The sequence below is a fragment of the Pelecanus crispus genome, chromosome 1 (genome assembly GCF_030463565.1).
Source record: "Pelecanus crispus isolate bPelCri1 chromosome 1, bPelCri1.pri, whole genome shotgun sequence".
Classification (NCBI taxonomy): Eukaryota; Metazoa; Chordata; class Aves; order Pelecaniformes; family Pelecanidae; genus Pelecanus; species Pelecanus crispus.
In genome coordinates this window covers 178,485,832-178,557,393 of record NC_134643.1, presented here as the reverse complement: position 1 = coordinate 178,557,393, position 71,562 = coordinate 178,485,832, and the positions used below count along the sequence as shown (strand labels likewise).

General features: G+C 45.7%; 2 protein-coding genes across 2 annotated transcripts; both read right to left on the bottom strand.

Moving 5' to 3' along the window:
* Nucleotides 1–20,486: 20,486 nt before the first annotated feature.
* On the bottom strand, nucleotides 20,487–22,580 carry POU4F1 (POU class 4 homeobox 1). Its single transcript, XM_075722774.1, is given in 3 exon segments — nucleotides 20,487–21,195; nucleotides 21,197–21,537; nucleotides 22,458–22,580. Coding segments are annotated over 3 exon segments (1,173 nt in total).
* An 11,015-nt stretch (nucleotides 22,581–33,595) lies between these two features.
* Nucleotides 33,596–62,651, bottom strand: OBI1 (ORC ubiquitin ligase 1). The gene is made up of 6 exons (XM_075727733.1): nucleotides 62,580–62,651; nucleotides 50,984–51,119; nucleotides 49,911–50,002; nucleotides 48,018–48,266; nucleotides 44,658–44,746; nucleotides 33,596–35,099 (listed from the first exon to the last, which is right to left on the bottom strand). Exons 1-6 carry the CDS (start codon nucleotides 62,649–62,651, stop codon nucleotides 33,596–33,598), a joined length of 2,142 nt encoding a protein of 713 aa, XP_075583848.1.
* Nucleotides 62,652–71,562: the final 8,911 nt, after the last annotated feature.

The window sequence follows — 71,562 nt, the reverse complement described above, 5'->3', positions numbered from 1 at the left end:
ATATATTTTACTATTGACTGCAGGGGGAACAGGACACTTCTTTTTATCCACCTTTTCTCTCCTCTCCTCTTTCCCCTCTACCTCAAGGCAAAGAAATCAGGCTGAATCTCTGAAAAGGCAATGAAAACTTCTAGCACATCAAGCCCAATCTACCAATCTGCTGTTGTTCCTTTCACATGCATGACTATAGTCATTCCCATGTGCACACATCTGCAGCCAAAACAAATTCCTGAATGAAGAGACTCCCTGTATTTCCAAGCTCCTTTGAGACATACCTGAAAGCTGTGTAGACCTGGGCTACAAAGGATGAGGTGAGGATGTATAGCTCTCCAAGGCTGGGTAACTAGCTGAGGCTTGTTGTCTCTGCTAAAGCCAGTGGAAAGGATAGGCACCTCCAGAGAGCTATTCAGCTCAGCTATCATAGTAAGCTGTCTTCAGCTGAAATAAGCCTCCCTTCAGAAATGCTACCTCTGTATTCAGGGACAATAGCAGAAGTCTAACTGTTAGCTTAGACCAGACAACTTGTCTCTTTTACAGTTAAAGGCAGCTGAGATGCACATACAGCTCATTGACCATTTTCTTTGGTCACAAGGTTCCCTCTGTGGTGACTGATAAATGTAGAGCCACCACCCGGCACGACAGATGTGCATGGGAAATCAGTCAACAGATGAATTCCACCAGATTCACATTTGGGCCATTAATTACATCATGTGCCTTGGGGTCTCCCACCTGCAAATGCCTTAGTAATGGTGGTAATCACATTTACTCTGATAGTAAGAAACATTTACTGAGTCACATACAAAGCACTGTGCAGAGCAGTGCCCAACCTAAGGGACACAACACAGGGTAAAGAAGAACAGTAAAAGATATAGACAGAAGGATATATGGGATGACAGCAAATACAATGTTTCCTCTACAAAGAAGTGAGAGGTGGGATAGGAGGCATGAGCTGAAGTAAATGGAGTTAGCTATGCGGAAGGACAAGGTTAGGTGAAAAGACTGACAGTGAGACAGGGTGAGAAGGATGTTTTCTTTGTATCATATCTGGACAGTATCACAGAAACCTTTTCCTCAGGATCAGTGGGCATTCCAAGTCCATGTGCTGCTTTTAAACTGAATACAGAGGGAAACGTCAGCTTGGTGGTGTTGCTTATTGCCCATTAGAGATTGTGTGGAGACCACCAAGCTCATTTCAGTTCAGGTTATGGGATATACTAAAATTGAGGTCCTCAAGGTGAAAAGCTAGTTTTTTATCCACTACGCTAAAGAAGTCATTTCTTTTTTTTCTATTAAGCAACTGTGAAAGGAAAGATTGTGCAATGACTAGAAGTACACTGTAAATATCAGGGTTACCAAAAGTCACAGAGAAACCTTTCAAATAATCTGAAGTGGTGATAGAAAGAGTAATACAGTGAATTTGTATTGATGCAACAATCATTAACCCTACACCTTCACTTTCATTTGCATTAAAGAAGCAGTCGACTGTATTTTTGTGATGTTCATTGTTTTTACCCTACTGAAACTGTCTGGCAGGTCGGCAAGTTTATTGTCTATGAGTATACGTGTGCATATGTGTGTTCATGTATGTGTTTAAGGATGTACCTTGAGAAACATGTTTAATACTTGAAGTTCCTTATGCTACAAAATAGTGCACATATATTATTCACGTATATTAAATATGCACTATGAAAGACCACTCAGGGTTGCTCAGTTATGTGAATCCAGGTTCTGCCACTTTAGAAGCTGCTAAGGACTATTACTTTGGGCAGACCTACCAAAATCTGTAACACTCTCAGGGAATGAGTTAAACATGCAGAATCTGATCCAAACTGTTATTTCCACAGATCACTGTTTGTGTTCTCAGTCTTTTGCAGAGGCTGTTGTCACTCCTGTCTCTCATACATTCTGTAGCTTGTCCTATCCTTTACAGATGAGCCGTTATAAAGCTAAAGATCGTTGGAATGCCTGCCTCCATTATCCACATAAACCAGCAACAATTCACATCATTTTTCAGTGACAATGATTTGAAATCCTACACTGGGCAGGCAATTTTAACTGGAAAACTGGGAAATGCTATTTAATACTGAAATAAGTAATCAGGAAGCAAGTAACCGTGAATCATTAGGATGGTTAAGAAAAAATAAACACAAAATAAGTAACTGAAAAAGCAAGGATAAAATTAAACAGTAATGATGATTTATAGTAAGATACTCTGAGACATGACAGAAGTCTCAGTACACCAAAAGGAAAATCTTGTTTGCTCAAATTATTTGTTTCTTCTGTCTAATGAATGTAATTCTAATATACAAGTGATAACACTGGCATTTCTTTGAAATGTTGATTCAGTTTAATTATGAAAATCACCAAGGTATTTTCTGGCTGCTGCATCACTCCCTGTACTAAGATTAATCACATCAACATCATTCATTTAATCTTCAAAGAGGAAGCAGTTGTCCACAAAAGCCTTCAAATAGCTTCATTAGTGCAATTTTTCAGACTCAAACACTTAGCTGGCAGCATATGATTGAGAGTAAGGAAGGTCATTATATTCATCTGTTTCCTAATCCAATTTATTTTTTTAATGTTTCTACATTTTTTGTGGGTATGTATAAGCTCCACATTCTTGTCCTTTGTTTTGGACAGCCAAACCATACGCTGTTCAGATGCAGACAGAATAGTTGGTGGCTATCATGATTTACTCAGTTTGCGATGGGATGAATTTGAACCAGAATATGCTCCTCTCCTGAGCCCAGCACTGATTTAACATACAGATTGTTTTTGTCACCAATCACGAGCACAAAAGACCTTAAGATGTGTTTACTTAAACATGCAAACAGGGTTAAAAAGGTGAGACACAGAGCAATGTGCCTAATGTTTTCAATGCCAGACTGAGACCTATTAACAATGTTTTAGAGAATAAAAATAAGTCCACCTCTCCCTGTTATTAATATTTAATTATATGCTAAGAGCCTCATCCTCTTCAGTCTCCCATGGATGCTGAAAAGACCTTCCCTTGCTTCATATTACTTAAAAACTTCTCTAGCACAACCCTGTGCTTTTTCAAAAAATCATGATACCCAATGTCCAATTAGCTGATATTTCAGCACTGTCTTTGAGTAGTTAAATTTTTTTAAAAATATAGCATTGCAACCCAACCCATTCACACCGAGCACGGCAGCTCACTACCAAGATCATGATGACAACCTGGTCAAACAGAATTATCCTAGCTGCATAACACTAAAATAGCTGCTGATCAAAACGTGCTTAGTTCTATTACTTAAAACCAAAGCTGCCAGGTTTAGTTTGGAAGCTTTAAAACCCAAAGACTTTATTAAAGTTTCTGCTAACATACTTGCCTGCAGCTGTCAGCGGATTGTGCAAAAATCAGTCAGTCAGAAAAGGTGGAGCCTTGAGATGTCAGGCAGCAAACATTTTTTTTAAATAAACTATTTAAAGGATTTAAAATTTTCCTTCCATTTAATTTTAGGTGAGGAGAAAAATCAATTTTATATTCAACAAAGAAACCTGGGCAAAAATTTACAAAAATGGATCCTAAGGCTCTGGTGAATTGCCACAATTGCAAATGTGCCAATCATTCAGAGGATCCCCAAAAGGATGGAAAGATGTGTTTGAACCATGAAGGTGTTTGTTTTATTAGCTACTGGATTTAGTTTAGAGAGAGGAGCGCAGGATAGTTCCATAGCTACAAAGCTATATGCTTCAGTTGTCACTGTATCTCATGTAACTATTTTCATTCCCTTCCCTAGCATATAAACAGCGCTCATGCTCATCCTTGGTTCACAGTGCTAACTAAAATCAATTGCTGTGTGAAAGAACAGCATAAAACATAGACTCTATGTGGTTCTCAATCTGACCACTCAAACAGTGTATAGGGGAGGCTTTTATAACCAAGGGTCCCCTGCACAAGCAAGGATTTTCTTTGTGCTTGTACTTAAAAAAAAAAAATTAAAAAAAAGGAAAATCAATATTCTCAAAAGCAGTTGTATTAGCTAATACCTCACTTGCACTTTTTTGTAGGTAAGACTTCCCCAACTGGTGCAGGATGAAAAACACAGGCTGGTGCAACATTTGGTCATGGCAGAGAAAATTAAGGCATATGATATCACAAGATGAGTTTACATACAGACTTCAGTCCTTGAGCCGATCTGTGAAATCCAGTGGACTATTTTTCTCCTTGTGAGCTCTTTGGCTACGGAAGACTCATGCTGGGGGACTCCTCACACCTGACAAGAGATTGAACAATAGTCATGGAAGTCATTTCATTTGGGGCAGAGGTCAGGATGCGATAATGGACCAACATAGTGCAAAAGTCACAGGCTCTGGAATAGTTACCGTAGCTGAAGTGACATAGGAGCCGCAAGAGTTTGTCTCCACTGGTATTTAGAATGCATTTGTCACCTGGGTATTTTAAGCCATGTTGATATCCCATCCCAAGGTGTTAGACTCCATATATATTTATCACTATTCCGGTATATGAGAATTTCCCTTGCAGGAGCTGAGGGCTTCTGTGGAGGATTTTTCTTAACAGAAACAGCAAGTTTGAGGTTGGAGTACCTGCACTTTTAAAAACCTTTCTGTGAATTGCTTTCAGATCTCATCACTGTATCTTGGCAATGTGAGGCCACATCACTTCAAACTGTGAACAACAGAGGGTATGACCAGGCTTATTCTGCAATTTGTCCCACTTCACTGGAATACTTAGAAATTGTTATGCAAAGTAAGTTTATTTCTGCTTCTACCTTCCCTCTGCAGGACATGCGGTGGGGGCGGAATAAATATTCTACTGTGCACTTTTAAACAGGAATCTTTTAAAAAAGAACAGCTGCTTGTCCCTGGAATAATTCCATCCACAGAGTCACCTACCCTCATAGTTCAGTACTAAACCCAGTATGTTTCTAATAACTTAGACTTAAAGGACTGCACTCCTTGGGTGACATTTAGGCTTTATCTTTCACTCCTCCTTTTTATTCAGACAGTGTTATCCTCAGGAGTCCCGAAGCTTCTTGGTCTCAATCAGGCCTTACTAGAAGGAAAATTTTTCAAACTGGTCTTGCTGTGACAAATGTGGGTATTATATGCTACTGTTCTTTACTGTTCTCCTGAAATCTCAGTTTCCCTAATTACTTGCTACTTCTCTGAAAACTATCAATTATGTAATGAGCCTCACCAAGATGTATGCTGCAAGTACTGCCTCAATTATTTGGCAAAGATATGAAAATAAAGTTAATCACAGGGAAAACATTTTCAATTAATCTGCTTCACACCGTCGACTTACAAGGCATTCATTGATGTTGGGTGCTTTTAATTTTAACAATAAATGAACTTCTGTTATTAAAGTAGGAACAGATCCCTGAGTGAGCAACAATGTGCAGCGCGAATGAAGAATCAAGTAAGGATGTATTTCTATCTGAAAAGTAAGAGAGAAATAATCTGTAACCCATAAGGGTGACAACAAATATAAATGTATTTAGATCACCACTAAAACCAAATTGGGATTTGCCCCTCCAAGGGTCATGCTCTGCCTTTTCTTGTATTAACAATACACAAGTTTTCAATCAAAACTGGTACCAAGTGAAAACCCTTCTTCACAGAGCATGAAGAAGTAGAGATTCACCTTTCTGACCACCTTCTTTCCTGTCTTCTATATATCCTCATAAAATATTTACTCTGCTTCTGAATGACCACTCTGATTATCCTTAGACTCCTTTTCAGATTCCCTGATGATGTCATGGAAATGTTAAACCCATTATGCTAAGCTAGGACCTCCATCTGCTCTGACCTCTTGGCACTAGCGTCTAAGGACAGCATGATACTTTTACTGAAAAGTTAGTCTTCCTTCGGGCCATCAATAGATGGACTCATAATACATCAGCACTTCCATCAACACCAGTAAAATTTAAGCAAGGCCACGTGAAGAGTCCAAATCTGGTTTGTGTTTACAATACAGTGATTAAAACGTCCGTTAAAAGGTACAATTGTTTTCCGTAGGAAAATAAGCATTTATATTATTTCATGGGTCCACCCCATAGGTAATACATGACATTCCTTTTCATTAAGCTATTAGAGAAGTGATTAGCGACTGGCACCCTGCTCTAATTATCTTTAATGTAGTGTTTCAAATTGATCATGCATAATGCAATTAGAAATCATAATTAAATTAATTTATATTGATTTAAGCCTTTATAAGTTGTTAATAACTATAGCCCATTACATTAATTCCTGCAAGCCAACATTAATATTTTCAGCATGCTGAAATATTTCACTTTTTCCCCCCGTTCCTTGCGCCGGGCAGCTCGTTAAGGAGTTCGCAGGGGGCGGCTGCCAGGGGAGGCTGCCTGGCAAGCGCCCACGGGGCCGGCGGGCTCCAGCTTCGCGGTCCCGACGCGAGTGGGTGCTGGGGGACCGACCCGACAGCTGACCGGAACGCGGGAATAACCACGGCAGCCCGGGCTGAGGGCGGCCGTGCCTATTTCCATGGAGACGGGAAGACCCCGGCAGCCGCCCAGGGGGAAAACTCGGCGGGTGGGAGTCACAAAAAGCGAGTGGAGGGTGTTTACTGAAGGAAACAAGCCCCCTCCCAAAAAAAAAAAAAAAAAATCTGGCCGTGGAGGAAGCGGGGCCGGCCCTCCCCCGCCGCGGGCGGTGGGGCTTCCCCGGGCGCAGGTAGCCCCGGCCGGGGGGGAGCGCCTCGGCCCCCCCCGGGTGCGTGCTGCTGGCTGGAGCCGGCCTCTCGCCAAATCTCCCAAATCCCTCCTCTGCCGGCATGACCAGCTGCTTCCCAGCCCCGCTCCACCCCCAAACCAAAAAACTCGCGTGAAAGTTATTCCCCCCACCCCCCCCCCCCCCCGCCAATTAAACTGGGGCAGCGTGGCCCCCTTTCCGAAAGAATTCTGCGTATAAACAGAGGCAGCAAATGCCCCCAGCGCGGGGTGTCACGGACCAGACAGCGCTCCCAAAACGGTGTCCTTCCATCCCACCCTTGTCTGACACCTTTCAATCAGAAACGGGTGGTCCAGGGTCAAAATAAGTTTTTCCAGTGAGAAAGATGCCCGGCTGTAAGAAAAATCTTACAGCGGGGGCTGTTAACAAATCGTCTAAGAAAACAATTTACGCTTAAATAATATTTCTTTTAAAATAAAATCGGGGTTTGCAAACCAGGATTTGATTTGAGAGGCATGAATTCTATTATATGTACAATTTAATCACGGGGTATTTAAAATAGACATTTCCATCTAAAATCCAATCAGAAATCAACACAGTACCTCGAGGCGTTAAGATGATCATCTCCATTTTGCATTTGTAAACTGGTAGAAATAAATGTGGCTTGTGGATACCAAGAGGTCAAGTACGGCTGCTCAAATATTTTTCTTGCAAAATGACGGATTTATTAGACAAATAAGTAGCCCGGCTGATGCAAAACCCCCAGTGATTGAATTTTGACGTTGAGTCAACAACAACTCGAACTACATCAGTGCTCCAAGATTTAGTTATGATGGTAGAGATTACTGAACAAATAGGAGGCAGAAATGAATACAGATTTCCTAGGATCTGCCCCTGGCACCCTCTTCTTGACATTCCCCTCCATATGCTGTCCCTATTCACAGTGTATTCTAATTAAAGGACTGGGCTATGTCTTCTAATTTTACAAGAACTTTTAAATAATTAGTCTGGTGTGTGTTAAAAGGGAAAGCTTCAGACATAAGGGGTTTTCAGTCCCTTTAGGATCTCTCCCCGGCTTTGCAGTTATCACAGTCCCTTCCGTGAGGAAGGGTGGAAAACGCCTCTGATTTGATTGCAGAAAGATAGGAACCCTGATCAAACCGCCGTATGCAAACACAGGCGTCCTTGTTTCATTTCCAGCCCATTCAAAGAGGGTCGTTTGGGGTTTTTGTTGTTGTTGTTGTTGTTGTTGTTGTTGCTGTTGTTTGGGTTTTTGGTGCGAGATTGGGGTTTTTTTTCCCCCTCCCAGTAGAAGAGATGTTGAGGGTCCAGCATTCCTGGGAAAATCCGTCCAAGGATCCCAATTGCCTGCGAAACAAGGTTGGGCTGCAGCCTGCCACAGCCTCCACAGCGGAATTTTTTCACGCTGAACCTGCCCCCTCCCTCCTTCTCCCCTCCCTCTCTCCTTTCCCCCCTCCCCACCCTACAGGTGTATGTATCTAAGAGAGTTCCCCGGTCTGAGCGTTGTTAGCCGGCAGGGAGCTAGGCATGTGCTGGAAAGCCTACGTGAGCTGTGGGAAAGCGATGTTATTCTTGCTTCATTTCTTCAGCGCTTTGGAGCGTTGCTTTTACTTGCTAAAAGGGGCGCTTAAATAATTGAGAGTACGTTTAAGCATAAAGCAGTCAGTTTTTAATCTTTTCAGGGGAAAAGGGACTAATCTGCACCTGCTGCGAGAGCCCTTTTTTTATTTATTCTGTATATTACTTCCACTCCAAGCTGGACCTGATGGCTCCAATTACAGTTGAGCCTTGCGGAATCCATACCCTCCCTTTGGCAGCCCCTTTCTCTGCTCCCCTCTTTTCCGCAGGTATAAACTTTTCCTTGACAGAGAAGAGGGAGCGGGGGAGGGGGAGAGCCGATGGGGGCGGGGGGGGGTGTCTTACCAGCCACCATTTAGCTGAGATTTTTTTTTTTAAGAGAAGCTCTTCAGAATTCCCAAGCTCTCCAAATTTACCTTCTTTGTATTGCCTCCACTGTATCGCATGCCTATTTGTAGAGAACAGAAGCATACACTGGCTGCCTGTCTGGATTATTTTTTAAAAGGGGATAGCTCGGGAGCAGGATTTTAACGTAGCTTTTCTCCTATTTAGCATTTGGGAAGAAATTGTTTAATAAGCCTTTCTCCTACTACCTATTTTCACTACCGAGTTTTTACAATTGGGTAGAGGCTTCTCAGAGTATTGCCAAAGTTAATTCCAGATTTATATTTCTGTAACCTACTTAGGATGCAAAAAGAAAAAAAAAAATCCTGTCAAATTAAAGTGAGTCCTCCTGTCTTGCCTGCTCCCAGCAAATAACTTGCAGCACCTAATAAATCCAGATGGAGTTCCTCATATAGCCCGGTGCAGAAATAATTATTGTCCTGGCTTGTTTCATGTCAGAGGCCTCTTCGGCTCATCTGTCATGAAACCAATTTCACTTTATTTACATCCATTTGCTAGTTTAATTACTGTGCTGATGAATAGCCTGAAGGAATTAAGTTACGAGTCTTTGGAAACCTAAAACGACAGATATATGGGTTACCTTTTAAATGGAGGAAGAAAATGATGGGTGGTGTATGCACCAAAATTTAAAGGTAATAAGAACCTTTCCCTAGCTAGGTGGAAATGCAGAATCAACTGACACTCAGCACATGCATTTACCTCTGTCTTGATGTAAAGTATTGCTTAGAAAGGTTTTCATATTTTTTTGCAGGTTAAATGCAATCTGTATTAAAGCAAAGGTTCCGGAAGACAGCTGCCAGCTTTTAGATCTAAGCACAGATGCACTCATTATTTTTCCAGCCACCGAAAGGGGAAAAAAGGTCAGAAAATAAGTCTGTCTTCAAGACTGACTTCAACATAGCCTATGCAAGGTACCATACAACACAATCAATAGGGTTACTCTCCTGTGTCTGCAATCGCAGAAATTGTCTCAAGCGCTCCTTCCCTCTAACTTGCCCCTCTGTGGTGCACTGTACCAGCAGAGGGAATTTCCACCAGCTAGAGGATCTTGTGCTTTTTCTGCAAACCTGTGAAAAGCAGAGTTCCTCCGTGTGTTCCGTGTCCCTGGTCCTAGCCCACGTCCTTTCCCTTTCTCCGGGTGTTTTTCAACCATTTCGACTAAATACGTGCGTGCCGCTTGGCCTGGAGATCAGGGGAGGGGATCTACCCGATCCACCCGCATGCTCCCCACGAAGGGGACCCTGCTGCAGGGTCCTGGCACACGGATGTGGTCCTGCCTTCCCCCTCCTCCACCACTCCATAACTTTTCTGAGCCGCTGCAGCACTTTATAATAATCTAGAATTTCAAAACTTCATGCGGCATGTGCCTGGGCGAAAGGTCAGTCTCTTTAATGTTCCCCTGTCACTCATCATGAAAGAAAAGGAAAAAAAAAAAAATAATAATCCAGCAGTCTCGGAATTAGGCTGGGAGTGTTGATTGCCCGGGCTGTGCCCCGACGTGTCACCTACGGACTGGCCAACAAGATGCAGGAGGAGCCCGGGTGAGCATGTCCATGCTAACCCTGAGGAGGAAGCCCCCCCCCCAAAACACCCCATCTTCCAAGCAACGAGCGGAAAACAGACCCGAGAGCCCGTGCATCTTCTCGGGCGCTAAGCCTTGGCGTTAGGTACATCAGGAGATCTTTATTTGCCTGAACCGCAGAAGTTTAGGCGGGCCCGCCGGTCCCGTTGTGAGGGCTGCATGAAAAATCACACCTACACGCGGGTTTTTACACCGCTCTCCTACAGAGGCGACTTCTTCCCCTGCTCCCGGTACTTTTGTGGATCTCACGGGTCTAGGCACGGTGGGACAAAGCTCCCGTGGAGAAATGACGTGCCGCAGGAGGTAATAGGGCACATGCAAAAGTGCTGAGGGCCGTCAGAGGTCTGGCTGCGTGCAGGGGAGGTGATCTTTGGCTGGCTGGAAAAAGCCTTCCCCTCAGAGGCACCCTCCGCAAGGAGAAGGCTGGAGGGGCGGACAGAGATTCCCCCTTTGTCACAGAAGTTGAGCAGCACTTTAAAACCCAAATCCTCCGCCGGGGGAAGCGCGACGCCTTTCCCCCCCCGTCCTCCCTCAAACCTCGCTGGCGGCTGACCTGAGCGGCTTACACGAGGGTATAAAAGAGCGGATCAAAAAAAGAATTACAGCTGCGTGTTCGGGGTGCACCGGCTCTTTATAGCTGAGAGAAATGAAAGGAGAAGGTATACAGCAAAACAGGGTGGGGTATTAAAAGCTCCCTTCCCCCCCCCCCCCCCCCCCCCGCCCCCCGGGCTCCTCTTCCCTCTCTCCCCCTTTGATTAATAGATCCATGTGGCTAACGGCCTGACATATGGTGTGCGAAGCAGCTTGAGACGGTACCTCCGGCATACCCTACGGCCATTAACATATCCCCGGCTTCTGTGCAGACAGACAGACAGACAGACAGACAGACAGCCCCCGCCCCGCGCCGCCCGCCGCCGCCCCGCCGGAGCTCTCCCTGGTGCTGAAGCCCCCAGCTCCGCTTGCGCGGACCACCCCCCCCCCCCCGCTCCCCCTGCGCGGAAACCCCCTGTGCTCCCCCTGCGCGGAACCACCACTGTCCCCCCCCCCCGCTCCCCCTGCGCGCAGCCCCCCCGCTCCCCCTGCGCGGAAACCCCGCCCCGCTCCCCCTGCGCTCAGCCCCCCGCTCCCCCTGCGCGGAAACACCGCCGCCCCCCCCCCCCCCCCCCTCCGCCCCGCTCCGCCGTGGCAGAGTTCAAAAAGCAGGCGCGCACACCCGCGCACACCCGCGCACACCCGCGCACACCCGCGCACACCCGCGCACACCCGCGCACACGCAGGGAATGGGAAGTCCCGCGCCGCTTTCAAGCGAGGAGGTGGCAAGCGACACCTACGTACGCTCCTAGTCCGTAAAATAGGGATTTATCCCGCTCTTTTCCGCGCTCCCCGCCCCCCCATCTAAGGGAAAAAGGTGTTGCTATATATAAAACCTTTACTACAGGGAGCACAAAAACTGCCTTGTGTGGAAACAGGGCACGTCTAAAATGCAGTGCTAGCTTGCGGAGCAGAAAAAGCAGCTTTCTGCAAATAACGCAAAAGTTAGGAAACTCGCGTCCATAGCACCTGACAGTGGGGGAGAGGGGTTACTCCCAGCCGTGCTGTTTGGAAGCGGGAATTACAGTGCACAATGCAGTGGCTGAGAGTGCAGCAAAACCTCAGGTTTATTTAAACCATTTCAAGGGTTCTGACAGGAACATAAATCACTCCCTGCACTTTGCCTTTTAGTCTCCTGCCCTAGCTCTTTTGAACTTTGTTCTGGCGGTTTTGTTGGGAAATAAATGCTAATGCTAGATTAAACGTTTCAGGTAGCTTCGTCTTCTGATTTCAGGAAAATAGTGTTAATAAGGAGCTTTGATGTTGTTTTACTTTCAGACTGTATGCCTTAAGGCAGAAAAACGCATAAAGGTAGCTGGGAAAGTAAATTGCCAGAAGCGAAGAGCACCCTCCCTTTCAAAATCCTGTAAGTAGTCCTCTCTCCTACATCAAACCGATCCTATGCAGAGCAGCACTAGTCGGTTTGAGATTTCCTGGCTTTTGCAAACATCTCTCATTTCAATGCACACACGACGGTGTGTGCGCCTGTGTTTACGTGTGTGCACTCTGGTACTATCAGTTGTTAATGAAACTGAAGATTATAGGGGGAAATACGAAAGGCTCATTGCAATAGCTGCTCTTCTTTTCTTTCTTTTCTTCTTTTCCTTCTTTTCTTTTCTTTTCTTTTCTTTTCTTTTCTTTTCTTTTCTTTTCTTTTCTTTTCTTTTCTTTTCTTTTCTTTTCTTTTCTTTTCTTTTCTTTTCTTTTCTTTTCTTTTCTTTTCTTTTCTTTTCTTTTCTTTTCCCTTTCTTTTCTTTTCCCTTTCTTTTTTCTTTTTCCCTAATAAGAACATAAAATCCCGTGGGGAAAAGAATCCTAGAGGTTTTGTGGCGAGGAGTAAAACCGATGCTACGTGAGTAGAGAACTGTAGACCTCCACCACACTGAAGCAGCCCAGAACAAAAGTTTCGCATACTCTACATTTGGGGTCTTTCTTAGCTATTCTGCCAGTAGCCTCCTTCCGTTCTTTCGGGAGCCCAGCACACCAGCATAGCGGATTCCTCGCACACAATCAATACATTTTGCATAACACCGGTCTCTCTCGCACGCTCTCGCTCTCTTTTTGTTTGCCTCCCGTAGGTGGACGGGGTTTCTACCGGGGGGGGCTTCTCTTTTAAGAAATTAGCGCCGGCGACAGAGCGTCTCAAAAGCAAGCCGTGCGCGGTAGCTGGTGCTAGTCACGGCTTCCTCAGGTCAGAAATTTCGCTGGAGCCCACCACAGCGACCTTTCAAACACGCGGTTCGGTTTCAGACAGACACAGCTTGCCTCTCCCCAGCCTCTCCTCTTTACCCGCCCCCCCCCCCCTTTCTATTCCTCTTACAGCAGTGCTTTAATAAAGTCACATAAGTGATTGAAATTAACATAAATCATTATTAGTTATTAGGATTTGCTCTAAATTACTCCGTGAATATAACACCAAACCCCATCTGCCACTCCTGCTCTAGCAGCAATAGATTGCAGATAAAATAAATGTCCTTACCCCATTAGAATGTTCCTGTCTCTGTAGCCAAAAGCCAAACAAAAGCAATAAATACAGAGCTTTTTTCTCTCCACTATTCAGCTGTGACTGTTTTCATCAGCTCTTCCTCTAGAAAAGCTCGATAGCTGCCTGAAAATATTGCATTTTATATCACCAAAGGGCGATTAATATTGCATTAACTGTATTTAACATTTTTTAAGCGCGAGTAATCTGAAATGAGTAAGTTTCTGTTACTAAATACAGGGGATGTCAGAGCTGGTGAAAACAGCTTAAAATATCTGTATAAACAGATTATTTGTTTCATACTCTGTATTTTTATAATGTTATGGTATAGTGTGCTCCGTTTGAAGTAGAAGAAGCCATGCTAATGGTCTGTTTAAAGTATTCTGACACTGTCTGGAGACATCCAAGTCTCTGCCTTCATTAAATGTTTATTGTCAACACTTCAGTGAAAAAAAGTCTTGTGTAAGTGAATTTCCACTGCTGGATGCTGTCAACACTTTGTTTTATTCTGATCCGCGTGTACAAAAGTTTGTATACATTATGCTGAAGTGAAGAGAGGCAGAGGTTTAGCGGGCTATAATTAGTTACCCAACAAACTTTTGTTCGTAATGAGGTTTACGTGATGACCATAATCAAGGGCTAAGTTATGTTTATGGGCGCCTCGTCTGCTTTCCACGCAGCCTGCAAAAAGATGCGTTCATGTTGACATGCTATCCTCTTGTCACGGAATATCTTTTTTAAAAATAAATAATAATAACAAGAAGAAGAAGAAGAGGAAGAAAAACCCCAAGCCCTCAGCTTTTACATTATTTTAGCTTTGCCTTCCACTTTTAACTTGCTTGCTTTGACCCGGGCGAGGGATGCACGCCCGCCTCTCCCCGCTGCTCACCTGGGTGTTTGCAGCAGGAGCCCTGTGCCTGCCTTTGTCGGGGCTCCCGCCGCTCCAGCCGGGCGGGGGCTCTTCGCCTCCCCACCGGGAGCCGCCCGGTGCTGCACCCCCTGCAAGCAGGAGGCTCCCCTCGGCCTTCCCACCGAAGGAGCCCCGTTCTGGGACTTTCATGACTCGCTTGCGAGAATCGGTGCGAAGTTACCATTTATCTTCAACCTACCAGTGCAGTGTGTCTTTTTTTTTTTTTTATTATTGTTACTCATTTAATTTTGATAGAAAGCCTTTTAAATACTTCAGTCCTTAGAGTGATTAACGTCTTATGACACCAGATTTTTTTGAAGTAAACCCCCCTCAACCTCCGCGCTTCCCAATATGTTGGGTTTTTTGGGTTTGTGGGGTTGTTTTTGTTTGTTTTTTTTTTTAAAAAGAGGTGTTTAACAACTTTTCCCCCGGAGTTAGAGATGCTTTGGCATACTTAGGTGGGCAGGCTGAAGGAGTTAAAATGCAGTTCAAAGGAGGACTCCTGCTTTCCCAGGGGGGCTGTGACTCCGCGGAAGTCCAGAGACCAATTCGGGAGGCAGATTTTGCGTGCGCAGCTGCCCCTTGACGACCAGCCGCGGCAAGCTCCCGGGCAAGGCTTTTGGCTGGTGCCATGGCCGTAAATCCGCAGCGGTACAGCAGAGCGGGCCCCCCGGCCCCTTCTGCCCGCGGAAACACCGCGCCCAGTCCGCCTTAAAGTTGCACCTTAAAGCAGCAGGAGGAAAGGCACCCCGCGGGGAGGGGGGTGCGAGCATCCCGCGGCCCCTTCCGCCCCCCGCGGAGGCAGCCCCCCCCCAACCCCCCAATCCCAGGAGCGCGGTGGGGGCCCCGCACCGACCGCGCCAAAGCAAAGGCGGAAAGTGCGCGCCCCTGCCCGCCCCTGCCTGCCCCCAGCCGCTGCCTCTCCGCCCGGCGGGGGGTGCAGGTGCCACTTTCTGCTGCCGCTGCTTCTTCACAGGTTCAGACGCGACACCTTATTTTAAATTAACTTTTGAGCCCTGGATTTCCCTCACCCGTCCATGCAAGCATCCAGCCAAGCCACCCACCCGCCTGCCTATCTGCCTGGCCACGATGCAAAGAGACTTCTTTGCAGCGTTACCACCTCGGTCCCATCTCTGGGACCTATATATTCAGCTCACCTATATATTCACCCACTGCTTTTCTCCCAAACTGAGCCTCCTTCAGGTGCGAAGGTGTTGCAAAAGGGGAAAGAAAAAAAAAAAAAAAAAAAAAAAAAAAGCAGCTTTCCAAAAGCGGAAGGGGAAGGAGGGGAAGCGGGGGGGAGAGGGGGGTGTTCCTGCAGCACGCCTCCCATCAAGCTGTCTTGACAACAATTACTAAAGTTTTTAATTAGCCTCTTGTTATAATTCATTTTATTAATTTTCCAAATCTCAGCCCATGAATTATTCACGGCGGCTCCGTAATTGTGTTTGCGGCGGCGGCGGCCCCTCCGCGCCGCCTCTCGCCCCGCGCGGGTCCCCTCCGCGCCCGCGCAGGGGAAGGGGCCCCGGCAGCAGCCGGCTCCCGTGCTTTATCCACTCTTAAATAACATAATTACCGATAATCAGACGCTCGCCTGGCAGGTGGAAACAGGTTCCCAAGCGGATTGGAATTCTGCTGCTGATCTTTTAAAAATCAATTAGGCTTTCCTCCGCTTTGGAATCAGCAGGTAAATATAATAAAGCTTTAAAAAAAAAAAAAAAAAAAAAAAAAGGAGAAGAAAAAAAAAATAGCGCCGGCTGAAAAGCGAGATATAAATAACTGGAGGGATTTAAAATCGTTTGGGAAATGCCAGAATAATACAGGGCAGCAGCGGCGGTATCAAGCTTTATGCGCTCGAGTCGGTCAGAGTTAAAATAATTATCTTTCGACAAATCTATTTCTCTTCGGAGGAAAGGGGGGACATGGGGAGGCGGGGAGGGAGGCACATAAACCATAAAATCTGGGCTGTAGGACACTTCATTCCCCTTCTGGGGAGCCTTTTTACTTGTTGAACCAGGACCGAATTAGTCTTAATATCACAGGAGAGCAAAAATCAATACGATCGTGGCAGTGGGTGTCTGTTACTCACTTATGATGGCCTAATCTAAGTTGAAAGCAATCGGAGAGCAAGTGTTAAGGAGAAATTCCGGGAGTCAGCCCGGGTCTTGCGGACTTAGGACTGGAAAATCACACCAGGAAAACGGCGAGATACCTCAGGTGTGGAGAAAAAGGCCAATTTAAGGGGCGGCGGTACCGGGGGGCCCGGCAAGGGTCACGGGTGCTGAACCACCCGGCAGCCGCCTCGGCCCCTATCACAAGGGGGGTGTGGGGGGAGGTATCTATATTTTTTGTTCACAAATTGCACTTCTGTATGCAGGCGATTGCATACTGTTGGGGAATAAAAGGCGAATATGTGTCCTGCCTCTTCGTCTTTTTTCTTTTACTTTGTTTCTCGGATGCGAAAGTTTTAACAATCCTTAGGTTAGACCTTATAAACACGAATATAAACACTTTTCTTTCTTCCTTCCTTCCTCTCCTCCTTCCTCTCCTCCTTCCTCTCTTCCTTCCTCTCTTCCTTCCTCTCTTCCTCTCTTCCTCTCTTCCTCTCTTTTCTTTTCTTTCCTTCGATATTTTAGTGAGGCATTTATTAAAAAGGCCTCATGAGTATTTTGTGGTTTTACAAACTATTCAGATTCATCCGACGGAAAGCAGGACATTCCGGTTTTGCACAGTTTCCTACCATGAAAAATAGGAAACTCTGCAAAGCTTTTATTTTCACCATCTGTTTTATTAACATATTATTTCTTCTTTGTACTCGATAAGGATTGTACTTATTACAAAACAAACTCTTTAACTTTTCAATACATACATCGGTCATTACTGTATAATACAAATGTGGTATCGCTTGTAACACTTCAACCGTTTGGGGCAGATGAAAAAAACCCCAACATTTGTAATTATTTTTATTTGTTCATTCCTGACTCTCCAAAAATGATATCCGGTAATACTTTTCTATAAAATAATATTTTTACAAATGCATTTATTAAAAATTCTGATGACAGTTCAAGTTAATAACAACAGAAACAAGTCAATTTCCGGTGGACGAGATCTATGGTTTTTTAAAAATAGCTTTAGTGCTTATTTTTTAACATCAACAGTTGTTTAAAATCACAGCTTTTTGAACGTATTATTCTTTTCTGAACATCACGTGTCTTGGTTCACAGATTTACCGGCTAAATTAAAAAGATTTGGCTAAAATATGTCTACAGAAGAAATAATCCCAGCTATAAGTAACTTTTTACATTTGGCATCTGATCTAGTCACAGGTCATCAGAAAATAGAAAGAGGTTCTTTGATCACTTGAAGCAGTAGGTGGCATCCTATACGTTCCTAATGAACAATTGCATTTACAACATAAGGAGAGATCAGTTTAGGATTTTCATATTTATTAACCCAAAATAAAAATAAAGTATCTTGTTACATAATTAAGTGCAATTAGGCCAGTCAGAACAACATATAAACCTGAAACCACCCAAGCTTTTCTTCTTTATACATATTTTTGTAGGTGCATAATCCCTTCCAGCAAGCTGAAAAGAAATACTTCAGAAGTCCTTCTTAAAATTTTACTTTGATTTATATTCTGCAGTTATAGAATAAACTTCAAGAAACACACGCAGCTAATATATAGTTAATTTTATTCAGAGCACCGATTTTCACATAAGAGCTATCTCAAAGTAATGATTTCTGGATTTAGCAGAAAAATACATCTCTCACTATTTTTTTTTTTTTTTTGGTAGAATTAGTCTTATCGTCTAACGGCCATACCTTGAATTTACTAGCCGTATCTCGGAAATATTTTTTTTCTTTTTTTAAATGCACCCAATAATAATAACTATTCTGTTTTCACGTTTGTTTTATTTGTAAGTATGCTGGGACGCATCTCCCTGTTGTATTTTGGCGTACAGAAATATTTCTGATAGAAATAAAAGTAATAGAGTAAAGACACAACCAAGGAGAAAGCTCAGCAAACATACATGACAGGTAGATAATTCAGTGAGACATTTCAGGATCCACACGTGGTTGCAGTTTGTAACCTTTTTTTTTTTTTTTTGTGCATTAAAGAAAATATTTACAATCGTCTTTCTTCTTTTTTTTTTTTTTCCTCTTTTTTTTTTTCCTCTTTTAATTCTAAATACAAGAACGTGACAAGAATGTTTGTGTTTTCGGTGAAAACAGGCAGTTAAACTGTGAAATTACACCATCCACAAAAGATTCTACCAGAAGCTAGTCTATTTAGTGCTCAGTTTCAAAATGCATAGAATGTTTGCGCTGCAAACAATGATACACAAAATAATAATAATAATATTAATAATAATAGCAATAATAATAATCATAAAATAAATAGTTAAATAAATAAATAAATTATATCGAGACTTTGTCACGGATCTTTCTATGCCTTTTTTTCCTTTTCTTTCTTTCTTTTTTTTCTTTTTTTTTTTTTTTTTTTTTAGGTCATGCATAATTTCAGTCTATTGGGGTTTTTTTAATTTATTTAAACGGGAGGGTATTTTCTTTTTTTTTTTTCTTTTCCCAAATTCCTTGTCACTTGAAAGCCTTAACAGTCCTTCGGTTACAGCCAAAGCCAGCAATGGCTTCTGCACGTAGCTGGCGTTTTTACCTAACGAGCTCTGATCATTTTTTTTTTTTTTTTTCCCCAATCCGCGAGACATATGATGCACCTTGATTATTATTAGTAGTAGTACCAGCATCGTTACTACGGAATAACATCATCGCTTCCAATCCGGGAGACTGTGATAGTGCAAATTGAAACACGCCCCCCCCCCCCCCCCCCCCAAGCCATCCTCTACCTAACGTTTATTATTTACAATAAACGACTTTGAAGCCCAAATGGGGTTTTTGCGTGTTTGTTCCCAACATGCGGAGCCCCCAGAAACAAATGTCATTCCAAACCCCGCGCTGGCCATTTCTTTTGCCCTCCTGGGCGCAGTAACCCCCAGCCCCCGGAGGAAAGCAAGGCGGGACCTTTTTCCCACCGCAGCCCGGGGCTAAGCTAGATCCCGCAGATTTGGTAGGGATGCCGGGGGGCATGGGGTGGGGAGGGGGGGCGAGGGAGGGGAGAGGACATAACCACGAGCCTCAATGAAATCTGAACGCATTCTTTCGGAAAGCACCCCTGCTTTTGGGTTTGGCATCTATCTCCGGACACCTCCCCGCAGAGACAGGGAGCTGCCTTTAGCCATAGGTGGAAACGCAAAAGCACGCAGGGCGAGGGAAGAGAAACAAAGGGGCTGTGGAGTTAACTTTTTTTGTTTGTTTTCCTTGAGCTAGCTAGGATTACTGAGGCAAGAGCGGGGAGGAAAGGGACCGCTCCCGAGCCTCCGGGGGCCCGGCTGCCCCGCCGGGCTGAGGCCGCCTGCCCCGGCCCCGCTCTCACCGCTCCCCCGGCACAGACAAGAGCCGTCTCCAAAGCCTCGCGAAAAAACCGCATTCGAGGGAAAAACGAACGAACGAACAAACAAAACCCCAAACAAAACAAACCAAAGCGCCCCCAAACTCCAAAACCAAGCCAAGCAAAGAAAAAGACGCGCGACCCGCCCCCCCCCCCCCCCCGAAACCAAACCACCGCCGTCCTCATTCATTACCAAGCCAGGGAAAAAGAAAGAAAACCAGAAAGTAATGAAAAGAGACCCGAACCAAACGTAGCATCGTCACCGACAGTTTCGCCTTCCCGGTTTGTTGGTCGGTTTTGTTTTCCTTCGGAAAGTTGTGACTTATGTTGCTCGGTTTGTGGTTGTTGCTGTCACGGTATTTATTGGTGTGTGTCTGTGTGTGTTTACGCTTTAAGTTGCTCTTTCTCCCGCTTTCTGTCGGGGGGTGGGGGGGGGGGGCAGAGGGGTTGGGGACGGGGCCGCAGAAGCGACCCCCACGGGTTCCTAGAGCGTTTTTACCTCCTCTCTCCTCCTTCTTCTCGTTGGTGTCCCGGTGTCTTTTTGTTTTAATAATTGATAGCGCAACCACCCCTCCCCAAGCGCGCCCCCCCCCTCCCTCTCCCCGCTCATCGAGTAGTTCGCGTTTAATTTCTACATCGTCCCTCGGTCCCCGGGAGCGTCCCACGGCGTCTCGGGCGACGGCGGCGGTGGGGGGGCTTCCCCCGCGGCCCCGGCCCGGCCCCCCCCCGGTGCCCCCGGTGCCAGGGCCGCCCCTCCCGCCCGCCCCTAGTAGGTGGCGGAAAATTTCATCCGTTTCTGCTTCTGTCTCTGGTTGCAAAACCAAACCCGCACCACGTTCTTTTTGAGGTCCAATTTCTCGGCGATGGCGGCGATCTTCTCGGAGGAGGGCCGGGGCTGGACGGCGAAGTAAGCCTCCAGGGAGCGTTTCTCCGGGGCGGCGATGGAAGTCCGCTTGCGCTTCTTCTCGCCCCCGTTGAAGAGCTCGGGCTTGTTCATTTTTTCCCGCTGGGCGCCCTCGGCCTCCTCCAGCCAGGCCTGCAGGATGGGCTTGAGGGCGATCATGTTGTTGTGGGAGAGGGTGAGGGACTCGAAGCGGCAGATGGTGCTCTGGCTGAGGGAGCCCACCCCCGGGATCTTCAGGTTGGCCAGCGCCGAGCCCACGTCGGCCTGGGTCACCCCCAGCTTGATGCGGCGCTGCTTGAAGCGCTCGGCGAAGGCCTCCAGCTCCCGCGGGTCCGTGTCCGAGTCGCAGATGGAGGCCAAGCCGGCCGCCCCCACCACGGCCGCCGCCGAGGCCACCTGCCCCGCCGCCCCGTGGTGCGCGGCCACCAGCCCCGGGTGCGGCAGCCCCGACGGCATGTTCATGGCGGCCGGGTGCGAGAGGTGGCCCAGGCCGTGCATGTGCGAGTGCGGGTGGGCCGAGGTGGAGATGAGGCCGCCGCCGCCCCCGCCGCCGCCGCCGCCGCCGCCCCCCGCCGCCGCCGGCCCCGCCGCCGCCGCCGCCCGCCCCGTCGTGGCCGCCGCCGCCGCCGCCTCCGCCGCCTCCGCCGGGCATGAGCGCCAGGGAGGGGGAGGTGATGTGGTCGAGGAGGTCGCCGGGCTCCAGCGCCTGGTGGTGGTGGTGGTGGTGGTGGTGGTGGTGCGCCAGGGGCACGGTGGAGGTGGAGGTGCAGGGCACGCTGTTCATGGTGTGGTAGGTGGCGTCCGGCTTGAAGGGGTGGCTCTTGCCCTGCGAGACGGCGATGTCGACGGCGGCCAGAGCCTCGGCCCGCGCCAGCAGGGTCTCATCGAGGCTGGCGAAGATATTGCTCTGCAGCTGCAAGGGACACAAAACAGAGCGGGGCGCGGGGAGAGGAGGGCAGGCGGGCGCCGGGGCGGGGGGCAGAGCGGGGGCGCAGCCACGAGGGGGAAGGAAGCGTGGGGTTGCGGGAGGGACGGGGTGGAGGGGGGAGAAGAGAGAGGTGGGCGAAGTTGGGGTGACCGTGCGGGGGGAGCCGGCAGCAGTGCGCGCGTGTAAAGGGGTACCGGTGTGGGGGGAAGAGCCAAGTGGATGGGGGGAAGCGGGGTGTAGCAGGAGACAGCACGGGGAAGTGAGGGGAAATAGGGGACGGGGTGGAATAACGAGGGGGGGGGGGGGAAGGAGGAGGGGGAGCAAAAGAGGAAAAGAAGAACCGAAGAGTAGAAAGGGCAGAGGCAGCCGGGGGGGAATCCGAAAAAGAGAGGACGGGGGTGCGAAGGTAACAAATAAATGAAAAGAAAGGAAAAAAAAAAAAAAGAAAGAAAGAAAGAAAGAAAAAGAGAAAGGAGGAGAAGGAGGAGAAGAAGAAATGGATCTGTAACTCTCAGCTGGGGAATTGTGTCAAACACAAGAGCACATAAAGCGCATTCGTTTTCAGAGGCCGAGTCATAAAAATTAATACAGAAAGTGGATGAAGTCGGAGACTCGTGTGAACACCGCTTTCAAAAAAGATCACAGGCGCTCAGATGATTGCAGAGGAAGACATGAAAAAAACATTAAGCGCCGCTTGTCAAAATGTGCCTCGCAGCGGTTTTTTTATTAATGCACATACACATACATGCAGTATACAGAAAAGAGAGAGAGAGGGAGGGAGGGAGGAAGAAAGAGTGTGTGCGTGTGCGTGAGAGAGAGAGAGAGAGAGAGAGAAAGAAAGAAAGAAGGAAAGAAAGAAGGAAAGAAAGAAAGAAAGAAGAGAGCTGCAGCTGCCTGTCCCTTACCGGTGGAGTTGGTAGACATGCTCTTCTTATTGCTTCCGAGCTGGAGTGTAGAGAGGGGTATTTGTGCTCAGGTAGGGTGGGATGCATGGCAAAATGCGGCTGTTTGCTGTTCATGGACATCATCTTGAAGGCTTGGCATGTAAATCCACAAACACTCCTAAAGTCGGGGGAAAAGTGCTCTCCCGGCGCTCTCCTCCCGCCGGGGGAAGGCGCGGACGGCGGCGGACGGCGGTGGCGGAGCCGGTGGCGGCGATGCCGCAGCGGACCCTGCCCCCGCCGCCGCCGCTGCCGCGGTGGCCGGGGCTGGGCTGGCTGGGTGAGCGGGCGGCGAGGCTCCCTCCGGCCCCCGCCGTCTCACTCCTCTGCCTGCCGCTGCCCGGCGCCGGGCGCGCTGCGCTGCGCTCTGCCCGCACCTGAGCCCCGCATCCCGTGGCTACCGCCGGGCGGGCTCTCGCGAGAGCGCGGCGGCTCCGGCTTTGACAGGCATCAGCTGTCTCCCCCCCTTCCTCCTCCTCCTCCTCCTCCTCCTCCTCCGCCCTCTCCTCCTCCTCCTCCTTTTCCTCCCGCCGCCGCCCCCGCTCCCTGCCTCCCCGCGCCTTGTTGCATCTCCCGCAGCCCTCGCCCGTCTCTGCGGGGCGGCGGCGGCGGCGGCGCCGCTCTTATAGCGGGGCCCCGCCGAGCAGCGGGCGCCTGCCGCACCCGCGGCCGCCACACGTGCGCGCTGCGCGGCCGCCGGCGCGGCCCGGGGCGCCCCGACGGGGCGGGGATGGGCGGCGGGGCGCGGGGGGCGGCGGGCGCCCCCGGGGCGGGGCCGACGGCCGGGGCTGCGGGCGGGCGCCCCTTGCCCGCCCTCGGAGCGGCGGGGCGAGGCCCAGCCCTCGGCGCCGAAACGCGAAGGCGGGAGGCGAGCCGGCGCCGGGGACCCTCAGCCGGCGGAAAAGGGGCGCCCTCCGGCCGCGCCCCGCTGCTTTCCCGAATGGCGTCGGCTCCCCCGCGCTGCCGGACCTTGGCTGGAAGCCCTCAGGGGCTACCGGTGTCCCCGGGCCTGCGCCGCCGCCCCGCCCCGCCCCGCCCCGCGCCGCGCCGTGTCCCTGCCGCTGCCCCCGCGCCCGGCAACGGCCGCTGCGCCCGCCGGCACCGCGTGCTCTCCGCGCGGGGGGCGCCGCCGAGGCCAACCGGAGCATCGCCCCCGGCCGGCCCGCCCCGCCGGCTCGCCGCCCTGCTCTGGCGCAGAAAGCAGTCACCAACACCATTTTCTTTTGCTTGCTTGCTTGCTTTCTCTCTCTTTCCTTCCTTTCCTTCCTTTCCTTCCTTTCCTTCCTTTCCTTCCTTCCTTTTCTTCCTTTTCTTCCTTTTCTTCCCTTCCTTCCTTCCTTCCTTCCTTCCTTCCTTCCTTCCTTCCTTCCTTCCTTCCTTCCTTCCTTCCTTCCTTCCTTCTCTCTTCTTTCTCTCTTTCTCTCTTTCTCTCTTTCTTTTTCTCTTTCCTTCCTTCCTTCCTTCCTTCCTTCCTTCCTTCCTTCCTTCCTTCCTTCCTTCCTTCTTCCTTCCTTCTCTCTTCTTTCTCTCTTTCTCCTCTTTCTCTCTTTCTTTTTCTCTTTCCTTCCTTCCTTCCTTCCTTCCTTCCTTCCTTCCTTCCTTCCTTCCTTCCTTCTCTCTTCTTTCTCTCTTTCTCTCTTTCTCTCTTTCTTTTTCTCTTTCTTTCCTTCCTTCCTTCCTTCCTTCCTTCCTTCCTTCCTTCCTTCCTTCCTTCCTTCCTTCCTTCCTTCCCTCTCCCTTCTTTCTCTCTTTCTCCTCTTTCTCTCTTTCTTTTTCTCTTTCCTTCCTTCCTTCCTTCCTTCCTTCCTTCCTTCCTTCCTTCCTTCCTTCCTTCCTTCCTTCCTTCCTTCTCTCTTCTTTCTCTCTTTCTCCTCTTTCTCTCTTTCTTTTTCTCTTTCCTTCCTTCCTTCCTTCCTTCCTTCCTTCCTTCCTTCCTTCCTTCCTTCCTTCCTTCCTTCCTTCCTTCCTTCCTTCCTTCCCTCTCCCTTCTTTCTCTCTTTCTCTCTTTCTCTCTTTCTCTCTTTCTCTCTTTCTCTCTTTCTCTCTTTCTCTCCTTCCTTCCTTCCTTCCTTCCTTCCTTCCTTCCTTCCTTCCTTCCTTCCTTCCTTCCTTCCTTCCTTCCTTCCTTCCTTCCTTCCTTCCTTCCCTCTCCCTTCTCTCTTTTCTCTCTTTTCTCTCTTTTCTCTCTTTCCTTCCCTCCTTCCCTCTTTCTCTTTCCCTCTCTCTCTTCCTTTCCATCTTCCTCTTCCTTTCTCTCTCTTTTTGTGCTTTCCTTCTTTCCCCCGTCTTTCTCTTGCTATCCAGGTACTTTTTATGCAACAAACGAGTCAATTCCATCTTATAAAAGCAGGGGGGGAAAAAAAGGAAAAGGTAGTCTGCAGAAATGTTTTATTTTCTTTTTTTTCTCTTTCTTTCTGTCTTTCTGTCTGTCTTACTCTTCTCTCTTCTTTCTCTCTCTCTTCTGTGGTTTATTCTTGGAATACTTCTGCATTTGAATGAAATGGTTAGGGAGTGACACTAGGGTTAATAACGCAGGGCCGTTTTTATGAGTGATTCGGGGTTACTGTCCCGTTTTAGAGCAGATTTTTTTGGTTTTTTTTCCTTTTAGCTGCTTATGAAGTTGGAGGCAAAACTGTCGAAGGAGTGAATCTGCTACTGTGCCTGTTGGGATTAGTGTGAATCTCCAGGGAACGGCCCCCCCCCCCGGTGAATCCTGTCCCCTGGGGCACGCTGGAGCCGTCCCTCGGTGGCCGAGCGGATGCCGCCGGGTTGGTTTCAGCAGGGCTGCAGGCAGGCAGGCAGGCAGCGGGGTGTTTGGATCAGGGCTGTGACAGCCTCGGAGTGCATCGGAATTGCTCTGCTGCTCCTGAACGCCTCTTATTTATGCGCATAAACGCAGCCGAGAGGGCACGCAGGCACACACACACACAGAGCACACACCACAACCCCAGGTGAAGTCCACATTTGTCTTCATAAGCCCTTCCCCAGCTCCCCATCCAGTCCGGGGGGGAAGGAGGGAACGGCTGCCAATTACTTGGGCGAAAGGGAGCCAGGTCTCCATCCATTACCGCGTCCCCTGGGGTGCCCGAATGCAACTTCGGCTCTGGGGGGGGGTGAACTTGAAACTGAAAGACACTGCACTGAAGCGCGGTTGGGCTCTCCTTATTTATCGAAATCATTGCATCAGAATAGCCAAATCATAGTTCATGTGCATTTCTTTCTTTCCTTTTTTTTTTTTTTTTTTAATTTTTAAAAGCCATATGACTTATTCCAGCTATTTCTAAGCTACCATGCCTTCTAAGCAGAAAGCCTCCTGGGGAAGGGATGGAGAGGAAGAGGAAAGTGGCAGACACCGCCGCTTTTCGCCAAGGTGCTGAGAAGCGACCAGCTCCGGGAGGAAGGCCCGAGCAGGCTGCCTTTCCCTCCCCGCGGCGAAAAGCCGGGCAGCGGCACCCGCAGAGCGGGGCTCCCCGGCGGCTCCCGGCGGGGAGGGGGGCGGGAAGCCGGGCTCACTTGCTCGCCCACTGGAGGAGTGGGATGCTCCACTGGAGTGGGATGCGTGGGATGCTGCTCCGCCCGGGATGCGTGGGTGTTTGCCTGCGTGTCTCTGCGCGGCCCCGGCTGGCTGGGACGCTGTCAGGCCAAGTTCCCCGGGTTTCCCTAAGGGAAAGGCTGGGAGCAAGGGGAAATCGTGCAAGCGGCGACAAAGGCCACCCGGGGGGGTGTGCGGATTTCTAGGCTAAGCGGTGACCCGCCTTCCCCCCCGCGGGCCAGCGGGCTTGCTTTGCCGGGGTCCCTAACCTCTGGAAGAGGTCGGAGGGGCTGGGGGGGGGGGTCTACACTACAGCCCTAGGTCGAGGAGGCGAAGACCTCCAGATGTTCTAAGGGTCTTCTGGGGGCGGGGATGGGCACGTTGTCTCTGCAGCTCGCGCTGTGCATCCTGCTTGGATTCTCTTCGGTTTGGCAAAGCGGGGCTGAAGTCGTCCCGCCCGGCTGGAGAGCCCCCCCCCCCCCCCTCCCCTTGCCAAGGTGCTCCTTCACTAAAAGCGCCCGGGATCACCGCGGCGGCCCGGGGGTGACTGCGTGCGGCGGGACGGACGGACACACAGCCTCCGGACCCCGGGGAGGCGTCGGGCTGCTGCCGGCTCCCGCCTGGTCCCTCTGCTGCCCCCGGGGGCAGAAGCTGCGGCGGGGGGGGGGGGTCGCAGCCACCTTTTCTCATCTTTCAGAGGTGCCAAGAGGTGAGGGTAGAGGCCACGGGGCGCAGAGGATTTTTTGCAGGCACCGTTCGCTCCGTCGCTTATCAAACCCGAGAGGAAAAACTTTCTTTCGCAGTCCTTGGGACCCTTTTTTTTTTTTTTTTTTTTTTTTTCCTTTTTTCCCCTCTCCTTTTTGGAAGAGGGGAAGCGCTAACCTTTAAAACAACGCTTAAAATTGCAGCCCCTCCTGATGCTGCCCCCACCGCTGCCGTGCTGCAACCGGTCTCCACTGCCCCCCCTGCCCCAGGGAGCGCGGGGGCTGCTGCCCGGGGGGGTCCCCAGGGCTGGCCGAGGACCAGCCCCCCCTTGTCACCAGCCCCCGGCGGCCCCCCCCTGCCCGCCACACACAGCCGGCTCCCCGGGAAGAGGGCTTGAGCCAGGCTTAGCATCGCGCGGGCCTGGTAATAGATTTTATCTTAATGTTCGCTGTTATTTCTATTCCTCGTGGGTACGTCCAGCCTCATGAATACTGATGGCAATAAACTCGCAGGCGTTGAGGGGCGAGTTCATTGCAGATACGACCGTGCTGTAGCCCTACTTTTATGGCCCAAGATGCTCAATAAAGCGAGGGAGGCATATATATATATATATTTAACGCATTTACTTGTCTCCCGTAGTTTTCTCCAGCTTCAAATGCAAGAAATAGGCAGATTTCCTTAATTGACTGAACTGCCTATCTCGAGAAAGTAATAAAGTAACCCCTTATTCCCACAGTGAAACGATTTATAAATTAATTACTGTAACCCATTGTATTTGATTTCTCTTTTTAGGATTCCCCAAAGATGAATACACTAAAGCTTGGGATATTAAGTATTAACGTCTGATCATAGTTTGCTATACATCCCGACTTTAAAAAAAAAAAAAAGTTAATGTCGAGCTTATAGAACCGCTCACTCTAAACCCTCTGGATATTTTTTTCACCAAACGTTAGCTTTACATTTTTTAGTCGCGGTATTTGTCCTACCCTGAGTGTCAGTGAAAGCACTGAGAGAAAACCTACAGTACACGTGTTATTTGGTGAAGTTCACGGAAAGTCAATATCCCATTTAGTGTAAAAGCTATTTTCCCTTTAGATGATAAAAATCAACCTTCAGAAGAAAAAAAAAAAAGCAAGCAACCAACCCTCTGGGTGAATGCACAAAAAGTGTTTCCATGTCCTAATGAGGACTTTCTTTACATCAGCAAAGACCTGCTAATTACTGATGTACAAGCCGCAATAATTGCTTTTGCAACCAAAGTGTAGAATGTTGTCATATTAAAAATTGAAGCGCTTGATGGTGATTTAAGTCCCAAGGTAGTTCACAACGTCCCCTTTCGGGAAAGCAAGGAGACGGGAGGAGCCAGGCAGAGGTCCGGCGGAAAATGCTGCAGGTCCTGTTGCCAGTGAAGTTTCCCGCTCTTTCTTTTAAGTGATGCGGAGGAATTAAAAAGCACACCGAGAAACCCCTCCGGCAAAAACACCTCCCAGACCATGCTCGCTTTCCACACCGCGGGCAAACCGGTTGCTGGCTTTCACCCGCGCCCGCGGTCGCGCCCGCTCCCAGGACGCCAAATTTCGATGGGGTAGCCGAAAATCGCTGCCTTCCTCCCCTCCGAAAGACCCGGAGGGGGCTCGGAAGGGGCAAGGGACGGTCGTCAGCCGAGTGTCACCGCGCTCCGGGGTGCGCTCGGCTGCCAAAACCGGGAGCGGAGCGCTCGCCCCCCGCCCCCCCCCCCCGCCCCGCCCCCGCGCGAATCAAAGCACCTTCCGAGGGGCTGGGAAGTAGTTGCCTTGTCATGTAACACATTGCCCTGATTTATTATAAAATTTTAACGAAATCATGCATATTTTAACAGCCTTTAATCACTGCATGAAAATTTAATTCATGAACTGTAGCGCGTTTAAATAAATGAAGTGTTAATTCATTAGGATTAATTAATTTGTTAAAGGATTGTGTGCAAGGTTAAGGTGGAAGAAAAACTCTTTGTTAGTTTCGCGTCTTAATCACCGGGTTTTGTTAGTAGTGAAGGGGGGAGGAGGGAGGAAAACCCACGAGGAGGGTTTGCGTGGGGCGGGGGAGCCCTGGGAAGGGCAGCGGGGGTGGGGGGAGGGAAACCTCGGCCTCCCCCGGCCTTTTTTTCGGAGCTGGGGTCGGGCGGGCCCGCGGTGGGGCCCGGGCCGGTTAATTAACTCAATCCTAGCCGAGCAGATGGAGGCGGGCGCCGGGGAGCCCCCGGCGGGTTGGGATGGTGGCAGGCGCATCCCCTCGCCGCCCCCCGGGCAGGGGGTGAGGCTGGCAGCCAGCGCCAGCACATCTCTCCCCAAAATTTGGAGATAGCTCTAAGCCGGCCGGGGGAAAAAAAAAAAAAAACCAAACCATCACCGACGTCGTCTTCTGACTGAGGTCTGGATCGCAGCGAAGCCGCTGCTCCGGGCGCGACCCCGGCCCTCAGAGGTGCTTCAAGGGGGGGGGTGGGGGGGGGGTGACCCGGGAGAGGGACAGGGACCTCTCTCATCCGTGCCCGGTCCCCGGGCCTGGCCGGCACATTTTGGCGGCATGAAAGCGGCACCCGGTGACTTGGTTTGTGGGCATCAGGTGCGAGCAGCAGCCGCCTGACGGATTTTGACATTGTCCGTCTGGCTTCTCTGAAAAACAGCAGACAGCACCCACACAGCTTGTAAGAGCACTAGAGAGGAGACCGCGCTTTCTACCGAGAAAAAGCTGAAAAAAATATCAGGAATACTAAACTTCATTTGTTTTTCAGCCCTGTCTCAACCTCCCCTGCCAGCTCCCACTCCATTCGCGACAGCCAAAGCACACGCAGGCTTTCCTCCACGCCAGCTGTGCTTTTCCCTCCGTGCTTCAGCTAATGATGGCTTTTCCAGCTAGAGCTAAGGGACACTGAGGCACTAGCTCGACGTCGGGCCACGAAGGCAGACAGGCAGGTCGCCCCTGTAAAAGCTCAGGCCTAACAAGCTGGTGGCTCGTCACAGCGGTGCAGGACTGCTGCAAGGGACCAAAGCGCGGGAAGGGCCAGACCTGGATCAGTAGCCAGAGGGGATTGCTTATCACCTCTGCAGGCAATCCTCGGAAAAACCGTGAACCCCCATATCAAGTTACTTGGGAGCTGCTTTTCCTCTCAATCCAAACCTGGGAGGGGAAAAGCCTTCGTCTACTCACATGCGACGGTCCTATGCCAAAAGCAGCAAGGAAGGAGTGTCATCTTTGCAGTTTGCGAAACATTTACCGTACAGCCCAGAAGAGGTGTGTAAAGACTGTTTTTTAAACCTGTGGCTGATAGAAAGCCAGAGGCAGGACTTCGATGCTGTACATGAACTGGGATCAGACTTAGTCGGTTTAAACTGCCCTTAAATGACATTATTTGGTGAGGGAAACAGTTGTGAAATGAAGAAGCGCGAAGGAACGGAGACGCAAGTTAGCACACCTTGTATTGTGTATACAAGCTACGCATTGTCCTTCTTGCCCCCTTTTTAAAGATATTTTTAAAAGAGACAATAAAGCATATTCAAAACCAAACACGGCCCAAGTCAGTATCAGCTGCTGGCAGAGCGAGCTGTTCCAGCAGCCTTTCATCTGAGGAAGCAATAGCAAGCAGGACCAGGCTCTCACAAGGCCTTCAGGGAATCACGGACAAGCAGGTCACTTGCCAGACTGCGTGTAGGTAAAACTGCCTGCAATGAAGTGAAAACCTGACCCCGGCGTTCTTGCTCTTAGGTGTAAGCCAACAGATTTCACTGGCAATGAACAGAGGCTGGTAGCAATCTCACTCTCCTGTGTCACCAATACTCCTGGAGAGCATTCTCCTTGTGTTACAACCTGCAAGTTGCTTCGTATTTAGTACAGTAAGTATTATTAGATGAAGTAAAAATTTTACGAGCTATTAAATATCATTATACACCACAGATCTCATCTCTACATCACTCTGAAATATCTATTGTCTTAATCAAAGTTGTAATAGTTAAGTTTCAGACCTTGTATATTCTAATTCTACATTACTACATAACTAGGTAACTATCATAAAAAATTTACAGCACTGAGCTCTCATTTAGGCTCTTCTATTCAGAGAGCATGGTAAGTGCAGCAAGAGATAAAGCAAGCACAGCATTGACTGAATGCAGCCTGGACAACTGAAATGCCATGTATGGCCAACAAATTCGTAACTGAAGAAACCCCATTCATTACATATAGCTTAAATTTTTAAGTTGATATTGCACCCAACCACTCTGTCAAACTTTAAGCCAAAAGCAATACAATCTGCATTAACCAAATAAAATGCAGAATCTAGAGTGTGGCAGCTGTTTTAAAGGCACTTCATCAAAAAAAACCCCCAAACCAACACCCCCCCTCCCAACACCAAACCAAACCAAACCAAACCAAACCAAACCCCAGCCAAACAAAACAAGACTAAGATACAAGGATTCAGATCTGTTTCAGCTTTACAACTTGTGAATCACAAAATGCTCCTACTTATAGCACTGGATGCAATCACAATCTGCTCACTGTATCTGCAGTTGAGATCCGAGGGTACGAGAGAGCTTGGAAATCAAGTAATTGTGGATAACTACGGTAACTTCCTTGCCACAATGTAGGAAGTTACCAGCCTGGAGCTGGGAAGCTGTGGTGACGATCTATGTGCTCCCATGACAGTTCCAAGTGACAAGCCAGTACTTGAACCAGAAATGCCTCACCCTCTGTCCCCACTTGAGAATAAGATACGAAGTTTATGACTTTAATCCTCAGCATTTTTTTTAACCTTAGGCCATTCAAGTTGCATGACACGTAAAATCAAAATATCCATATTGAAAAGCAAGCCCACAAGCAGTGCTCCTGTCCAAAGGACTAGAAAGTAGCATGAAAAAAACCCCAACGTTTTCCTTTATTCTAGTTTGATTTCAGGTACAATACCAGTTGTATTCATGTTTCCATCACTGAAAATTACTCGTGTATCAGAAGTATACCAGAGTATAAAATGAAGCCCATAAATGTACCTCCCTCTAAACCCACAACGAAACAAAACAATGACCTTAACACTTATTTACTGCATATTTGCAATTGCTTTGCAATACAAGTATGTTTTAAGAAAGTACTTGAGATGTATTTGAGAAGCCCTTGCCTCTTCTCCCAAAGGGCTACATCAAGGCAGCGTTTTTTGATTTACCAGTAAAAATAGCCAAATCAAGTAGCAACTCATGTCCAGACGGTTTTGCCAGCTCCCTAATTTCTGAAAAGTACATTAAAATTGAATGACTAGATTTTTCTGTGAAATTCAGGTGGCATACTGAAAGCAGTATATGAAAGCACTATGCCATCCTGCCTGTCACTAGGAAAAGGTCCTTGCATGTATGGCTTGAATGAAGATTTTTTTGGTAAAGCTGTTTCTCAAAAAAATGAACACAGCAATTGGACAGATGCGTGCACACATTAACAATGTGAAACGTAGTTAGTTCTTGTTCAAACTGTTTACAGGACTTAAGTTTACAAAAGATGAGCCAGTGTATTGAAATTTTCCAAGTGGCTATCCCTCTTTTCAATGGGACAAAAGGCAGCATATGGATTTTTCGTATCATAGGTATTGATGAAGCAAGGATGTCTGTTCGTAAGAAATGCCATCAGAAGCCTATACAGAAAGAAAAACCTGCATCTTACAATTAAATATGCCCTTAAAAAACCCTAAACACAATAATGCAAAGAAACCAATTTTGCTCTGCTGCTTAATTAGGTCTCCTGCCTGTAGTAGGCCATCACATTTTGTTGACCTATGCAATACTTTATGGAAGAGTCACCTCCAGAGAGGCCGAAAGCCATTTCCATCAACTGTATCGATGCTGACACTAGAATGGTAATACGTCTAACAAGGAGGAAGAAGGGAGATTTGATTTTTTTGTGAATAAGCTCACATTTATGTTTTATAAAACTTAGACATTTTCCAAATTATGAAAAAAGTTTCCCCATTCTCTTTTTGCTAATTCAATATTTGAGGCAACATCAAGGATTACAGTGCTTATAACATGTTTTATTCAATTCACATAGAAAAGCATGCAGTATTAATGTAAAATGGTACAGTATTAATGTAAAATGTTCAGTGCACATTAGGTAAACAAGTCATTAGCATACAAACCCATTTTTATGGTCTATACAGGCATACAGAAACACATTTAGAATAACAATGCTTTTTGGGAACTAAATTAAAAATTGTGCTTAACTTCAAAAATACAAGCCATGTTTGCAGTGTTAAAGAAGAGACGTTTTCTAAATGAAGTGCTGTAATGCTGAAAAGAAAGAGGCTGCTACCTTACACCCACTTAAAACAAGAGTTTCAGTACAGTACAGTGCTATGAAACAGTCCAAGCAGCAACATTTCCTCTGGGAGGCAAGTTTTATGGCAAAACTGACATTGTTTTATAGCAATTTCATGAATCCATAGGATATATAGCCAGTAGCTGCCTTACATGCACAAAATGTAATCTTTAGGAATGGGAAACGTAACCTTTAAAACAAATTGTTATATAAATGACTGATTTGACAAGACCACTTAAAACTGTCCTGTTCAAGGGAGCCATCAGCTGTGCTCCCAATTGGCAGATCATGTAACCTGAAAACTTAAAAAAACCACCCAAAACCCCAGAACCCCCAAGCAAACAAAATGCCCAGCCAAAGAAAAGAATCTGGAATGGTTCTTCCCTAGAAAAGAGCTTGTAATGGGCAAGGGAATGTTCAGTTTTCACATAGTCGAAAAAGACAGGATCAGATTGCATGGAAGTCATTAAAAATTAAGTTCACCTGTAAATATTAAACATTTGCAGGTTGATGACTTTGAGTCATGTTCGATTTCCAAGCAGAGTCAGTTTTTGGTGGTTTTCGACGGACTAGCACTGGAAAGGCTGCTTTGAATTTTCCTCTTGGTCGACTGACCGACATTTTTATTTTTCCTTTCAGCTATAAAGGAAGACACCCAAGGAGGATTAAGCTGATTGTGCAGGTCAGATGACATCTTTAAAAAGCAGGAACCAAACTTCTGTTCTTCAAACAACCTTTGTGAGTTACTGAAGAGTAAACTCTGGGAGAAGTCTCTTTGAAATAAACAGTTTGGAGGTTTGATATCACTAGCCACTACGTTTTGGCCTGTAAACAGCGGAAAGTGGTCATTCATATCTCGCTCAGATGGGGAGAGGATGGAAAACATAGCAGGTTTCCAGCCAGTTCTGTCAACTGCCAGATTGCTTGTCTCTGGACACTTCATACTCTGTTCCTCATTCATCTCTTCCAGTTTCTTCTCAGTTTCATTCAAAAGCTTAGCGCATTCTGTTGACTTTGAAGAATTATCAAGATCGGAGGACTTGAAATTGTAGCACGGACTCTTGCTGTTGTCTGATTCAGACATCATTGAGTCCAACTCAGAAATTTTATCGAGGTAGGCAGCATCCATAGATGCCTCGCTGGAGGTTCTTGTGCGATTCATTTCGGAAGAGCAAAGAGTATGTAACCTTTTAGGTAAGCAAGAACTTGTTTTATCACTGGACTTTGCTGATGTTTCATCTGACTGACTAGCTACTGAATTTTGCTCTGATTCATCGAAATCTAAATTCACAGCAAAATTTGTTGGGCAGGTCCCCCAAAAGCCTGATTTTCCTGCAGTAAAACAGTTTAGCTTCTTTTCGCTATTACAGCTGCTTGTGCTGTGCTCTGGAGAATCTTTGCTGCAATCATCTGAAGTGTCACAAAACTCTTCAAATTTCAGTTTTCTCAGGAACGTTGATGGTTTCCTTGCATTTTCTTTCCCATCAGGAGTATTCAACTGAAGGCGACTGAGAGACAGAAAAGGAGTGCATGGTGGTGGAAGATCATAAAGTTCTTCATCCTTATATGGTGTACATTCCTCAATCTTATTCCACTGCTCTTCTAAGCAGGCATCCATATTTGTAGTATTTTCATCCAGGAGAACCCCCTGACATCCTGGAAATAGTTCCTTCTTTGGGGCACACTGGGTATTTGAGCCATTTGAACCATCTTGGCTAGAAGAGCTTAAACAAGTTCCGCCACCTGTCAGCTGTTCAAGACTGTCAGGACTTTGACTGGTAGTCAAAGCTTTTTTCTCCTCAACCTGGGTTTTCAAACATGTTGTATCTTCATTGCTCTCAGCTCCTTTAGCATCTGTGGAAAGCACTCTCTCACTAACAGCACTCACTGTCTGGGTTCCTTCACCTGCATTTTTCAGCTGTAAAAGCTGACACTCCATTTCTTCTATGTATTTATCACTTCTTTCCAGTGCCTTTTTTAGACGGTTCATTTCACGTTCACTTTGTTCTACTTTGGACTGAAGTGCAGCTATTGTAAACCTACCAAACCTGCAAGAAGTAAAAAAGAAAGAAAATATTAAGCTGGAAAAAGACATTCTCGTGGTGCTTTGCAAGCTCACTTCAAGAAAGAACAAGGCTATTAAACACTGTGTTAATTCGAAAACAAAAGTCAGAACTTTTCTCGGCTAGTTATGAAAAAGAATAAATCGTCCTATATAATATACAGGTGGAGGTGAATACCTGAAAAGCCAAAATTAAACTATTAGTGGTAGTAAGGCAATAACAAGCAGATTACCCTTTCAGGGGCTGGTTCTATCAATTCAACTCAAATATGCATGAAGAATTATCCCCTAAAACAATGGCAAAGATTTATGATAACATTTGAACAGTGGTCCACATCTTGAAATATTTACATTCAATCATTTTCCTACAGTACAGCAGTGTTTTACAATACATTTTTTACACAATGTCACCTTGTCAAATATAAATGCCAATATGAAATTCAGAAATTGCAATAGTCCTTTGAGGTGGTTTAAATACTTATATAGACCATTTCAATTATGTTCCCGTTAGATATACAGCTTTTCCTTGGCCATTGCGTGGATGGTACTTCCACTTACTTCAGAGCTACTTGGTTTTTTTGAGCTTTACAACCAGAACAATCTAATTTCTTCCTTGGCTCCAATACAAAAAACCTGCCACTTGTGGTTTGTGAAAGTTGTGTGTTTGTGGGGCTTCCAGCTTGAGCATGTTTTCAACTGCCAAGATAGGGACTTGCCTTCCCCCCATCCTCCACCAGCTTTCAAGACTGACCTTCCCCAGAGGGCAGGTGAAGGTTTCAGCTATATGCCCTGACTAATTCTAACTTGTCACTGACAGGTGGGCACCAGGGAATTCCCTGCTCCATCCGAGGCTTTCAATTTATGGAAAGAAAAAAACAATTAAAGTTCTGGTATTTTTAGGAAGGAGGGAAGGACCTGCAGCCACCCTGCAACTCTGACACAGAAGGTTTTATATCACAAAGAAATGACAATTCTGTAGATGGGCTTACACTAACCTCCGCTTTCCATCTTGCAGCTCCGTGTTACAGCACAAGTTTATATTCACTCTTCCACCACAAACACTGCCTGGAATTTCCACCTTGTTTCTTTGTCTGTCTGTCTGTCTGTCCCTCCTTCGGCATCTTTCAGAGTCACAGGGAATTCCCATTCCATTTTTCCCATTCCATCCCCTCACCCCTTTGCAAAATGCTCCCACTGCAACCCTTAGACCAGTGAGGTCTGAAGGTGGTACATCTGTGGTCTGTGAGTATGCTGGCAAAACATCCATGAATCTGTGCATGCATTTCCAGCAAAGAACTGAACAGTATTTTGTTTTTTCTATTTCTGAGCCCAAAGCAGTAGGAAACTGCTCTATGCTGACAACTGCAATACAGTTAAGTGGGCAGCTGGGGAAAGGAATAAGGGGTATCACAAGCCCCAAACAAGCTGGGCACGAGCGACGAGATCTACTGACATATCATAGAATCATAGAATCGTTTAGGTTGGAAAAGACCTTTAAGATTTCACCATTCAACTGCTTCTGCATATTTAAAGGACTTCAAAGATTCTGGTGTAGATGGTTCAGCGGTGGGGAAGATTCACACAACAGTCTAAGTCGGTTCTTTCGCAGAACTGCTACTAGACCACTTTTTAGATCAGATCAGATCAGATCAGCCTAAGCTCCATATGGGTTTGGTATGTGCCACTCACTACTTTGTAGACACGAAACGGCAAGGTAGTAGTTTTCTATTGAGATAGGAATGTTCACTTAGTAAGACTTTTTTTCCTCTAAAAGAAGCTGGCTGGATTGGAACTCTACTAAGGCAAGGACACCCCCGCCCCCCCATCCCTTACCTCTACCCAATTACCTTTGTCTCCATAAAAATGGAGACAGACCATTTTGCATTTGCTTACTCTATGGGTAACAACTTTTCTCAATTGATTACAGCGGTTTCTCCATTTCTGGTTACATGCAAGAGCGAAATGGGAGAAAAGGTGCACAAGACTTCCTCCCTCTCCCCTATGAAATTAGATAAAAGCAGAATCACAGACAGCTCAGGAACGTTTCAACTATATTTTCAGTTGAAGGGGGTTACAATGAAATAAGCATCCTCACATACAACACATTTTGGCTTATTCCCTCCTTCAGTAAAAGGAACACAGATTTTGGTTTAAAATACTGAAGGAGCCACTGCAGCACAGCAGGACCCAAGCAAAACCCTTCCTGTTTCCTAGGGTGATTCAAAAGTATTTATTTTGCCTTTCTCTAACAGACCTGTTCACACAACCTTACAGGAGCAAACCTTACGCTGCTTAATAGAGGATATAAAAATCATGCAAAAATACAACTTAGCTTAATAGCCAAGCGAGAGATGGGGAAAAATGCTTATGTAAAATAAGCAAGATTTTCTGGGGTCTGCTGTAACAGACACTTTGACATAAAAATTAAACGTGTTTACATTTATATGCATACCTGGCAATTCCATTTTAATGGAAGAATGGTGTAATATGTTTATTTAATGCAAATAGCATTAGTGACAGCCTGAGATTTGCTTATGAGGAAGAAGCACTGTATTCTCAAGTGCAACTTCTATAACAAGTGTCCTCAGGTTAAAAAAACCCACAGTATGTTGTTCAAAGCCAAACAGCATCACTAATATGTTAATTGTTGTAGAGGGATGTGCTTATGAATTTTGGTTTTCAGAAATGGAGCATCTGACATGCTGCCTACAAACAGTTACTTCTGCAGTTAAGCACCAGAACAGCAGTTGCTTTCTGTTCCTGCTTTCAGACTTGCATGCATTTATTTCCCAAATTTTCAAGTACATGGATTTTTAAGACACCCATATTGCAATGCACATACTTAAACCAATTACTCCAGACCAGAGCATGACGTAGGTGTTTTAGTGACTGATCTGGCAGGTCAGCAGCAGACAGTTTAAAAGACATACATATTTTGGTTAGAGAAACCAGAACCTTCACCATCTCCCCAAACCAAAGCACTCTCCTAAGAGATCTCCTCTTCTTTTCCCTTCAGATGTACAGCGAGCTGTGCCATAGCCAAAAAGTTACGGTCTGACGATAATAATAACAGAATGCAGTACAGTTATGTGAAAATAAAATTTGGCCTGACACTCCAGATAAATTATTTTTCCTGAAGTATTTTAACCGTTTCACACTTGGTAACAATTCGATACATTCTTCAGTGGAAGTTATTCAGTATACATGTGGCAAAGAGCACTTTTCATATCCTCACGTATGGACAAAGTCTTTTCAGTGTTAGCGCCTTGTTCTTTAGTTGTATCACTTAAACAATGATTTCAGATCTCACTGCATTTGTTTCAAGTACATCCTCTCTATAGAAAACTGAAAGCCCAGAGAAACTAGTGGTCACTCAGAAAGTGAATAGAAAGACATTTCAGGTGGTATTTGGATCCTTCAACACAGACACCTAGTGACATTTTAGATGGCTTAAGGTCTTTTACAGGACTGCTGGCCTCCAGCTATCACTCTGGAAGGATGCAGGTCTCCTATAGGTCCTGCATCACAGCTGCCAGCCCCAGACAGGTGTAATGCTATAGTGTCTGAGGTAACACTGGATGTCTAGATGAGCACTTGAACCCCATATTTCAGGACCTTTCCTCAGTTACAGTCCTCCTTCTTGTCCCAGCATTATTCTAACTTGACACCAATCAGAAAGCTGCAGTCAGCTCTCATCTACAGTGAGCAAGAAGAACTAACATTATAGCTATAATGTTTGAGTAACCCTCTTTCACATTATTCCACAACTGCTCCCTCAGTTATGTTTGAGTACTCCTGAAGCTGTCCATTTAGAAACTGTTTGGGAAGTTTAATAGTCTCTCACCCACAAGAGAACAAATTTCTTCAGCTGTTTTTTCTTCTTATCTATCAGTTCTGCAAATTCAACTTACGTTTTATTTTCACACAGTGACCACTGCCAGTAACAGGTCTGTCTGGTTGAGCCCTTAACTCGTATCAACTCAGTTTAAAACCACACAACCTCATAAAAACATTTCTCTTCATGGACAGTAAGCAGCTGCAGCAAATAGTTTTCCTGTATAACCATTTACTGAAGACTGGGGCTGCAAGGATGCCATGGAAGATCTCTCCAGTTCTAATGACCTGATGGCCCAGACTGGGGACTGCCCTGCAGCTCAGATACATGAGCATGATCCATCCTCCAAAGAAAACAAAGGGCGAGAAGTGGGAAATGACAATGTACAGTCAGTCAAGGCTTGTCAAAGTTCAAGATCAGGGCAATGCCACAGTGCACAACCAAACCCAGTCACATCATTTAGATACACATTTTCACTTGGGTTCTGCAGTTAGGTGGGAAAAAAAGGTAGGAAATCCAAGAACAAAACAGCTGAAAGCCCTGCTAGTTTCCACAGTCCTTTTGTGATATCATGTAGGAGATGCAGCTGCGTGAGAACCGGTTCTGCAATCATCCTCTACACCAACTATGAAAGGTGATCTGCAGCAACATCTTAACAATATCCCAGGTTATATACAATTGCCTTAAAAGTGTGTCATATTTGCATAGGCATTTTTAAGAAGGAAAAACAGTTACTGTTAGATGGGAGCCTTTTCCTAGCAAGCAAGAAAAAAAAAAAAAAAGTCAAGAGATATACCTCAAGCATGTTGCTCTATTTAAGATCTGAAGCCAGTAACGGAATTTGGTTCCACTGAAGAAAAAGTCCTGGGTATAGCCTACTACTGCTTTCCATTCTGCAAGCCAGGCTGGCTGACAGAAGAAAGTCAACAACTCCCTTCTTGAAGGAAGTAGTAGAAACACTTGCTATAGCTCATTTTCTAAGCTTGTAAAAGAACAAGTTATTTTCAATATAAGCATATACTGGGCAGTAAATCCCCCTCCATTGTACAGTTCACAGAACACAAACCAATCTGAAGACACATGGCCTTCCTCATGAAATCTCTCCTGAGCAGCAGGGAAATCCACCTCCTTCACATCACATGAGAAAGACTAAGATTTACTGTTTGTTGGATGAGTGTAGAGCAGCAGGATTTGAACAGAAGACCAGCCAGGATACGTTCTTTAAAAAGAACTTTCCCTTTAACTTAGGGAATTGGGTGAATTCAGACAAATGTGCAAAGCGTCTCCAAGCATTTTAACATGTTTCAGTGAAACAGCACTGGTCTTCCATGTAGTAAAACCAGATTATACCCAAGGTCGGTAAACAGCATAAGCTGGAAAGAATTACTTCAGAATTACTAGAAAAAAACCACCAGAAAACCCACAAAACCAAGCAGTGAGATCTGAACGTCCTCACCCATCTGCTTAAGGTTTAGATCTTCATGCCTGGAGCGAGTGCTTCCTCAAGGTTTAATGTATGACTCAAGAACTCAAAGTTGTTTTGAAGGCCACTAAATAGCATTTTCTCCTATTTACTTTTAAAGCCACACTGCAGCTGGTCTTTGAAGATGGCCACTCCTCTGCAACAAGAAGCTTGTGGGGAGGTGAGAAAGAAGTCCAGTTTTCTATCAAGGAAGATAGCAGCATCTTACCCTCTGCACCCTGGACACACGTTACTAGAAGCCTATTTGTAGGCTCACTGAAATGCAGACTGAATTAAATAGTCTGGCATGAGTGGGAATATTTGAGTTACATAAAAACTGAATGCTCTACAGAATGACCTAGAAAGTCAACAGCCTTAGATTTCCGTGTACAGGTACCTGAAGTCACAAATCTAAACAGCAGAACTGGAGAAAGGGAAAAAAAAAAACCAACCCAAAACAACAATAAAACAACTCACAAAACCAGAGAAAAGAGATAACTCAACAATTTTATGCATGTTACAGATAGTTTTTCAGACTGGGATTTTAACTGGCAGAAGAAATTAAATATTTAGGGAAAAGACTCCTAGGAAGCCTAGAAGTCTGGTTCAAGCTAATTTGAATCTAACCATTCATAAAATACACTATACCCTGGAGTAGATGGACTTGCTAGTTATTTTCCTTCAGGTAAAAAGCAAACATCCCTTTGCCAAAAATGCTTTTAGATCCACTGTGCCTTGCCAATAGACCTAACAGTTTTCTATTTTAAGTAGAGCTGGAAGTAATAGGGCTTTATCACCCTGCAAAACTTAAGTTTTAGAAGTTTTCCTATTCTGTATCAGGAAAATGGAATTCACTGAAAATTCCTCAGGAGAAAGAGCAAACAAAGAGCAAGCAACAACCACCAAACACCCAGTCTGACTTGCCTGAGAGATGGAAGACTAATACAGGTCTTCGGTAGGAATCAGAGCAAGAAACTTACCTCTATTTGCTTTTCAGACCTATGTTCCAACTATATGATGGTATGGTATTCTGGTGAAGCTCTATTCTCAAAAATGTTTCATGAAAAAAAAAAACCCTGATCAATCAACATAATCAATTAAAAATTGTGTAAAAATCCCTAACATGGCTGCAATATCAATTTTATTGACATACATGACATTTTTCAGCAGGTTTTAATGGCTATGAACAAGGAAAAAACAACTCAAGACTATGATAAAAGGAAAGTTTTTTATTGACCACTGAAGAAGGCTAATTATATTTTTCCTGTGATGTCAGAGTTAGAGTCTGTGCTACGATGGGATCATTCACCTGCCACCAGTGTTTCCTTTGCTATAAAGCAAAGGCTACTAAAATAGTTTAGGCTGTGATATTTAGCTCCAGTGTCATTATGCACAAAATGAACTACATTTGGGATAAGGGGACTGAATGCTGACAAATCCTTTCAAAAATAATTTGATACAAGTTATAGTTAGTTATCTCGCCAGTTGTTTAAGTGTGAATCCATACCTGACCATCTGAAGCTAAGAAATGTATGACAAATTAAACAATGGTGGTGATACTGAATTACGAAGATCCAATACGGTAGCTATTTTAAATTGCACTAGAGAGCCATTCAGAAACTTTTCCCAAAAATTACCTTCTAAACAATTCTGAATAAAGTACACTGAAACAACTGTACTGGCAAATCAGTGTACCTGCACAGGAAAGTTTAATTATAGCGACATTGTCGGGCTCTGATGCTTATGTCTTCAATTCTGATTTCATAAGCAAGATAAGAAAACAGCTATTGCAACCCCTGTCCAGTGTGTGAAGCCTAGTTAAAAGACCTTTCAGATATTATCAAAGTTTGCCGTCGGAACTGGAAGAACATTTTTAAAATGTCCTGATGTTAGGTCTCGTCTAGATATTGACCAGACTAATGACTACAAGGGTGAAAGTTAATTTATAATATCTGCTAACAACACTATGACAGGAAAGACTTCCTACCACCTGAAGGACGTGACTGGAATTAAAAAAAAATGGTTTCAAGTTTGACAAGTGCCTCAAAACATCAACCTGAAGAAAGCCAATAAATGGGTAAAGTCCCACACTTTGGAAGGGGACATTAGCAGCACAAATGCAAAATGAGGTAGGAAGGTAACTTTCTAAGCAGCCATTTAGCAGAACTGGTACTGACCATTTGTGCTGTAAGTGCCAGGTAAAAGGAAGCAACAAAAAGGGTATTGCAAGATATCAATATAAGATGTTGTAGCAAGACACAAGACCGTTTTTCTGCTCTACTTAGTGCTACTGAAGCTTCATTTGGAATCTAGTCCCCAGTTCTAAGCATTACTGCTTCAGAAAACCATAGACACTGGAGACACCTGAGAGTACGGCAAAACCAAACAAATCAGAAGTTTATTTTTCCTCTTAAGTCACACTTTTCTAGAAGAATTAGACAAATTCAGCCTAGAAGACATGACTAGGACTGAATGGGTACAGGTAGAGCGAATCAAAATTGCTAAATTTAAGATGTGGGAGGGTTTCTTCCAGGACAATTTTTTCCTTGCATATACTTAAATTCTTGTAGTACACCACTGGGCTCAACGTAAAACCAAAGATAGCAGAGGCAGGGTACAGACACGCCACTGTCTACACTCCTGAAGTGTTTGAACTGTTCCTGGCACAGTTTAAGCCTGATACAACTCGTGTGCTTAATTCCCATGCACAGTTCTCGAGTTAGCATAGGCCAAAGATCATTCCCATTCCCAACACTCAGATAGGACATAACTATTTGTTCTGGAGACTAAAAAAAAAGTTTAATAGTAGAGACATGGACAGGCCAATCTAGCTGGCATCTGGGTTGCAAAACGGACCTTGACGCTGTCCAATTTCTAATAACATTTGCCTATATCTGTGCCTCTAAAGAAGAAAGTGACCGGCTATTGTTTTAGGCCACACTGGCAAAACATGGGAAAATAATCAGCTTACAACAAAGACTAGTTCTTCACACACATGCCTCCTCTGATATCTAATTTTTCTGACCAACAGGATGGTAAAGTGTGCACAAGCTAGAAGAAACGGAGATCCTCTCCACTGGGGAGTTTACCTGACATCAGTAAAGTAAAATCAAGTTAGACGATCTGGTGTCTTCTAGCTCTTCTTTTCAAGGATTTATTTAGTTACATCTATTTACTTTTCAAGTTTGCCATCCTTGCCAACTCACTCTCGAATCTTACGGGAAAAGATATTCCATGCCATTAAAGTCCTCTCCATTGCCAAGCCCGTAAACAGGGCTCTATCTCCCTTATTAGGGGATTTCAGGGCAGAATGTACTTTTATGCATTTAACAGCATAGCACAAGGATCATGCATCTTCTTTCCTGTGGTCTTGAATGACAAGCAGTCTGGCAAGCAAGCTCTCTATAAGGATGAATTTCATCTTCCAGCAAGTGAGTTGTGAACTAGAACAAAATCCAGAGAGCTCTCTTCACACATTCCAGAGGTACCCCTCAACCCTTTCCTCAAAAGCACTGTATAAACCTTTGGCCGATGCTGCTCTTAGCTTTCTCAGTTCTAAACCAATGAGAGAAAGGAACAAAACTTTAAAAACATGAACATGTTACTTCACAAAGTACTTTCAAGGAGAGGTACCTTAGCACACAGCTGTAATCAGTATGGCAAAGTTTCTGCTTTTTGAGGTCATTGTCATTTACGTTTTAGCTGCTTAAGACAGAGTATTAAACACAGGTGTCACTTCTGGGAATGATGTTCTCATGCTGCAGAAGCTCGATTCTACATATCTTGCCCATACACAAAGCTGTCAGGGACTTTCCTTGAATAGGGAGCCTAAGTCCACAGAACAAACCCTGAAGGCAGCAAAAGGAAGAACAAAACAAAACAAATACAAACAACCAGAACCTCTGCACTCAGTAACAGACCTTCTACTTTGACCATATACCAGATTTAGAAATTTCCCAATAACAATATAAGTTAACTGTAGAATTCAACTAATAAATCCAGCCCTTCAACATTGGCCAGGTAATGCAAAGAATAGCACCTGTAGTCATGTCATATTCCTTCACTGTAGACTTGCTGCTATTCTGTAAGTTGCATTTCTCACCCAAGTCTATGAGGATAAAAATTCCAAAGTCTACCTGGAGACACATATGCAACGCCATGTACACCACCACCATTTTAGGTTAAAGTTGTGCAACAGTTAAACAGTCTATAAATAAAATATGGTAGCTTTTAAAATATTCACATACTTTTGGGGTGATCGACTATCAACTTCAGCTTTTAGACGCAAATTCTCTCTTAAAAGGCTATTGTTTTCCATGCTCAGTTTCTTATTTGCCTAAGGAAAAGAAAAGGAAAAAAATAAGTATACAGTAAAACAGAAATGACTTCTAATATTTATAGGACAAGCTGTTTCTCCTTTTTAAAGAGACAGAACTAGAAATGTGAAGGCAGGAAACAGCCTTCAGACAGGGACACCACTTAAAAATCACCATGGGAAATGGCTTGCAAAACTGAATAGCGAACAGACATTTTTTATTTATATACCCAAAATACATCGCAAGTGTCCTATCTAGGGAAATAAACACAGCTATGTTAGTTAGTACAGAAAGTCATTAAGGAGATGTACTAATGGCAATTCCATGTTTTTTTTTTTTCCACATGACTAAATACGTTAAGTACATTAACATTACAATGTGCAGGTATCAGCAAAACTAATGTTGAACAGCTTCCTCCATTCCAAATTAGAGTAAGACTACTTTAGGTTTCTTTGGCTTGTTGTTTTTAAAGCATAGTTATCCTATGGATGTAAATCCATTACAACAAGCTATTTGCAGTCTTTCTTCACTTTCTTCCAGGATGTTGTGATTAAGACTCCTTATTCACAACCCTTACTCCTTGAATAGAGGTCAATTCCTTCTTCTCAGTTCAGTGGACACCCTTGTTAACAAGATACTTCATATAAAGAGAAGTTTTCCTGCTGCCGTGTTTCAGAACAATGAATGCCACCATCCTAACAAGTAGAAAATACTCTTTGCACTTCATAGTCTGCCCAGTCTCCGTATGCTGAAAACAGCAGCACCAGTCCAAGACTCGTAATTCACGGCCTCAATTAGATGACGCTTTCACTGCATAATAAAAGTATGATCTAGAGTTAGAACCAAAGAAGGAGCTATGCAACTGGGCTCTGGAGTGAAATGTACTTTTTCAGAAGCATCAAACATTGCAAGAAGAGAGGCAGAAGACTCTAAATGCTTATACAAATATCCCCAGCAACGCCTCCAGGTGAAGCTAAGACAGTGTGGGGTAGGGGGAATGGAGCAGAAAAGAAAAAAACCAACCACCACCACCACCCCCCAAACACTAGAATATTCCTAGGGGCAGAAAGAGTAAATGGAGACTTATGGTAAAAAAGGAATGGGAAGGGTGAGCCCAGGGCTTGGGTGCCTGAGTGTCAACTATTTGGTATTTGAACAATAAAAGGACAAAACACTACCCCGAAAGCAAGAACCCAGGACACCTCACTTCCAAAGGAGTATCAAACCATTTGAAAACATGGCCAAGACCCTTCTCTCTTTCCAGAGACACAGTTCCCCCAGCCACACAATAAAATAGGAAATTGCATGACTTGCGCAGAGTTGGTAGGTAGGGCATCCACCTGGCACATGGCAAAGCAGGACTGAACCTCTTTGGTGTCCTTCTTCCAGAGAGTGCTCTACCCTCCAAGGCAGTAATCTGCAAGGGATCCCCACTTGCAGCACAACATCTGGATTAATGAGTAAATGTAACTGCATTATTAATGAGTGTACTTTGTCCAGTACTTCTACTACTGGGTTTGTATCACCACTTCCATACTTGTTATGACTCCACTCAAAGTCATAATGAGTGACTCTTTGGGAGTCTTTGCTCTAGGACATTAAATGATAAAGGTGGCTGCTATTTCCCGACTCAGTCTGGTTTTAAAAGAAACTGATGGCAACCACATTTTCTGAGGCACCCTGTCTCTCTGGGAAGTGAAGGGTGGTTGAAGCTTCTGGGTCAGGTACTTTAGGGGTAAGAAGGTTTCTGGTGTACATGGGAAAAAGGTCTTCCTGTTCAGACTGGGGCTGGTCAGTGCATGCTCAGAAATGAAACAAAGTCCAAAAGAAGAGCCAAGTGATTGTAGGTACTTCTGGAATTGAACAGCTGTTGAACAGGGAACAGATGGGAAGAGAGTGCCTGGATCACAGTTTAAGACTTGCTCCCTAAAACCCATCTAAACCGCTATTCATATCTAACCTTTAACCAAATTCAGAGACTCCATAAACTTAAAAGCCTTTTCTTGCTAAGGCTGAAGTTATACTGAAAAAAACCCAAACATACTCTTCCCTCAGTGCCTCCTATATTCTTCTTTTTACTTACCTAGGCAAAAAGTTAAAAACCTTAGTCACCACAAAAAAAAAAAGAGGCAGTACAGTTTAACTTTACGGGGGGGGGAACCCCAATCCCAAAATTAGGCAGACAAGAACTCCTTGCTGCAAATCCCATTTTGCCAACTACAAGTGACTCTGAAGCTCCTGAGATACTCTTAGGAGGGCAGAAGATGTGTCCCAGACTGTAAAGTTGAAGTCTGAGTCTAGCCAAGCTATTGAAAAAGCTAATTTTGGAAACTCAGTTTATTCCTTTTAGTGTTTATCATGCAGTCCAATCAGGGCCACAATTTGCTTTAGACTACACAGAGGCAAATCTAGTAGTGCCCCATGAACAACAACAGAATGGCAGAAGAGTATAACGTGGGCCTCTGTAGCACAGGAAAAGCATAAACACTATTAATGCTTACAAAGGAAAAAAAAATGTCCTAAACACATAACGTTTTGATTTTGCAGGAGGCAACCCAGGATCATTAATAGAAGAAATAAAGGAAGCATTTTGCATAAATGCAAGTCCCGTTCTTTCCACCTTGCCTTTCAAATTAATCTTGAAATTTCACTCTTCTTCAATGTTTGAGGTGATCCTCCTTGTGCCCACTGGTAGACTTTGCAAAGTATTTTTATTTAGATGTATTTTCGCATGACTATCTCCTGCACCCCTTCTTCTGCAATATCAAGATGTATAAAAAAGCCGCAGGTTTCCAGTAAAGGATCTTCTGGTCATAAAATGCTGAAGCTTGTCTATTTTCGGTCAAAGGGTCAAGTTACTCTGTCTCAGCAAATTGCACCAAAAATATCGGCTAATGGGGAGGGCAACAGTGCAAAATCTGCCTCAGCCAACTGTACTGTGTTTGGCCAGTGAATGCTGTAAAATAGATATATTGTATAGATTATTGCAAGCCTGAAAAATCTGGTCATCAATACTGGTGACAAGTGCTGCTATAATCCAATTACCCAGTCATACAGTGACAGAGGAGTTGAAGAAGAGTCACATAGAAGACTCACTAGAACAAGCAATAACATCTGACACTTGCAAAGGCTATATGGAAATACTATGATACACCAACAGTCACTGGAATTCAATTTTTTCCTCTTTCTTCTGGATCTATGAAGTATCCAGAGGTCATGCTAGCTCTCACTCCCATTTAACTAACATGAAACAGTTACACTACAAGATAGATGAAGAAATGTATTTATTACCTCCTTTAACTTTTCCATGTTATCCATCACTTTTTCATATATATAATTTGCAGCTTTCAGCTTTTTGCTCCATTCCTCTGGGGTTTCGGGGCCACTGGTACTTGCTTCATCTGCTGACTGGCTAGTTTCCTCATTTTGGCAAGACAAAGCTGATGCTGTAGGATCCAGAAGAGATTTCAGCTGTGTCTGTAAACTGAGATTTTTACCTCTCAGATCTTCCACTTCTTTTTGCAGGGATTCTATTTCATCCTAAAGGTGTCAGAAATTCACAGGAATTAAAATAATGCATGAGATTAATTAAATAATACTGGCAAGTTCCCACAGCACTTTAGAAACATGGGTTCTCTGGCAAGCCCAGATGCATGCCTTCACTTACACATATATCCAAGTATGCTTATGTATTGTGCTCTAGGCAGGATTTTAATCAACCTGCACACTCAAGCATAGAGAAGGTTTTAGTGAAGGGAATCCCTAGACTACATAAAGGACCCTGAACAAACTGGCGGGCAGACCAGAAGCTTCAAAGCATGCAACAACATGAATCTATTATTAGGGCACTCTGTTGGAGGATTTCCTGTATCAAGAGTGTTCTTAAGGTCGTCCGCTGCTGAGTCACTTGCTGTTATTTGAGAATGTTTCTCTCATATCATTCTGAAACATCACATGTTCAGATGCTGAAAGTCTCGAGATTCAAAATGGATGGAACACTGCCTGGAAGAGGCTGCTCCAGCTAAACAGAAGTAGCAACATCTTAGGAAAGACTCTCAAAATGCAAAGAACAAAGCTCTTAGATGTACCGGTCTGAAGCCACAGAGAAGCAAAAGCCTTCAAAAGCCTCTTGTTAAAAGGATAAAAGAAATAATTTATCCTGAAAACGTGTCTTCTACACTGCTCACCAACTTGAGTTGCTCAAGGTCAGATTACTAAAGGAGGTCATATATGGCATTTACATAAATCCAAGGCATATTTGCAAGAATAATCAAGCTTTTCCTCCTTGCCACCCCTGCCCCGACCATGAGAACAGCCATTTTAAATTTAGCTTTTTTGAAGAGATTTATGTTATCCTATGCCTGTGTGATTTTGGAGTTGATTCAATAGAAAGGCAGGAAACCTCCTTTTCCTGACTCCTCCTTTCATAGAGGATGAAAGAAGCTGAGCTACAGGCAAGCTTGTCATAAAAGAGAGCCCTTACTTCCCCAGTGTTAAGGATATATAGAGGATCCGTTTCCTTTCTCTCATTCTCCTCCCTGAGACAGGTTTCCCTGCAACATATGCGATGTCGTCTCACTGCTGCTACTAAGGAAACAACAGCTGAGAAAACAAACTAAGCATATTCCTTATTAACACCTTTTCACCTTGTTCCTAAGAGAATATTTTTCCAGCAGGAGAGTGGAGATAAACTTCCAAGCATTCACTCACTTTCAGAAAACAATAAAGCAACAATGATAAAAATTAGTCTATGCCATAAGGTTACAGCGGGCAATATTCTTTAAGAAGGAATTTAGTCTCCCTGAGCAACAGGGAATTACTTCAGAAAATGTTTGCATTTGTATCAAAGACAAAACAAAAGCCCCCAACACCCAATATGCACCCTCCCATACCACCTGGGGGTGGAATTCCCCACCAAATTATGGAATTGGGTGTACTTGGCTACCTGTAGCATAGAAAGAACGTCACCATGACTTCAGTGGGATCACTTCAAGCACCAGCAAATGCTCTCTTGTAACCTCAGCCAGAAGGTGGGATTTTAATGCAGCTGAGTTTCATGTAGATTCAGTGTAAACCTTCACTCAAATTAAAAACAATGGGACTCAAAGCAAAAGGACCAGTTGTATGCAGTAATTTAACAGTTGCAGTTCATCTGGAAAGTCACAACACTCCCCACGTCCTTACCTCATATTCTTTGTGGAGCAATTCAAGCCTTGTTTTACGTAGGTGTTTTCTGACTGTTGGACTAAATATAGTATCACTTTCACTCGTTCCTCCTAAAGCAGCACAGGATGAAAGAAACACTAATATTGTTTCTTTTTCAGTCAACTCAATACTAGTAATCCACTTTACAGAGTTTTTCATATAAAAAATACATCTAATATCAGACCAATCTACTACCATGGGAAATGTAAAGTCCTTTCATTTTCAGAACAGGTTAAACAGGAGTATCTATTAGTGATGCTTAGAAGTCAAAATCCTGCCTCACAGCAGGAAGACAACTTCTGAATTTTTAAACTTTGTATTTTCCTTGACAGAATCCTATCTTATTTAAGACCATGCTATTAAAACAGAGCTAAGGCTGGGGGGCGGGGGGGAAACACGCATAGTACAAGACAGTATAAGTTTCTAAAGTGAGATTGTTCAGATATATTTTTCTTTCAGAACTAAATAGCAGAGCTGACATTTTATGTCAAATAAAGATTGCAGTATTTCCTAGCTCTGGGGAAGTTCAGATCCTCATTCAAGTGTTGTAGCTTTGACTTACTTCTGTGCTAAGAGACATTTTCTTAAAAATAAAGCAAAAGGGAGGAAATGGTGAATAAAACAAAACAAACAAAAAAAAAAAAAGAAAAAAGACCACATACTCATTCAAGATTCTGGATTTAAGCACACTGTTTCTCAGCTAAATGCTACTGTCTTAAGCCAACAGGTTGCAATGCATAGGTAGAGTACTTCAAGCAAGATGCATTTTTTCCAGTTAAAGGCACCATCCAACCAAGATTTAAAAACCAATCATTAGAGCCACGGGGTGCTTGCTGCCTTTGAATAATCTAACCATTAATACACACATCATCTTCAGAATTTTTACCTCATAGTTATCATGTATGCTTCCAGAAAGAGTTAAAGTCAGATCTTCCTTAGATGCTGGTAAAAAAACCACAGAGGAAAAAATACCCAGGCATCTTTGGACTCAAAAGAATCTCCTCCAGCAGTAAACACCAGTTAGTTATTTCAAAGCCTAAAGTTGTCCTTACCTATAATTTCCTTGCAAGGATTTTCAGGCGTGATGGGAATCCTGCAAGCTGGACACTGATTATTGTTCTTCAGCCACACTTCAATACAAATGGAACAGAAGACATGGTTGTTGACACAGATGACAGGGTGACGGACCTTTAGTATTGGGGTGGCGGGGCGGGGGGAAGGAAGCAAAACAAACAGAAAGACACTATGAATACTCTCTTTCAGCTCTTTCAGGTAACGGACTATGAAAATACACTACTCCATCTCCCAGTGCAAGTCTGGTCTTGCAGGAAAGAGACACTTGTTTCACAGGGCTGGCTAGGAGTGACCTCCTGACTCACAACACCAAACACTATTATTGAAGGCACCAAAGCTATAACCATTTTTGCAAAACTAAGGTCCTTGATTCCAAGAGCTCATTAATACATAGTGTGGCAGGCACCCTTCCTTCACCCCACAACCTCCAAGAATTGCAGGCAACCACTCCAGTGAAATGCATTCACCTCCCTAGGTAGAAGGAGACCAAACGATACGCATTAACTGATTTCCAAAAGTGAGGGAATGAGGGATTGCTCCTGGCAACAACCAACACTTTGCCCTGGAAGAGGTGTCACTGAAACGGATAGCGTTACAGATTAACTCTAGCCTGCACATAATCAGCTTCATGGAAATCAGCCTTAAAAAGGATAAGGGCCAAACCCACAGAGCAGAAACATGAGCCAGCAATCACTAATTCAAGCCTCCTGCTAGATATGCATTGCTACTAAATAAGTCATTACCCAAGAATGGGGCAGCTAACTGAAGGATTAAATATTCCAATCAGACACAGATCCTTTCACAAAGCTTTCCCTCCCCTTCCAAAACAGCAGGGTAAACAAACTTTTAGAAAATATTAATGACAACGTATTATTCTCTCTTTAACTCTTTATTCTCCTTAACTACAAACCCTGTTTGAAAGCTAAGTGTGCACAGAAGAACCAAACATGATACGGAAGAAAAAGACCTTCCCCTATATCTATGCCTTACTGCAGCTTCTGTTACAGCTTACTGTAATACAAACTCTCAAATCTCTTAAGACTTAACAGTACTATCTGTGTTAGGGGTCTTAGAAAGAATTACTTCTTTTTGCTCAAGAAATGTGTTTTGAGACACAGAAGTAGCAGTGCCTATTACTTCAGAGTCTACTGTGTTGCACTTAAAACCCAAGTTCAAGAGAATTTTTCAATTTTAAAAGAAGTCCTCATCATGCCCAAGATCTTCCTCTTTCATTCTATTAGTAAAGTAGCCAAACTAAAAAGGAAAAATGAAACATTGGCAGGGAGGAGAGAGCAACTGGAAGGACAGCCAAAAATCACTTCGGAAAACAGATTAAATGTGTCCTGTAGTAATCACACCCATACAATTGGTGTTGCACAGGCTAAAACCCAAGTGTTTTACCACTGAAATACACATGGATCTGAATTAAGGCTCAGATCTGTCAGCTGCTTCTCCAATTTACCATCTATGACTGTCACATTACAGGATTCACAGTACCCTTAAAACCTCCAATATGACAGTCTGGGAAGCCAAATGATTTATCTATACACAAACAGAAACTCAAGTTATTGAAGGTGTGACTACAGAGACACTAAGCGATTTATCCAAGTGTCTGCACAGTTTCAGCTCCAATTAAGGAGGCTTTTTTGTGATTAATGCAAGCATTAGCACACCAATGCTTTGGAAACGTTTAAATATTACAATTTCAATTATTAAAAAAAAAAAACCCAACTTGTTATTTACTGCTTTTCTTTACCAGAAAAAGAGCTCCCTCCAGCTTTCCCACCAGCAGCTACAAGGAAAAAACCCAACTTCTTCTCTGGCCGTATTTCTTTCTTCCTCAGAAGCAGTCTGAGAATAGTTATATGGATGGTGACGATACAATACAAGAGCAGAATAACATAAAATAATCCAAACAGCAAAAGACATTTCAGGAGTGCAGGTCTGCCCCCCGGGAAGCAAGAGACCCTCAGTTACCCCAAACCTGACATGGAAGCACACTTCTCGCAAGTGAATGATTACTCCATATCTCTAGCAAAATAGTAAGTCACATTTATTACCCTCCAGGGTACAGTGCTTCTGATTTACACACCTTTACAAGTTTCATTTCAGGCCTGAGGTTTATACTTCTGTTGGCTCAGGATCCACACAAAGCAATCCACGCGACAACAGCGGAAGCCGCTATTGAAATGTCACACAATGGCTGGGGGTGCCGCTGCCCTTCACCGAGTCCCTGAACCACCTGAACCACCGACTGTGACAAGCCTGGGGCAGGGGCAGGGCGATCACAACATACTCATTACTAAAAAAGCATTTCACTTGAATTACAGCACAGTTTCAGTTCCTTAATCGACCACAATGTCTAGAAAGACTACAGCTTATTTAGGAAGGCTTCATCAGCTAGGTGATCTTGAGCAACTTCCTAATTCTTCCCCCACACATAATGCAATTCCCATGCAGATCAAAATCAAATCCTGTACACATCTATGTCACTTTGAACACACTTTTGGACCTACAAGCAGCTTTAACGGAGGAACAGGCATGCGGAAAAGCAGGCACGCTGGTACCAGTGAATGCATCCCCAGACATCCTAGAGGGGGTTTCAACACACACAGAATCACATGCCTGAGCCCAAGCAAACTGTCAACACCAAAACCAACAGGAGAGACCTTCAGTCATTCTAGGATGAGTAAACCTAACAGCCTGTTGTGGTTTAACCCCAGCTGGCAACTAAGCACCACACAGCCACTGGCTCACTCCTCATCCCATGCCCCTGGTGGGATGGGGTAGAGAATCGGATGAGTAAAAGTGAGAAAACTCATCGGTTGAGATAATAACAGTTTAATAACTGAAACAAAGTATAATAATAATAAATATCCAAAGCAAGTGATGCATGATGCAACTGCTCACCACCTGCTGACCGATGCCCAGCCATTCTCCGAGCAGCAGTCACTGCCCGCCCGGCCAACTCCCCCCAGTTTATACACTGAACAAGACATCATACAGTATGGAATAGCCCTTTGGCCCGGCTGGGCCAGCTGTCCTGCTTGTGCCCCCTCCCAGCTTCTTGTGCTGAGCAGAGCACTGGCAGAGCATGGGAAGCTGAAAAGTCCTTGGCTCAGCGTAAGCACTACTTAGCAACAACTAAAACATCAGTGTGTTATCAACATTATTCTCATACTAAATCCAAAACACAACACTATACCAGCTATTAGGAAGAAAATTAACTCTATCCCAACCAAAACCAAGACAGTATCCACCCCTTGTTCTATCCTACCTACATCATGCTCAAGTCCCACACCTTCCAATACATTTCAATTAATCACCACCACTTTTCCTGTCTTTTGATATATACACACAGATATCACTCTCTTAGTCTACGGGCCATCCCTCTAAAATGTCTGTTGAGTTCATTTAGTCCGTGACTTTGGGCTCCATCTGTCATAACAGTCCTTCAGGGCAGGACAGATGGCGTGTGGTGTTGGACTATTGCATGCTGAAGCCAGTTCTGGTTCCATTATCGCCGCGCTTGTCCGGTTCTATCATCGCTGCACTTTGCTCAGTTTCATCAAAGTTAATTCTTCATTAATCTAGGTGATTCTTACTCTAACACCATTGATATGGCACATAGCAACCACAGAAGTCATTATATAGTAAGTAATGTCATACAATTTAATTCATTGGCTATTTTCACCCAAAATCAAATCCCCTTGAGGTACACATTGGACTTCCCCATTCCGCATCACCCACCAAGTGTACTCAGGTCCTTGAGCAAAAGAAATCCCACAAATGGGTTTGCCTTTGCCTGAGGCAGGAATAACCCAGACTGCCTTCCCCAACATATTTTTTAGGTGCACTAGAGGGACTTTATCTCCTTCTACAGTACATAAAAATTTCGATTGGGCATGGCCAGCTCAATTGGTGGATCCCCTAGTGTTGACTAATGAGGTGGCCTTTGCTAAACGTGTATCCCAATGTTTGAATGTCCCACCACCCATTGCTCTCAGGGTAGTCTTTGTCCATTGCGTCGTTCGATTTTCCCGGAGGCTGGTGCATGATAGGGGATGTGATACACCCACTCAATGCTGTGCTCTTTGGCCCAGGTGTCTATGAGGTTGTTTTGGAAGTGAGTCTTGTTGTCTGACTCGATTCTTCCTGGGGTGCCATGTCACCATAGCACTTGCTTTTCAAGGCCCAGGATAGTGTGGCGGTGGCACAGGGCATGGGATATGTTTCCAGCCAGCCGGTGGTTGCTTCCACCATTGTAAGCACATGGCGCTTGCCTTGGCGGGTTTGTGGGAGTGTGATATAATCAATCTGCCAGGCCTCCCCATATTTCAGCCATTGTCCTCCATACCACAGAGGCTTTAACTACTTGGCCTGTTTGACTGCAGCGCATGTTTCACATTCATGGATAACCTGTGCAATAGTGTCCATAGTCAAGTCCACCCCTCGGTCACGAGCCCATCTATACGTTGCATCCCTTCCTTGATGGCCTGAGGCGTCATGGGCCCACCGAGCTATAAATAATTCACCCTTATGTTGCCAGTCCAGATCTACCTGAGCCACTTCAATCTTAGCAGCCTGATCTACCTGATGGTTGTTTTGATGTTCTTCAGTGGCCTGACTCCAGGGTATGTGAGCATCTACGTGACGTACTTTTACAACCAGGTTCTCTACCCGGGCAGTGATATCTTGCCATAATGTGGCAGCCCAGATGGGTTTGCCTCTGCACTGCCAGTTGCTCTGATTCCATTGCTGCAATAACCCCCACAGGGCATTTGCCACCATCCATGAGTCAGTATAGAGATAAAGGACTGGCCACTTTTCTCTTTCAGCAATACCTAAAGCCAACTAGATGGCGTTCACCGCTGCAAACTGACTCCATTCCCCTTCTCCTTCAGCAGTTTCTGCGACCTGTTGTACAGGACTCCATACAGCAGCCTTCCACTTCCAGTGCTTTCCCACAAGATGACAGGACCCATCAGTGAACAGGGCATACCGCTTCTCTTTTTCTGGCAGTTTATTATACAGTGGGGCCTCTTCACCATGTAGCACCTCCTGCTCTGGCAATACTCCAAAATCTTTGCCTTCTGGCCAGTCCATCATCACTTCCAAGATTCCTGGACGACTGGGGTTTCCTATTTGAGCCTGTTGTGTGATCAATGTGACCCACTTACTCCATGTAGCATCAGCTGCATGATGGGTAGAGGGAACCTTCCCTTTGAACATCCAGCCCAGCACCGGCAGTCGGGGTGCCAGCAGGAGCTGTGCTTCAGTACCAACCACTTCCAAAACAGCTCGAACCCCTTCATATGCTGCCAATATCTCTGTCTGAGTTGGAGTGTAGTGGGCTGCGGATCCTCTGTATCCCCAACTCCAAAACCCTAGGGGTCAACCTGAGGTCTCCCTTGGTGCTTTCTGCCAGAGGCTCCAGGTAGGGCCATTCTCCCTGGCTGAGGTGTAGAGCACATTTTTTACATCCTGCCCTGCCTGGACTGGCCCAAGGGCTAACTGCATGAACTATCTCCTGTTTAATTTGTTCAAAGGCTTGTTGTTGCTCAGGGCCCCACTTGAAATCCTTCTTCCAGGTCACCTGGTAAAGAGGGCTTACGATCAGACTGTAATCTGGAATATGCATTCTCCAAAAAACCACAAAGCCTAAGAAAGCTTGTGTTTCCTTTCTGCTAGTTGGTGGGGACATAGCTGTTATTTTGTTGATCACATCCACTGGGATCTCATGACGTCCATCTTCCCATTTTATGCCTAAAAACTGGATCTCCTGTGCAGGTCCCTTGACCTTACTCTGTTTCATGGCAAAAGTGCCCTTCAGGAGGATTTGGACTATTTTCTCCCCTTTCTCAAAAACAACTTCTGCTGTGTTGCCCCATACAATGATGTCATCAATGTATTGCAGGTGTTCCAGAGCTTCACCCTGTTCCAGTGCAGTCTGGATCAGTCCATGGCAATTGGTATGGCTGTGTATCCACCTCTGGGGCAGTCAATTCCAGGTGTACTGGACACCCTTCCAAGTGAAAGCAAACTGGGGTCTGCACTCTGCTGCCAAAGGGATTGAAAAAAAATGCATTAGCGATATCAGTTGTGGCATACCGCTTGGCTGCCTTTGACTCCAATTTGTATTGAAGTTCTAGCATGTCCAGCACAGCAGCACTCAGTGGTGGCATGACTTCGTTCAGACCACAACAGTCTACTGTTAGCCTCCACTCTCCGTCAGACTTTTGCACTGGCCATATGGGACTGTTAAAGGGTGAGCGAGTCTTGCTGATCATTCCTTGGCTCTCCAGTCAACGAATCAGCTTATGGATGGGGAACCAGGGAGTCTCTGTTGGTGCGATATTGCCAACGGTGCACTGTTGTGGCAGCAATTGCTACCTGCTGTTCTTCGACCCTCAGCACCCCACCACACAAGGGTCCTTCGAGAGACTGGGCAAGGTAGACAGCTGTTTAATTTCCACCACCTCCAAGGCAGCTATACCAAAAGCCCACCGGTAACCTTTTGGGTCCTTGAAATACTCTCTCCTCAGGCAGTCTATGCCAAGGATGCACGGAGCGTCTGGGCCAGTCACAACGGGGTGCTTTTGCCACTCATTCCCAGTTAGGTTCACTTCAGCCTCCAATACAGTTAGCTGTTGGGATCCCCCTGTCACTCCAGAAATACAGATGGGTTCTGTCCCTTTATAACTTGATGGCATTAGGGTACACTGTGCACCAGTGTCCACTAGAGCCTTATACTCCTGTGGGTCTGATGTTCCAGGCGATTGAATCCACACAGTCCAGTAAACCCGGTTGTCCCTTTCCTCCACCTGGCTGGAGGCAGGGCCCCTCTCATCCTAGTCATAGTATTTGTTAGTCACTTCTTGTAAATATGAATCAGAGGTCTCTGCATTAAGATCGGAAATAAAATCAGTCCTTCTACTCTGTCTGGGGAACTGCCCACTGGAAACCGGACCAGAATTTTCCTGGAAGAACTCCCTTTTGTGATTGTTTTTCCTTGCAACTCACGTACCTGTGCCTCTAGGGTCAAGGCAGATTTTCCATCCCACTTCCTCATGTCCTCTCTCTCCATGGTCATGCAGGTAAAACCACAGGGTGGCCCGTGGTCTGTACCCTCTATATCCTCTCTCTTGAGCAGAGGGATGCTTACTCCTGAGATACTGGTCCATACAGGTGAGGAGTAGGACATACCCTCTTTGAGTTGCTGGACCTTCCGGGACATTTTCTCCACAGCTGAGATGAGGGAAGAAGAGAGACTTTCTTCGTATTGCTGGAATTGGCCAGCCAGTTCATCCACTGTCTGTTCCCCTCCATCTTTCCAGATCGTTACTGCCAATGAGTTGGCATATGACGATGGTGCGCTGCATACAAACTTCCGCCACATGGGTCGTGTGCACCTGACTTCATCTGGATCTTTGGATAACTGCTCATTGTCCAGGTCACCATAAATCACTTCCAGCACAGCTAATTCCCTCAGGTACTGGATACCTCTCTCCATGGTGGTCCACTTGCCTGGGTGACATATAACATCTTCCTTGAAGTGATACCTTTCCTTCATGCCTGAGAGGAGTTGCCTCCAGAGGCTGAGGGTTTGTGCCCCTTTTCCAATCACTTTGTCAATGCCCCCTTCCCTAGAAAGGGATCCCAGCTGCTTGGCTTCCTTACCTGCTAATTCCAGGCTACTGGCCCCGTTATCCCAGCATCAGAGCAGCCAGGTGACGATGTGCTCGCCTGGATGACGACTGAAATATTTTCGCCTATCTTGCAGCTCACTCAGCGATAGGGATCGGGTGGTTACCATCTCGTTTATGGGTTATGCCTTTTCTTCCTCCTGTTCTCGTGATGGCCCTGGTTCACCTTCATCCCTTACTAAATGAGCTGCGTTTCTTGTGTATTTCTTCTTGTGTACACAGGTGACTGATACTGGCATGGGCTGGTTCTCTGGTTCAGCTGCAGTCCCTGCTGCTGTAGCTGGAGTAGCCGCAGTGCCTGTCGTTTTGTCGTCAGATCCAGAGACCTTCTCTTCCCCTTGAGGATTCTGAATAGTGTTGAACAGGGCTCGGTAGGCAAGGGCCAGGCCCCAGCACATTGCAGTGATTTGTGTCTCTCTGGAGTTGCCAGGGTGACAACATACTTCTTCAAAATAATTTACTAGTTTTTCAGGATTCTGCACTTGTTCAGGGTGAAGTTCCAAAACACCGGAGGTGCCTACCGTCCTAGGTACTTGCCCATACTATCGCACATACCCTGCCATTCATAACTTTCCAGCCTTGGGGCAGATCTCTGGATGATATTCTTAAACTGCTTATTAACCTTAGGCAAATCAAAACAATATTCCCAAGAAATACCAATAAAAGTATCTTAACCACCCAAGGATGTTCAAGATACTGAAGAGTTATTGTAATGAAGGAGGAAACATCGTAGAAGAAGGTAGCGAAGGTGCCATTCTGTATTTCCTCCACAAAAACCTCTCAGAGGAAGAGTTATAATTCCTAATTGTCTCCATGCAGTGGTACCCGAAGTACAGTAATGGCTTCAGTACAAAGACCAAATACCAAATTAAGCTCAAGGCCAGTGTTTTAATAACAAATCTCCCAGGCAAAACATCACTAATTACTGCAGAGCACAGCAAACTGCAAAAACCAACACCAATCTTTAACATGTACAGCAAAAAATGAGCATGGTGGAGATCAGATAAACCAATACTGAGAACAAATGAATCAATATTGTGACGGGCAACTGTTAACACACAAATTCCTTAATACGCTCTGGTTAATCTGTTACTATCTCAAACCCTTCGTGCCCCATGTTGGGTGCCAAAAAGGACTGTCATGGCTTGACCTCAGCCAGCAACTAAGCACCACACAGCTGCTCACTCACTACCCCCCTGCAATCCCTGGTGAGATGGAGGAGAGAATCTGAAGAGTAAAAGTGAGAAAACACGTGGGTTGAGACAAGAACAGTTTAATAATTGAAATAAAATTGATAATAATAATAATTTAAAAAAGAATATACAAAGCAAGCGATGCATGTTGCAATTGCTCACCACCTGCTGATTGACACCCAGCCAGGCCAGGGAGCAGTGATCACTGTTCGGGGACAACATCCCCCAGCTTATACACTGAGCATGACATTGTATGGTATGGAGTATCCCTTTGGCTGGTTTGGGTCAGCTATCCTGGCTATTCTCCCTCCTAGCTTCTTGTGCACCTCCTCGCTGGCAGAGCATGGGAAGCTGAAAATGTCCTTGACTTAGTGTAAAAACTACTTAGCAACAACTAAAACATCAGTGTGTTATCAACATTCTTCTCATACTAAATCCAAAACACAACACTATACCAGCTACTAGGAAGAAAATTAACTCTATCCCAGCCAAAACCAGAACACGTCCTCATGCAGATGGCTGCTGATCTACTTACTAATTATGAATACAGATATGTTAGAAGATAGCTCAGACTGTGTTAAAAGAACATTCAGGCAACAAACACGAAATTTATCCAAACAATTAACTCTTATTATAAATTGTTATTTGCACATCTTGCCAATATAGTGTTCACAGTAACAAAATGGGCTAACGTACCCCTTCCGCCCCTGCCCCCCCAGGATTTCTGCTTCATTAAAAACAATGAGTGGTTGACATTATTGAATTAATTTCTCTTCAATACCTCTTTTTATCCCCTTACCATTATGCACAGTGAATAGTTTCCATTTTACAGCCAGTCTTTTGTAAATTTTGCAGAGATAGCAAGAGGTACATTCTCATTGTAGGGTGGGCCTTCTACTCAATTTGAAGCATATGCTACAAACCACAGAAGTATTAGAATATGTCAACCCTCCATGACACTTTCTGCTCCACCCTAGAAGATAGGACAACACCATCAAGACTTTTCCCTTAATTTAAACTAATTAACTTTTTCTTCCTCTAACCTTACTCTCGAAAAGAGAAGAGCTTTTTCTGATGAAGTTTTTCAATGAAGTTCCAAATTGGAGACAAAGATATGTATTAGAAAAGACAGCCAGAGCTGTCAACTTTGGCAAAATTTAAACAGCTTCACACATCTAAAAAGGAAAGCATTCAAACCTTCATTAGAGATATCACCAGTAGCTTCACTTATATAATATTACCTCAATGCAAGATACCAAGTAAGAGAGTGCGGAAATCTCTTCCAGTACTAACTCAGGAACATCAGTTCCTAACCAACTCCAGAAAAGAAGCGGAATTATGAAACAGTGGCTTGAAATAACCCAGTGGCTTTACAGCAAAATATGAGTGAATACCTAATGAATTTATCAAGTGTTTAGATTACAAAGTCACTAGGATCAGCTTCAAATAGCAAATACATTGTCAGTTTGATTTCACTCTCCTCTTTTTCAAGAGTATCCACTCTGCATTACAGACAGCAAATTTGTGTTCTCCCCCATTTTCACTAAACAGATAAATAGAAAAGGAGAAGACCACAGCCAAGAAGCTTTGCTCAGCTTCCACAGAAAAGCCAAGAAATGAGTAAACACGGTTGCTAAAAGCATCACTCTCTGTCAGTTAAGAGAGCTGAGAAAAGGGAGATGTCTGACTACTTTCACTACCCTAGCTACACCTACTTTAAACATCAAATGTTCCTATTCTTTTGTTACCACTCTGGTAGAAAAGATCTTGTAGTAAAGGCCACGTGAGGTAGAAAGAAACTGGACAGTAAATGCCAGAGTACAAACATAAAAGGTTGTTTCTTCCCTTGTAATTACTATTGTGATTTAAGAGGTTTGTTTTGTTTTGGAGAGTAACGAAACAAGAGAAAAAGAGCGGTGGGGAATGAGCAAAGAATTTGAGAAGCAATTAGTGACAGCTATGAAATTAGCTCCGGGGTTTCTAGAGAAGAACGGACTAGCAAGAGCCCTCTGCTTCCCCAGGGAGAAGAGAAAGGGTCAGAAAGCGGAAACAGAAACTTTTCCTCCAGACTACTGCAGTTTTGCTTAATACTTTCTAAATCCACTTGGTTATACACCCCCTCTTTGTCTTCGCTTGTCCTCTGCCACACAGCACCGCGCTCAAACACACATTTAACCTAGTATTTTAAAACACCGTAGCTCCTGCAGACACCAGAAGAAAAAAAACCCTCAACACCTTCCCCCTGGGAGCCACGCACCCACGTTTCGGCGCGGGGGCGACCGGTGCCTGGGGGGCTGGGGCCGCCAGACCCCTCCAACATCCCCCGGGAGGCCCCCGCCGCCATGGCGCACGGTTCCCACCACCCCAACGGGGGCAGCAAACCTCGCCCGCAGCCGGGACGACCCCCCCACGGGGGACGGGATCCCCTCCTCCCCGAGGCGGGACCCCCCACCACCCCGAGGAGAAGGGACCCCCCCCCAACTTTCTTCCCAGCGCGGAGCCGCAGGCCCTTAAAAGAGACAAAAGCCGGCGGGGTCAGGGCTGCGGGCCACGGCGGGGCCCCCCGAGCAGCCGCCGGCCGGAGCGGGCCGGACGCCCCCCCGCACCCCCGTACCCACCACCGGGCCGCCCGCCGGCGGGGGGGGCGAGGGGAAGGGCAGCGGCGGCGCCGTTACCTTCCCCAGGCAGATGTGGCAGGTGATGGGCAGCGTGAGGGACAGCGTGACGCTCGGCCCGTGCTGCGCCATCGCGGCGGCCCGGCCCGGCCCGGCCCCGCCAGCACGGAAATCCCGCAGGCGGGCGGGCGGGCGGGCGGTAAAGGCGGCGGCGGCGGCAGCGGCCCCCCGCCAGCCCCGCTACGGCAAGCCGGCGAGGCCAAGCCGCCGCCCGGCGGAGGGAAGGCGGTGCGCGCTTTTGCGGCGTTCCCCTGGAGGGCGGGCGGGAGCCGCGGCCCCCTCACGGCTCTGCCCGCCGCCGGCTGCTGCCCCCCTCGCGTCCCCCCGCCTCCCCCCTCGACCCGTCACGGGCAGGCCAGGGCTCGCCGTGCCCGCCGGGCCAAGGCCAGGCCGGGACAGGCCAGGCTAGGCCAGGGCAGGGCTCACCGGCCCGCGGCCCCGAGGAGGTGGCCTAGGGGAGCCCGTGGAGCTTTGGCCTAGGGGAGCCCGCGGAGCTTTGGCCTAGGGGAGCCCGCGGAGCTTTGGCCTAGGGGAGCCCGCGGAGCTCTGGACTAGGGAGCCCACGGAGTTTTGGCCTGGGGAGCCCGCGGAGCTTTGGCCTAGGGGAGCCCGCGGAGCTTTGGCGTGGGGGAGCCCGCGGAGCTTTGGCCTAGGGGAGCCCGCGGAGCTCTGGACTAGGGAGCCCACGGAGTTTTGGCCTGGGGAGCCCGCGGAGCTTTGGCCTAGGGGAGCCCGCGGAGCTTTGGCCTAGGGGAGCCCGCAGAGCTTTGGCCTGGGGAGCCCGCGGAGCTTTGGCCTAGGGGAGCCCGCGGAGTTTTGGCCTGGGGAGCCCGCGGAGCTTTGGCCTAGGGGAGCCCGCGGAGCTTTGGCCTAGGGGAGCCCGCGGAGCTCTGGACTAGGGAGCCCACGGAGTTTTGGCCTGGGGAGCCCGCGGAGCTTTGGCCTGGGGAGCCTGCGGAGCTTTGGCCTAGGGGAGCCCGTGGAGCTTTGGCCTAGGGGAGCCCGCGGAGCTCTGGACTGGGGAGCCCGCGGAGCTTTGGCCTGGGGTCCCCGCGGAGCTTTGGCCTGGGGTCCCCGCGGAGCTTTGGCCTGGGGTCCCCGCGGAGCTTTGGCCTGGGGGAGCCCGCGGAGCTTTGGCCTGGGGGAGCCCGCGGAGCTTTGGCCTGGGGTCCCTGCGGAGCTTTGGCCTGGGGGAGCCCGCGGAGCTTTGGCGTGGGGGAGCCCGCGGAGTTTTGGCCTGGGGAGCCCGCGGAGCTTTGGCCTAGGGGAGCCCGCGGAGCTTTGGCCTGGGGGAGCCCGCGGAGCTTTGGCCTGGGGGAGCCCGCGGAGCTTTGGCCTGGGGGAGCCCGCGGAGCTTTGGCCTGGGGGAGCCCGCGGAGCTTTGGCCTGGGGGAGCCCGCGGAGCTTTGGCCTAGGGGAGCCCGCGGAGCTTTGGCCTATGTGTGGCCTTCCTGAGGGGAAATGCAGGGCCGTGGGGAGCGCTTGGGAAAAAGCCCTCGCAGGAGGCAGCTGCCACGGTTACAGGGGCTGTTCTTCCCCTTATAAATCTATCCCTCCCTCAGGTTTCATTGTGCTGAATTAAATAAACCGGCTGTCTTAATCCTGTTAATTCCCCCGAGCCTTCCTCTGCGCTTTTCCCCATGTCCCTTTTTTTTTTTTTCCCCCCCTCCTCCAAAATACATAATGGGAACACGTTCCTGGGGAAAATCCCGGGGCATGAGCCCCCTCTCCCCACCGCCTCACGTCCGGCTGCAGCAGCCCGTAGCCAGCAGCGGGCTGGCACCTGGCATTGCCCCTCGGCTCCTGCGCTGCCCTCCAGCTGCACAGGTGGCTCGGCCGAAACCCCTCGCTTCTTGGCCCAAAGCATGGTCTGTCAGCTCGGGTGGGATTTTCACAGCCCACACGGCTGCGGCTTAGAGGGCACCAAGGAAATGAGGACTGCGATAAGGCCCCCAAGCCCTGCGAGCGCCGTGGCTGGTGGTGCTTGCCTAACGATGCCTGATGAAATATCCCGTCCTGATCCACGGAAACCAAGGGGCCAAATCCACGGATGAAAATTCGTGTCTGCCACCTGGCTTGCACCGAAGACTCTCCAAATCATGGAGCCTTGGTGTTGCGCTTCCTGGGCTGCCAGAGAGCAGCTGGGAACCAGTGCTGGTGGGACGGGAGGCTCCTAGGAGTCTGCTTGCTTGACCTCAGTCCCAGGATTCCTGTAGTTTCTTGTCAACGTGCCACAGCGTGTTGAAGATTATAGACCTGAGTGATTTAACACATGATAAATGCTTAGAATGCTGAGCAGCTAATTCAAACAAGTGTAAAGTTGTGGATGCAATGATTAACAAGGAAAGTATCTTAGGCCGACATAGCAGAGTTGCACAGATGCATTTTAATTTGATACAGGTGAGTCACTGCAAATAAAGCGAGCAAACTAATCCATGGTGACATTCCGGTGTAGACAAGGCCTGGCGGCTTTGATGGTGACGTATCCTGAGGTGGGAAAGGACAGGTTTGAATAATACACGCTTGATAAAGATTGAACGTTCACATGTTAAAACACAACAATTTTTAGTAAATTTCAGAATAACTGATTTAATGTCAAGTAAAAAAAAGAACCAATTAGCAACTTAATGGACGTACTGTTAATTGTCATAAACAGGAATGAGTGGACAGCCACTATGAGGAGATGCTTTCAGTCCTGGCACGATTAACCTGCCATTTAGGTAGGAGGGTGCTCAGAGAATTTTTGCAAGAGAAATGTAAAATTATTGGGTTTTGAGCTTTAAAGAGAACCACTGGAGCCTGAAATAGTTGAGTGTGTTTATCGTGCAGCCAGCTAACTGCACAGGAATGCAGTGAATCCGTGTTATTTACCTTTCTTAGCTTTATTTTTATATTGATTTTTATTGAAAAAATGTGAATAGACAATACAAAGAGCAGAAAGGGTAAATGCATGAAAGAGAAATCAAAAGCAAGGAAATGCATCTTACAGTTGACATGTGAAACTCTTTTAAATGAATCTGGGATAAAGCAGGAACCCTTTCAAAGGCATGACTTCCACTGCTTCAAAAAAGTGTATGTAACTGGAAAGTGACCTGTTAGAGAACAAGCTCTGTTGGGATGAATACATTTTCTCTCAACCAAAAATAGCTTGTAAAGGAGCTTATTTTTCTGAATAAGCTGCTAAAAGGAATATATTTTCTGTGTAAGGAGGTTAAACTTATTTGTTTAGCAGATCTCTGCTGAAGTTAGATGCCTAGTCAGTGAATGAATACTTCAAAAATTATTTGTGATCTAGTAGCGCCTGAGGTTTAGTTGAAATTTATGTGATGATGTTACTAACTCTTCAGGGGCATGGAAAATATTTAATTCTGTAGTGCTGAGAGAGAAAGAGACCGCAGAGAGCGAGGAGAAGGGAGCTGGAGGGGTAACAATCTGCTGCAGCTAAGGGGAGCTGAGAAATGTAATGTGACTGCAGGAGGTAACAAACATTTAAAGAGTCCAGGCTACCTAACATCGGTGTCAGTGTAGCATGGAGGGTGCTTTTGCAGTAGGGCTGGAGCCAGAATGAAACAGATAAAAAACTTCCTGGAATGCCTGGCATGCCTCTGCGGAGGCACTGGGGTGTAAGGATCAAACAGGCAGGCAGGAGATGGGTGTCTGGCCGCTGCTGTTAGTCAATCTACAGAGAAAGGGTGGTTAAAAGGATGGGTTAAAAGCGAGAACCTAACCACAAATGATCTCCCAGGATCAGGGCTTTATTTGTGAAATGCTTCAGCCACTTCACTATCTGCTTTTGAAATCTCAGAAACCTTGAGATGATTAATAGTGAAAATATGAAACGTTATCTATTACAAAAATGAAAAGTTCTTTGATGAGAGCTTGAAAGGAACTGATTTAGGACAAAATAAACTGGTCAGAGTGCTAAACTGAGCCAGTTAAGACTTTTCAACTTGAGACTCCTATTGTTTGACTCATAAAGCCAAATAAAGTTACTGTATTTTTGACTTAAAGTGCATAAATCATCTATATTTTAGATCTGTGCATGTTTCCCAACAGCATGTTGTGCAGAGACAGTGAGGAGCATGGGTGAGGGTGTCAACAGTGAAATTTGTGTCTTGTTGGCTGATTAGCCAAGTTGGTAAGCAAAAAGTAAGTAATGCAGCTGTATTGGTTCTAATAATTTGGGTACATTTAGATGTGTAGCTTTGTACCATGAAAACCTGACTCGAAGGTCATTGTTTTCACCTGCACAAATACATATAAAACACTGATTTATTTTCTTCTTTCTCATTCTGCTGAAGTAGAAATGACTGGAAGCTGCCAAACCAGACTATCCACTCTCAGTATCCACTTCTGCAACAGTGAAGTCTGTTCGAGTTTGCCTTGAAGAGTTTCCTCTTTGCGAAACAAGGCTGGATCTTTAGCTTTTAAGAAGGGTTTTCCAGGTGGTTTTACATGATTTAGGGGAATATAGAGTGAAATTTGCCTAAACCCAAGAGTAAAGAAGTGATTTAATTGTGGGATTCTGGGTGCCTAAATTCAAACCCGTGGTCCTTAAATCATACTACTTTCAGAAAGGGTGAAAACAGGTCCCCCCTGCTTAGGATTTTACTGTTGACGAGCCCTGCAGAGTGACGGCCTCACTTGTGAGGCAGCGGCTCAGGGATTCACTGGCTGCCTAATCCCTTCTTCTTGATGCCATTCAGAGGCCATTCAGCGGAAATACATAACTCTCAGATACCCCGTCTATACAGCCTGAGCATTGTAGGCTGCTCTTGCTACTTGCTCCTTGCTCTTTGGGAGTTCCCGTGTGGCTTTCATTTTAAAACGAAGGCGAATTTCACCTCTCTCTTTAAAACAATGTTTTGATTTTGGGCTGTGGAAAAAATGTTGTACGACCAGAAAGGAAATAAAATGAATGCCAGAGGCCAGAAAGTAAATCTCTGGCCCTTGGCTAAGTGAGCTGGGGGCAGAGTAAGAGCATAGCTTTGGCGATTTAATAATGTTCGAGATTGACAGTCTTGTGTAAGCTTGGTGCAGTTAGTCTTCACATGAAATAGTAAAAGCTGACAAATCGCTTTTACAGATGCGGTTTTTGTTTTGGGTTTAACTGCTGTAACTTTATCTCCTTTTAAATTGGAATATACCTGCTCTCAGGCTCTGTAGTCCACAAAGGAATTCAAAGTGACTAGCTCAGACCTAGACATCTTACTTCTAGGTGTCCAAAGTTCAGTAAGAAAAACCCTGTTCTTTATGACGTCTTTTAGGTTTTTTTGATCTTGCCCTTCTGACACTTTCCATTTTTCTTGCCATGTGCCAGCAAGGAAGCAAGGAACCAAACAGAATAGAAATGCTGGGTTATATCTGAAGTCGGTGCAGCTTGCATGCCTAGGACGTTAGGCTATCCCCCGTTTTCTTTTTGAGGCGCACGCAAGAAGTTGATTTCCCGTCAGACCCTTTTTCAGAGGAATATTTTATCCAAACAAACTGAATTATACTAGAATGATGTCCGAGGGCAGGAAGAAGCTCTGGAAGTATTATCCTGTGCAGGCACTCTCTAACCTACCCATAATGGTATGTCTCAGCCTAAGGACATATCCATGGGCTTTTCAGGAGACCGTCTGGGGGAACAGACAGCTGTACCAGGCACTGTCCCAACCATCAGGAGGTATGGATAAACAGGCCATGCTTTGTGTCCTGCGCTTATTTTATTTGCTAGTCTATACAGAGCCTTTGTGAAATAGGCAGTATTAGAGGAGAGGGGTAAATTTTAGTTACTTTTTATGCAGGGAAGATCTCTCCAAGCCTTCCACCTGCAGAGATTTAACTGAGTTCAGGAGAGCGGTGCTTCTATCTATCCATGCAGGGAACATCTTCAAGTTTCGGCCATTATTCTGCAAGTTTTGGCTGCTGCTGAACCTCTGATGTTCCTCCTTACTCCCGAGTTTGAACCATGGAGTATGTTACTGACAAAATATACACACGTGTGCAAGAAGTCTTGATTTAAACTGTAATTATGACGGCCTTTCAGTACACCTTATGGTGCCTGCTACCAGCTGAGGATTTGTCCCCAGTGTCCCCAAGGATGTTGCAAGGAACAAGGCAAAGCACTGCAACACACCAGAAAAGTTCAAAAAAGTTACAGAGATCACAGAGATCATGGACTTTCTTTTTTTCTTTCTTTTTTTTTTTTTTTTTTTTCTTTTGGAAGCAAGGGGAGGCTGGAATTAACAATGTAAAATCTTAATGAGTAGATTGTGCTGAGCGCTGCGGTTCGCTGGTTTGCCTCCGTTATTCTCCCAGTCTCAAATGTTTACCAGCCAATCAGAGCATTCCTTAAAACCAGAGATTTATAATGAAAAGTCAGCCCTAATTGAATTTCTTCATTAAGAACACCATCAAACAGATACAGAACACCTTATACCACCTTGTTTAAATTAGATTCATTTTTCTGATTAATTATTAAAAGGAAAGTTTAAAAAATCATAAAATCTTAAGTGCTATTAAAAATTGATTAGGAATGCATTTTTTCATTGACCCAGTTTGTATTTTTTTTTAATTTTTTTTTTTTATCAAAGCTAATACATTTGAGTAGCTGCCTCAGACAGAAGTTTGTAATCATTTGGTCATCAGTCAATTAATCACAGCTTCATAAATATTGATCTCAGATTACATTTATTCTTCATTCTTGAAAGATAGTTTTTTATTAATTTAGGCTCACTCACATACATTGTGGTTTACGCTGAAATTATTTTTAAAAGTTCTATTAAAATTTAATTTGAGCAGCCAGCCAACAGTGCAGCCACTGCACATTGTGCCACCTTTCGGCAGGTTTATCACCTCCTCCTGAAAGGTCCTGAGTACCCACAGCTCATACCATGGGGCTTGCTGACTGGCATCTGTCACCTATAAAACCTCTTTAGCTGGAAGTTGCAGACCACTGTGCATGTCAGGCAGAAGGAGTAATTTGAGAGTAAGTGTGGATTTTTCTGAGGGGAGAAAAGAGGGCTCTGTTTTTTTCCCATCCCACCCTCCATGGCCATGTCCTGATTCCTGGTAGTCCATCACAGATGGTAGTGCCTTCCTGATGGCCGTACAGTGCTCTGGCTGCTCTTTGGCCTCTCCCAAGTGTCAGACAAGCCGTGTGAGGGTGTGTGTTTGTGTGTACATACATTGATGTCCCCAGCCCTGCTGTATTTCTTGTCATGGAGGTCGTATGTGAGGTGATGACCCATCCCAGGGCAGCGAGGGTACCTGGAAGTGCTCTTGCAGGGTGCGCTACTGCATCTCTTGCACCTGGGAGTAAACCCAGTACTTGCTTTTGCAGGAGTTGCATTTGTAAACAGAAAGTCTAAGGATTTTTAAAGAGAAACATGGTAAGGAGGGGTGTGGGCTCTTTAGTCCCAAGCGCCTGGAGAGGACACAATCCTTCTTATAGCATGTTCAGCACACCTGAAACAATACTGAAATAGTAACATGCAAGCAATGTTGCTTAACATTCCTGGTCCAATTGCAGCTGATAATCTCCATCTTGACAATTAAATTTTCTGTATTTTTCTTTTTGTTTGTTTGTTTGTTTTGTTTGTGCTTGCTGTTATAGTTTAAGAAACACAGATATGGACATACAAGGGGTAAGAGCACACGGCTGAAGAGTGACCTGAAGCATTCACTGAGCAAGATGAATCCTTTTCCGCCCCATACTTTGTGCTTTACTTTGAATGCTCTGTTTCATGCTGAGAATGACAAATTTCTCCAGGCCAGGAACACCTGAATGGCAGACTTGCTACAGCCTCTGCAATACATTTGGGTTCTTTGTCCTAATCTCTGTTAAAACATGTTAAGATAAGTCACTGTTCCCTAAAATCTCACTTGACTGAGGACTTCAGAGTGGTGGGATCATGTAGCAACCATTATCTTTTACATCTCTGAAAAATCCCTAGCCTCATCTTTAATGTCTGAAATCAAAACTGGTTGCCCATTGTTGTCACTCCAAAAGCGTGTTTATTCTGGCAGAGCTCTTCTGAGAGGCTCTGAAATACAGCTTCAAATCATGGGCAACAGAGTGTCCTGGTGCACTCCTCAGCATCAGTATGGAGTCATGTGAACCCCTGTCAGTGTTCCCTATTTTTGCTGACATTGAATGTGTGTAATATGGGGAATGGATCATTTTTGTGACTATCCATGTAGCTAAGATTGAAAAAAAAGGTTTAATTTTCAAAGTCCTATTCCTCAATCAACATATACTACTCATTTACCATATATTCTGCTGAAATGTAACATCTTCATATACATTTGGCATATGCTCAGCACTAATTTTTCCCATAAAAAATGAAATCATAGTACAGCAAGTTCTCAGGCCTCTTCCTTTAAATCTCAGTCACACACAGTGCTTTTCTGCCGTTTCAGAAAAGTCATCCTGTAAGGATCATGTCAGAGACAACATGCAGAGGACATCCAAATAACCCATTTGTTTTACAAACAGCTGTGACGGTTTAAGATCTTACCACCTCTGAGCTGTTTGCTACCCTTGTTCTCTTCATCTGTTTGCTGCAAAGTCAAACTCATTTTTTTGCTTTCATTGTCCATGGGCTGTCAAGATGCTGGACATAATTTGTTTGTTTTGCATTGTGGCAAATCAAGCAGGCTATTGTCTGCTACAGGGACAGTAGCAAGCGTACGTAATGGAAGATATGTTAAGTTACTCCAGTTATATCCTTAAAAAGATGCCTGTCTATTCTCTGTATGTTGCATAATCAGAAGTGGTTTCTGAGTCCAGTTGCAGCTGACGTCTTCGAACAGGAGGGATGCTAAGGAGATCTAGTAAATGTATCACCCTCTGAGCATTTCTTTGCAATAGTATGGTGGTGGGAACCAGCTGTCTGTTTATCCAGTGATTTGACAGATGCTAGTGTGAATGTGAGCAGTGTGTTAAGTTTTGTACTGAGCTCCGTAATCCTGGACAGTCTTTCCTGGCAGAAAAAAA

What these genes read in the sequence shown, in the direction of transcription:
- OBI1 (XM_075727733.1), bottom strand. Translation starts at nt 62,651, where the DNA reads ATGGCGCAGCACGGGCCGAGCGTCACGCTGTCCCTCACGCTGCCCATC. An exon ending in ACATGGAAAAGTTAAAGGAG is followed by an intron (nt 44,747 to 48,017) that starts GTAATAAATACA and finishes TCTTTTCCTTAG; the next exon opens with GCAAATAAGAAACTGAGCAT. An exon ending in GATAGTCGATCACCCCAAAA is followed by an intron (nt 35,100 to 44,657) that starts GTATGTGAATAT and finishes TACTTCTTGCAG; the next exon opens with GTTTGGTAGGTTTACAATAG.